The following is a 72,089-nucleotide window of genomic DNA, read 5'->3' on the forward strand; positions in this document are numbered from 1 at the left end:
CTTGGAATGTTTCGGATATACACATCCGAAAGAATTCAATAATTATTAAAAAATTAAAATCAAGGTGAATCAATACAATTAATAGGTATAAAATCAAGGTGAATCAATAAAATGAAGGTGAATCAATAAAATCAAGGTGAATCAAAATTTCCTAAATAATTTTAAAGTTAAAAATTATTTTACTAACTTATATAAATCAAAAACATTTTAATTTCATAAGTAAATTTTGAATTATATAGAGTTAAATATAAAATTTATTCATTAAATAAAATTAAGACAAAATCTTTTTTTAATTTTTTTAAACTAAATAAAAAATTATAATTTATTTTTAATTATGAATCAGAATAGAAATATATAATAATAATTATTAATTTTGTAAGTAAAATATATAAATATATAATAATTATTATAAATTAAAACACTATTTTTTAAATTTTTATAATTATTATATAAATATATAAATATATTTATAATTAATATATAATAACTATTATATAAATTTATAAATATATAAATATATAATAATTTTTATAAATATATAATAATTATTATATAAATATATAAATTAAAACACTCATTTTTTTAATTTTTTTTGTAAATATATAATAATTATTATAAATATATAAATAAAAAATTATAACTCATTTTATAAGGGAAATTATTTTAATTTTTTTAATTAAAATTATTTTAAATTTTAAAATATGAATCAGAATATAAATATATAATAATTATTATTTATAACTCATAAATTATATCAAAATATATAATTATTATTATTCATTACTCATAAATTATATCAAATTTATGATATATGAATTAATTAATATCCTAAAATTAATTTTTGGGATTTTTAGATTTTGTTTTTGTTTTTTCGGAGATGCATCTCCGAATTAATCAAAATCTCAAATTTTGGGATTTTTTCGGAAATGCACTTCCGAAGTCTGGAAAAATTTAGAAAAAAAAATATTTCGGAAATGCATTTCCGAAACAGGGTAAAATGGGGTTTTTGCTGGGGGTGACCCCATAGGGAGGTGGGTAAAGAAAAAATCTCACAATATATATCATTTAAGCCTAGCACAAATAGTTGATGTGAAGTTTGTGAGAATTCTAAAATTTAAAGTATAGAGTTCGATTCTTGTTATAAAAATATACTATTATTTTTAAGGTAAATGGTAGGTGTCATATGTTTCAGAGTTATGTAAATTTGGTCTAACACTATGTTATTAGACATTAACGGTGGTATTTGAAGACAGCTAGAGGAAGACCTATAAATGAAAAACAACAATAACACACACCAAAATTAAACAAAACTATTTCTATATATGCAATGTTACAAAACCTGCTTCTATCGGTTTAAAACAAACATCAAGACAAGAGTTGCAAAATTTGCAACAACAAAGAAAACAATCAATTTAAGCCATCAAAATATATAACATAACATCCAATTCATCATATTATTTGTGTTGTTTGTGTTTAAGGTTTCTCTAGTTCATCATTTTCTTTTATCTTTGAGGTTTTTGGTTGGTAAATTCTATCACCACCATGGGTAAGGGTGACATTGAGGCGGGGATCTACCAAGGCGGCCTCTATCCGTCGATGATAGAGTCGCCCGAGCTCCGGTGGGGTTTCATCCGTAAAGTTTACACCATTGTTTCAATTCAGCTTCTTTTCACAGCTGGTTTTGCTTCCTTGTTCGTGTTCTTTCCACCCGCAAGGGATTTCGTTCGTTACAATCAATTTCGTATCGTTGTCTTGATCGTTGCAGTCATCTTTACCTTCATATGTAAACTATATATATAAACCCTCCTTCTTCTAATTTATATATATTGATTTTAATTAGTTTATTTGATTAATTTAACGTTCCGTTATAAATATTTATGCAGTTTTGTTTGCATTGAGCAAATATTATAATAAACATCCGGTGAATCTAATTCTTCTGGGTCTCTATACTCTATGCATGTCTGTTACGGTTGGATTCGTATGTGCTTTTGCTAAATGTATGTGATTTTATTTGTCTTTTATTTATGTATAATATTTATTATATATAATAAAATTTTATTTAAAAAATTGTTTTTTTAATAAATAAATGTAGTGTGAAAATATGTTTTTTTTTGTTAATGTGCAGCAATGATTGTCTTAGAGGCAGCACTTCTAACTGGTGTGGTGGTTCTTTGTTTAACACTCTACACATTTTGGGGTGTTAAAAGAGGCCAAGATTTTAGTTTTCTTGGTCCATTCCTCTTTGCTTCACTTATGGTATTGTTTACGTTTGGACTTATTCAGGTAAATATTATTAATTAATTTAATGGTTTACTTTAATAACTTTTTTATTTTCTAGTTGAATATTTAATCTAAATGTGATTGTTTTAAATTTTGAACAGATGTTTTTCCCTCTTGGACCAATTGGACGTATGGTATATGCTGGTTTGGGAGCATTATTAATGTGTGGTTTCATTGTTTATGATACTTGTGACCTCATTAAAAGATACTCCTATGATGATTATGTTTGGGCTGCCATTGCTATCTATGGCGACGTTATCAACCTCTTCATCTATATTCTTACATTTTTGAATGATCTTTAGGGTTTGAGTGTATTGATATATGTATGCCCTTTGTTATTTTGAGGATGTTATTTAGACATCAAAAATAGACATGTATATCAAACATCTACTTATTAATTAATATTTGTCTTGATTCAAGAAAAGAGATGAAATAATAATATATCAAAAGTAAAACCGTGTGTATATACGGTGTTGATGTTGCATTTTGTGTCAAAATAATTTTTTTTCTTGTTTTTATAAATTTAGTTAGCACATTTTTTTATGATTTTTAGATGAGGGAGTAGTTGTTTTACTTTTATTTTGAATAAAAGAGAAAGTATGTGTTTAATGGGTGTATGGATAAAATAGGGTGTTTATGAAATATATTCATTTAGGGTTTAAGGCTCGAATGGTATGGATGCCTTTATTCCAATAATAAGAAGACACATTCCTTAGATTCAACGGGTAGCTGTGTAAAAAGAAAAATTATGTGTCTTTTATATCTAATTTTATATTATTTTTTTTTTTAAGTATTCAAGAAACAAACTTTTGTTTGGACAAACGTTTCAATCGAACTTATGTAGAATATCATACTACTACAAAGAAAGGGTTCTATCGAATAAGTAACAGTAATCGGATGATAAAGTATTGGGTTATTTGATCGAGCTCAAAATAAAGGGAAGAGAAGAAGATAGGATTAACATCAACCATAGAGTTTGGATGGTTGGATTGATACTTTTTCTCTTATAAAACTACATTTGCAAAAAATAATTTTGATAATCTCAATTCCTTTAGAATTGGGGGAAGATGTACCCATAGCAAGGCCGATTGGGAAGCTGTCTAAACCAATCTCTCTCTCTCTCTCTCTCTCTCTCTCTCTCTCTCTCTCTCTCTCTCTCTCTCTCTCTCTCTCTCTCTCTCTCTCTCTCTCTCTCTCTCTCTCTCTCTCTCTCTCTCTCTCTCTCTCTCTCTCTCTCTCTCTTAACAAGCAAATTGCTAAACCATTGATTATGTGATTGATACATAGAGAATTTTTCTTTGTCTAACACTTCAAACAATTTTGTTGATTTAATTACAATCTATATTGGTTATCTTTCTACTGTTCAATCGGTTAGCGTATATCCGGTCTTTTCAATAATAGTTTGGAATAAACGATTTTTTATCTGGGATTTTTTACACGCGGTATAAAATAGAATTTTATCAAGAAAATTTCAGTTGCGATCTATTCACCCCATCTCTAGATTGTAGCCTATCGTTTAACATCTTTTTATTTTAGTAGATTGAAACTTTTCCCAAAAAGTTGAAATATACGCAATGATATTGATCTCTGTTAGTTCTATGGTTTTGTGATTGGAATTAATTTTGCTAAAACATAGTTCTTAAATGATGTTGAGCAAGATGTTGAAACTTCTTGACCAACTGTCATGACATGTTCTGCTGTCATGTGTTTTGACAAATGTTCAGCCAGATGTTGTGACATGTTATACCAGAACATCACGACAGTTCAACTGATTTTAATTCCTTGAAAATTTAATCAAAAAACATGAGATTTTGGAAGATTCATGCACTCGTACATGCGTAGCCAATCAAGGATATTTGAGGAACAATGCAAATTTGATTTGGTTTCATAAAAAAGATCTTGGAGAAATTTTAGAAAACTTAGATTTGATTTGATTTCTTCCTATTTTCTATGAAGATCTTGCAGCTGATTGAAGAAGGAGAAGACTGGATTTGATTCAAGTCCAAGCCCATAATGCAAGAGTCTATAAATAAGGACTTTTTAAACTTAGAAAAGCAAGCATTCACAAATAGAAATTGTGAATGCAAATAAGAGTTTAGTGTTTTGGGAGTCCTTTAAGGTTTAAGTGTTTTTGTTTGTATGTCACTCATATATCTTTTGATACATTGAGCTAGACTGGTTGTTCTCGCAATTGAAGCTTTTAAGCAATAGAATTGAGTGTTGTCATTGGTCGAAGCTTTTAAGCAAGTTCAAGTATTGTTCTTAGTTAAAGTTCTTGACTAAATATTGTTTATTGGAAGTGTAATATTCTATTTGTAACCTGAGATTGTTTAGGCTTTGAACTAATACTATTATAGTGTATTTCCTTCCTGGCTTGGTAGCCCCCAAATTAGGTGAGTTGCACTAAACTGGATTAACAATTATCTGTGTTATTTATCATTCTACAATTTATTACAGTTTTGATATATTTATTCTGTCAGTCAGCATATGTCATAACATCTGTCTTAACATTTTGTTGGTGTTGGGAAATTAATCTTGACATCTATATTGTAAGTGTCAAAATTTCAATCTCCGTCTATTGACTCCACGAAACTTTTGGGTCGGACCATGTTCATTCCTATGCTATAAAAGGGGACATTTTGGTCAAGATAAAAAGGGAAATTACAATCATTGAATAAACAAAGCAATCAGTCTCACACTCCATATTCCTATTCAAGGCAATACCCAGATCAAAATTAGCACAAGCAAAAGAGACTATGCGAGCAACATTTCCTTTACGACAAGATCATCGTCATCATCCAAGGAGTCCAAAGTCGACCCAGAACTACCGTTGGACACATTTTGAACATGGATATATCGATTGGTAAGTTCTAAATTAGCATTAAATATATGGACACTTATTAACTTATTTCACAAGCAATCGATACAAAACCCCTCAATTTATCTATGAAAAAGAAAAAACACCTATTTGGACTTTTCTTATATACAATAACTAAAAACATGTGAAAAGGATTGGAAAATCACGATTTAGCACGCAAAAACCAAGCCATGGAAAAACTCATAAGAACGAGGTTTGTTAGGCCTAACCATAGGCGCATTAGGCAAAGGCATGAAGACAAATGGCATGTCCATGTCCAATTACTTCATGGTGAAGCAAAAGCTAGCTCGCCAGTCGAATGAGTGGTGTGCTAGGCAAAAAAGGGTGACTAAGGCCGCATAGCAGACATGCAAGCATTACTTTATAAGTAAGAAAAGTAGATTGATTAGAGCCAGTTAGAGCATTGTAGGCGTTGGGCGAGAAGGCAAGGTGCCATTCGAGTAGGTTCATCTAGGCCTACACCGAGAGAATAAGAGAGGGAGCCTGAAGGCAGAAATGTTGCTCAAGTGAAAGAGCATGTAAACTTCCAAGATCAACTTTGCGAGAATACCAACAGTTACACTAACATGAGTAAGCATAGCTAAAATCGTTGTTAGGGGTTATATGTATTCATTATATTAATGTACTAAATAGGTCTTGGCATTCTATATAATTCTATTCATGATTTAATATTGATGTATGTGTTAACTTTGCTACCTAAAACTCGTTTTCATGGTGGGCATGACATCGAAAGATGCTTATCATTACTAGATCTAAGATAATCATCTATTGGATAATAATGCCTAGAGATAGGGTTAGGTTCAATATCCACATGTATTATAGTATGGGTCTGTGTGGAGTCTTGCTACTTTATAAATGTTGGAACTTATGCTCTATGTTGGTTAATAGACGATATATCATACTACTGGATAATTCACTGATCTCACGATGTTGAGACCGAAAGGAGATACGAAAGAAAGGAACATATGGTGATGTTAATAGTTTAGTATAGCCATATATTATGGATCTATGGATATGCATAATAAATATGTAATGACGAAACCTACCCCTAACAAGTTTTCTTATTGTTAACATTGAAATCTCCATTTACTTTTTGTCATTTATCTTTATGTCCTTTAATTTCACACATCACAACAAATATACAACCCTTCTCTACTTAAGATCTTAAAAATTGTTGAACGGTCTTTGAAACCACCAGTCTTTTGGATACTATAATTATAAATTTTACTTTTGCCACAAACACAACATGGATCCAGCCCAAAGAAAATGTTCATGAAATCCAGATTCTAAACACCAATGAATGATGAAGGTCCACAATTACTAGATTCGGGTGCTACATTTCAAAGTACATTCCCTAAGTTGGCCATTATGGTATTGTCGCGACAGTAAAATTGAGATTAAGCTATTGATTAACTTAACTTGAAAAAGCAAGAGTTGCCACCAAACTTTATTGTTTCCAAAAGAAAGTGAAAATGTTGATAAAACTCAAACGCAAAAAATAAAACAAAAGAGATATGGATACGGGGGTCGGTTATGCAAGGGTGGGGTTTTAGCACCTCTGACGTCTATGGTACTCCATAGGAACCTCTTGAAAATATATGTTAGGCTAAAATATTATTGTTTGTAAAAATATTGGAATCACGAGAAAAAAAAAGTATTTTTATTATTTTTATGCTCGCCAAGACTTCAAGAGTCTTGTGCCTACGTACCCTCCATGTGAAATGAAGATGTCGAAGCCTCGTTGTTAGTGGTAATAGTAACCTTGAAAGCTTATTGATTGATTTTAAATTGGAAAACATTTTGTCATATTCAAGTGGAAAACACAACTTGTCATCCATAAGTATGAGGAAGTGAGCATTTGCATCATCTTAATATGGAAAACTTTTACTTGGACTTTCTCACAAGCACGTATCAATATTCAAGTGGAAAATGTCAATCACTTCCCACCACCTTGTAAAAGCATAGTGGTTTGCATCACTACAAGAATAGTCTAATATCCATCCTTTAAGAAAATGTTTTAAAAGAAAAAGTGCACAAACGCAGAAAAAGAGATTTGATGAATTTTGTCTTTTTTAGAGGTTTTTGAAAAGAGTTTGAATATGCTTAAGTGTCTTAGCATTTATTAAGAAAAATATTTTCGAGATCTCTTGACAAAGTCAGGGTTTATTGAGAAAAGGTTTTAAGTACTGAAAATAGAGAGAAATTTTAAAAATTTGAGAAGGGGTAGGATATGAAGAGACTATACTAAAGCTTAAAGATAAATGACATGAAATAAAAGGTCTCATTATAAGGTAACCAAAGAAAAAGTTTTTGTGTGTGCAAGTGTACTAACCACCAGATGGAGCAAGCATTTGGCATTGATCAAAATGAGCATTCCTTTCCCTTTGGATTAAGCCACAAGATAGGCAAAGCAAATAAGCACGACATAAGTAGATGAACTTCTCAAGCAAGCAATAGAAGTAGATGAATCCTTAAGCAAGCAATGATGACTATCAATATCACAATGCACAAAAGGAAATCTCAAGTCTTTAAACAAAGATAAAAAAGTATCTCATAATAAAGCTAAGTCTTAAACTAAAGTTCAAAGGTCTAGATGAAACACAAAGTCCCAAATACAACATCTCCAAGCAAGGGAAACACTAAGTCCTAAAGTACAAAGTCCAAAATACTCCTCAAGTAAGGGATAGTAACACAAAGTCCACAAGATCATAAGAAAGTTTTTTTAGGGTTTTATCCATTTTATAATGTTTTTTTCTTTTGAATTAAGAAAGCAAATGACTATCTACGTGGTGCATTCCTATTGGCTGGATTTGAATTTCCCATTAGAACGGGCGTGAAACCTTCATTGTCTTTAACCTTGGAATGATTTCTACAAATCCATGAACTCTAAGTATTAAGCTCAAGTAACACACGTTTGTGCTTCTACTCATGTCATCGTTCACGTCTCTCTACATTAGAGTCATTTATTGGCTCTAAGCAGAGAGAAATTTCTCAAGAACACGAAGAACCCTAGTTCTTCAAAGTAAAATTAAATGACAAATATAAACAATAAATCTCAGGTAAGTGAGAGCTTTCAATCAGTGAACCAAGACGAAGACAGTGACAACTTGTTTGCTCAGAAATGTAACTCGTATCTACCTTTTTCAGTTGAAGCTTTGAAGGTCAACAATAGTAAAATTGGGTTGAAGTTTGTAGGAGGTTTCAAGCTTCAGTAGTGGTTCGGTTAGCTTTAGACGATAACGATGACGATGAGTGATTTTGGGCAGAGATTTGAAGTTAAAACAAGCTTAAAATGGCAGAGATTCAATGGCTATCCAAGCTTACAAATCAAGGCAAAATGGTCATTTATTTAAAGGAAATGAAATGAGGTCATGGTACGTGTGAGATTCAGATCTAAAATGTGTGAATCAAGCTGGAAAAAAATGATTTCTAAATTGTGTGAGAGTGAGAGGGTGAAATGTTGAGGAAATCTGGTCATTTTGCACTCCACTCTAAGCGTTTTACAAGAACAAATGAGTTTTCACATGAGTTGGTGGCCCCAAATGAAGATTTGGAAGATTTGAGTTTTAGGTCACGCATAAAATGCAGAGTCCATGGCACCATGTTTGAGCTTAGGCCAAATAAAATTCCCTCGTGCATTTTGTGATATTCTTTGAGCCAAGTGATATTCTCATGACATATAATTAAATGCAAAAAGAACCACATTGAATGGATGCTTGAGTTCAAAATGACATGGATGAAAAATTCAGGTCATGAGCTGAAACTTTAGGTCGCGCAATAGGTCGACCAAGTTTTGGACCAACTTTAGTGCACAAATGGCATCTTGGCCAGTTTAAAATTAAGTTACTTAGGAATAAAATTGATGTTTGACCCTTGAAAAAAATTCTCGTGGAACTCAAATGTGATATTTTGCTCAAGGAAGATTTCAAAAATGTTCAGAAATGAGAAAGTTATAGTGTTTGGACCAAATGACATGCCATACTTGAATTTAGGTCAACTAAACATGTACCAACTTGTGATTTTTGATATTTGCTTGCATCCAGCGGTCCAATGATGATCACTTGAACATCAAAGGAAGAATCTTGACTTATTCCTTGAATAAATTGAGAATTTGATGCAAATGGCATGAAAATAAACACATGAACCATACTTGAATCATCTTTGAAATAAATGCACCAATCTTGAAGTTTTTTTTGACCAAATGAAGGTGAATGAGATTATAGGTCATTCCTTGAAATAAAAGCTCTTTCGACCAACAGTTGACCTAAACTTTGACTTTAGGCACCAAAATCCTAACTTAGCAACCAAACTTGATCTTTTGATATCTTCAACCATAAACCAGGTAACCTTGAATCTCCGATAATCTTTGATCATATAATAAGATCCTCTTGTGCATTATACACTATCTTGCTCCCTTGATTGCAAGCCCCTACCTTGTACAATAAGAAAAAGAAAGCAACATATTTTTTGTATTCTGAATAAAGGTTAGTAAAGTTAATTGGCAAAATATAAGTAATCAAAAATGCAAAAAGAAACACGGGGGGTGCTTGGTGATCTCCCACAAAAACCAAACCAAACGGTTAAGGGGTTAGGGGGATGGCATGCTTGTGATCTTGGGTAAATGCAAATGATGTGATAGCTGAAATCTTAGGGGTAAAAATTAAGGTATGATATGTATGTGAATGGGAGTAGAGAAATACATTAGGGGCAGAAATGCTCAAGAAGGACAATGACACAAGGAAGCACGACCTATTGCAAGGGAGATATTAAGTAGGTAAAAATCACCAAAGCCTATAAATGGGAGATGCGTTTAGAGGAGGAGACAAATTTTGGATGGTGAACTATGCAAAAATAACATTTGAAAATTGGTTCGTCTTTTTTACAATAGAGAAAATAATAACCAACGGTTCATATTAAATGAAGATGAGAAAACAAAGAACGACATATAGATCATACCTTGGGAATATAATCGTACTTAAGTACACTCGGATACCCTATATACGAGCATTATTCCTTAACTTGTGAGCCTAAAGTCACGTGCTTGAAAATTAACGAAACGTATCAATGATGGGAAATGCATTCAACACACTTGTCTCTACCTATTTTTGCAACTACGTCATGGCCTTCTCATTTCTCCTTATGGTGGACTTTAATGATAAAATCCGATCTCGACTTTGAAATACTTTCTGACTGATAAAACCCTCGACAAGCCTTGGATGCGACTATTTTGATTCGTCCAAATGTCCAGTATGAGTAGATCTAAGTGTTAAGTCCATGAAGGCGAAGCTCATTAAAATTGAACATCATATATAACTGGAAAACTTAAAGTATAAGGTACATCAGAGGTATAATTGAAACTAGTTAGTTACGAATGGGAGATCAAAAAGATCCAGGTGAATTGAATGTTAGGTTCCCACTAATGGTCTGATTGCCCCGTACTAGAACAAATATGACTGGTCCAGTGACAGAGATCGTTATGGAATGTTTATGGTGTCGTTGAGACGTTTCTCTAATGAATGAGAAAGATGCATGCAAAAATGTTAGGACATTGACGCTCAAGTGAGTAAGAGATTTAGGTGAAACTTGGCAAATAAATCATACAGTAGTGTGACTCAAAGTCACATTTATATAAATCACATTAGAGTGACTCAAAGTCACATTTATATAGGAGAGATTGTTGTAAGTTGTAATCGTCTTTGAATTGTCCCACATGAAGCGTGAATGGTCGTTAGATGATGATCCAATGACTTTGAGTGAAGGTAATGTGTACTCCTGTACAACTATACTTGAGACATATCCATTTATGTAGTGGTGGGATGAATCCCTCATGATGATGGGCCTTTTGTGGACTGATTTGGTTTTGTGGGTCATGTACCAATCCAGAACAAAAACTTTTACACAGATGTCAATTAACTCAAAAGATTAGACAATTTCTTTATAGATCCCCCAGGGGTGAAAACCCCTGCTGGAATCCCGAAAATACCCTTCAGAGATGCATCTGCGAAAAAATTGTGATTTTGGTTAATTCGGAGATACATCTCCGAAAACATCAAAAAATTGAGATTTTGATTAATTCGGATATGCATATTCGAAAAAAAACCCCAAAAAATGGTCAGAGGTTTTTTCAGATGTGCATATCCAAAAAACCCCCCAAAAAATGGTCACAGGTTTTTTCGAATATGCATATCCGAAAAAATCCCAAATTTTTTTGGGATATTGATTAATTAAGATATCATAAAATTGATATAATTTGTAAATTATGAATAATAATAATGATTATATAATTACCAAAACTATAACTAATACAGAACAATTATGATTATATTAAAAATAAATACATTAATAATTATTCAACAAAAATTTAAAATAAAATAGATTAAGTAAGAATAAAACTATTTACTACTTTATTCATATTTTAATATAAATTTCGTATTACATAGTTTTTCAAAACAATAAATAAAAATTACAAATATAAAATTTATTTTAATAATTAATTATGATAAAAAATCATTTTTCATTTAGTTTAAAAAATTACAAGATTTTGTCTTAATTTTATTTAGTGAATAAATTATATATTTAATTTTATATAATTCAAAATTTACTTTAAGAATATTTTTCATTTATATAAGTTAGTAAAATAATTTTTAATTTTAAAATTATTTAGGAAATTTTGTTTATAAAATAAATTTTTTTAACTATAAAATTATTTGTGAAATTAGTTTATGAAATGATTTTTTTATGTATCATAAAAAATAGTAAATAAATATCTTTATTATTATTATTAATTTTATATAAAAAAGTAAGGTGTTAATTTAAATATTTATTTGAATAATATTATTATTATATCTTGATTATAATGATATATATTTAATACTCCCTCCGTTTTTTATTATAAGTCATTTTGGAAAAAAATTGTATTTAAATAGAAGTCGCTTTACAATTCCAATGAATAATTAATGCTATTTTTCTTATTATATCCTTAAATATTTATTATTCTCTCTCCTTTCAATTATATAAATTTATCTTCCATATGTCATTAATTTCCATATGTCATTAATGAAGGATAATTTTGTAAAAACCTTCATAATTTCTCATTTTCATACAACAATTATTATTTTTCTTAAACTGTATGAAAAGTCTAAAACGACTTATAATAAAAAACGGAGGGAGTAATATATTTTAATTAATACAATTAATTATACTATTAGTTGTATTGATTCACCTTATCCGAAACATTACAAGATCAAAAGTTGGAATATTTCGGATATGCATCTCCGAATACACCTCCTCTCAAAAAAATGTGATTTCGGAAATGCATCTCCGAAAACACTTTTTTTTTAAAATATAAGGTGTTTTCGAAAGTGCACTTCCGAAATCAATTTTTTTCAGGAAAAAAATGATTTTTGAGATACATTTCTAAAATATAGGAAAAATTTTGGAATTTTGCCGCGGGTATCCAAGAAGGTTGGGGTCTATAAAGAAATTGTAAAAAAAATTAAGACAAATTTTGTGATGGACTATTGGCAGACATGTATAAAATTTAAAAAACCATTCAAAAATCAAATGACAATAAACAACACATTCTAAAAGTATAAATTCAAGGTCTATATTGTCCTCAGGTTAAGTAGAGACTTGATTAAAATTAAGAACTTCTATTTTTAAAGACCCTGTCGATTTTAGATAAAATTTTAATGTAACATTTTACTTTAAAGTAGTAACATTTTCGACCTTGGTGAAATTCTAAGGTGAGTTTTTAGTATTTATACATGGCATAGATGATAGAACCCGCCAAAGAATAAAAGCCATCATTCTATGAATGTTGAACACAAAGTGAGGTAAGTAGGGCCACCATCTAGGCCTAAAGCCCCAAACACATCCCATTGATACATTCGCATAACTACTAGATAACGTCTTTTTGTGGCTAACTAGACTTATATGGTCAACATAGTCATTTCCATTGCCCTGCATAGAATCCTATAAGAGGAATTGAAAAACATTGACTTTCATATAATTTTCTCTCAATTAATAAGTAAAATATGTTACAGTAAATTGGAATTAAAATGCAGTTAGCTATTGGTTCAGATGGTTTTAAATTGCGGTTAGAGTTATATCAGTTACACTGCAAACATTTATATCACACAAGAATATCTTGAAGAAAAATATGAGTGATGCAGTTGAAATTGTGGTTTTTATGACACTGGATAGACCTCAAGTTTCTTTATATTGGAGATGCAATCGCGGTTACAGTTGCAGATGACAGTTTAAAATTAGAACATTCATTCTAAGCATTGCAAAAATAGACAAAACTGTGGTCATTGTTTTAGTTCAAAAAGACAGTAATGTCTAGTTGGTGCTGCAGAAGAAAATATATGTCAAGTGCTGACATAACATACTGTAAACCATATCTTCCGTTAATATGTGATCTGACTAGTAAAATTACACAATAACAAAATCAGCGCCAAGTGATCTCGACTGTTAATTTAAAATCGGATGGTTGAGATTGAAAACCGCTCAACGCAGCTACTGCTCCAAATCCCAAGCCTTTGAGCATGGGATATGGCTCTGAATCTGATGCAAATCTCATAAACATAATGATAAGTGAACTGAAATTTTGACCAGAAAAAATTCAACAGGATCAATGACTTTGTAAATGAAAATAAAGTTTGACATTGTCAATATTATTATTATAGCTTCTTTCTTCGAAGTTGCTGAAACTAGAAAGCTTGATGAAAGCCTAATAGAAACAGAAGCCACATTTTCTCATCCAATGGTGAATCTTTTATGAGAATTATTCATATAAACAAAAGAATCAACTATTCCCTATAAAACCTAAACACAACATTGTAAACAACAAAAAACACACATCAACTGTGCTACCAGGAAAATCTCCATCCAATCATAGTCACATGTATCATCCTAAGCTGCTGTCATTCCCAGCTCCCAGCATTCAGCTAATATATGTCTTCCAAATTCCAATGTTCTATCTTCACATTCTCAATCCTTCTATTTCTGCACAGAAAATCACACCAAACATTAATTTCACATCAAAATTGAAATCAAAGTTCAAACTTGAACCTTGTCCGCACACACACACCTTGCCATTATTCTCTGCAACCTTGTACGCATCAGCAGAAACCTCAGACAACCACATACCAGGAAAAAGATTCTGCATAAAAACAATCAAATGAGCATTAAAATCAAAATAGATTAGTACCTTTGTAGCACCACACCTCTAAAGAAAGAGGTGTCTGTGACCGTGTGTCAGTGTCAAACACCAACACCGACTCGATACCGCCGTGCTCTCGATAGATTAGTGCTACTAATTAATTATTAAACTGAATTAATCAACTTACATCCATTTGCCTCTGAACATTTCTGGGCCTTTTCTTGGGCCTTCTCGGAGGCCGATGACCCACCATCTTCATGAAATCTTCTTCAATCTCCTTCTTCGTCAACGTCAATGAAAAGTTCGTCTTTTCATTCGAATTCGAATCACCCTTCAACTTAACACCGCCGTTACCATTCCTCAACGGCGACACCGACACGCTAGGTTTCTTTTCATCAATCTTCAACAACAACCCCTTCCCACTCTCTCCACCACCAACACCAACACCAACACCTTTCCTCGTTCTCAAATTCCACGTCCGCTCCCTCCTCGCCGCCGCCGCAACCTCGACCTCAACCTCATCATCATCGGCACCATTATTCTCTTTCTCCTTCCTCAATATCGCGTCTTTCATCCTATCAGCTTCAGTCTTCAGATCAAGCATCAACTTCTCCCTAACAGCACCGATCCCATCGTCGTCACCGCTGATCTTGCTCCTCTTTCTCTCAGACTCCGACGGCGATCCCTCGTCGGAAGCAATCTTCATACATCTCAGGTGACGTTGAGTCCCCCACTTCAAACAAGGTAGCATGAAATTGTGAAGAGGCTTCACTCTCTCAGAGCCTGTCGCCATGTTACTCTCTTCTTCTTCACCAGAAAACACCATTGATCACAACAAACAACAACGAGAACAACAACGACACAACACAACAAGAACCAAAAACAGAGTAACTAAGAGAAGTGATTTTTAAGAGAGAAAAACCGAACAGAGAGAGTTCGAATTTTCTCGGAGAAACTCCTACGAAAGAGAAAAATTGGTTTGGTTTGTTGAAAACTCGCCGGGAAAACGTAATGTGTTTTTGTTTTTTTTTTTTTCGTATACATGTATATATACGAAAGCGGTTTTAACGTTCGGCTTCATTTCTAGCCTATTTGCTAAAATGCGCTTTGGGTGATTTTTGTTTCATTTCCTTTTTCCTCGTTTTTCTATTTTTTTATTTTTTCAAAATGAAAAGTGCGTTCTATTCTAGTGAACCATATCTAATTCAAATGATGCAATCCTGGCCGTTGGTTTATGGCTATTTTAATTAATAAAATATGATAAGAAGGGGAATGAATATTGAAATATTTTAAACAAAATTCTTTTTAAAAAATCTTATTAAAGTTAAGGAATTATTATTTTTAATTTATTTGGATGATGAGTATACATTATTATTATTATTATTATTATTATTATTATTATTATTATTATTATTATTATTATTATTATTATTATTATTATTATTATTATTATTATTATTATTATTATCAGATTGAGTGTCATGTAATTTAAAATATATTATATAGAATTATAATAAAGTCAAATGGTATAATATTTTTGACTAGTTAACAATATAAAAATTATATAAATTTAAATTTAAAGTTAAAATTTAAAATCAAGAAGGAAAAAAGTCAAAATTGAATATTTTTAAATAAATGATTAATTATGTGAATCAAGACAAAAAAATCAATAAAAAATAGAAATTTAAAATTTTTTTATTTGGAAAATTATATAACACGTTAAACTTTTAATTTTTATTTGGTAATTATGGTCACGTTGAATTAAAAAATGAAAAAAGAGATGATGCGTGAATTATAAATTAATTTTACATTGTCAATAATGATGATTACGTATTCTGTAAAATTAGACTGAAATTTTTTAAAATATTCATATTACATGATAAAATGATATATTTTCATTGGATAACAGTTGATCACCATTAAACTCTTAAAAAATATATAATAAAATATTAAATAAATATATGATACGATATTAACCTCATAAATATATATTTTGTCATATCTTTGATACACATGTCATAAATATTATAATATCTTTATTTTATTATTTTAGATATTCATTATACTATTAATTAAATATATATTCTGTTCAAAATTTAAAATCACTCTTCCAAACAATTAGATTAAAAATTAAACAATATAATTATACAATTTAAATTTAAAATTAAAATTTAAAATCTAGAAGAAAAATGTCAAAATTGGATATTTTTAAAATAAATGAACAATTATGTGAATATAGACAGAAAAATCAATAAAAAATAAGGATTTAAAAAATATATATTTAGAAAATTGTTTAAAACATTCAACTTTTACCTTTTTTTTATTTGGTAAACATTTTGACCGGTTGATTTAAAGACAAAAATATAATAAAAATTTTAATAAATATATAATATGATATAGACTAGATAAACATGTTTTTATCACTTGTTTGATACACGCGTCATAACAAATATGATATTTTTATTTTATTATTTTATATGTAATACATAACAAATATGATATCATTATTTTATTATTTTATATATTTAATACACATTTAATAGTGACATAATAAAATATATTTTTATTCAAAATATAAAGTTACTTTTGAAAAAAATACATATAATTTCTTAAATTAGTATTCGGTAAATTTTATATTTAATAAAAAGACAAAACTTATGTACAATTCTTTAGGTGTGCCTCTTATTATTTTCCCTTGAAAATATGACAAGTGTATAATTTTCTCTTACACGTAAGTAAATTTTTCCTATTTTCATTCAATAAATGATATTTAAGTACATTTGTCATATTTTTATTAGAAAATAATAAGAATCACGCCTAAAGAATTGTACTTACGTTTTATCCTTAGTGAAACAATAAAAAATATTAAAATAAATTAGTTAATTTTAAAAAATTTGGCGTACTAAATAATAAATTTTTAAAAATTATGACAAAACTAAATATATTTATATTTTAAAAATTTAATAATGAAATATTTCATAGTACTTAATTTTGAATAAATTAATTATTATTTATTATCTCCTAATTTAATATCAAATTTCCTTTTTATTTTATATATTAAATTATATTTGATAAAGACAAATTAATATTCTATTTTATAATTTTATATTAATAAACAGTTACTCTCAAAATACTATTTTATGTATTTCCTTCTTTTATGATAACTTTTTTAGATATCAAAATTTAAAATAAAAAAAAAACTTAAATTTGAAGTTATTTTTATAAAAAAAAAAGTAAACTTTTTTTTTTGAAAAAAATTTTAATTTTGACTATGTTTTAATTTTCAATAATATATATTTATGTTATAAGATGTCAAAATTAATCATACACTTTATAAAAATAAATTTTAAATAAAATTTTAATATTTTAGTACATTTTATAAAAAATATTTTTTAAAATACAAAAAATATCAAAATCTTAAAGATAAAATAAACGGACCAATAATAAGTCTTGAAATTAATTTGTATATTTTACTGTGTCATCAAATATCAAATTAAAACAGGATATCATTCATCTATTTTATCCTACATTGACTCTATGAATTTAATTTGATAAGTATTTATCATTTAATCAATTTTTTTGTATTATTTTATCAATAAGTCAATTTAAATTTTAAACAACAGGCATGGAATCGGAACAAACTTAAGAGTCAAAGAATTTAATCTTTTTATTTTCCTTTTCCTTTCACGGTAATATATTATCATATTTTCCAACTATATGTACTTTGAATGATGCAATCGTGGCCGTTGGTTCGGAATTGTGCGAAAGATTAAAAACTTGTTTCCGTGTATTGCTAGGTCAACACCGGAATAATGGTGTGTGTACTTGGTGGTCAAGTTTGGAAAGGATAATGATGTCACGGCATTGATAAAATTATGGTTGTTGGTTTGGTTTAGTTTATTGGATTGCATTTTGGTTTCAATTCTTACTGTGTTTTTGTTTTTACTATGTTACCGAATCTCGTTTCGGTTTCTTTCTAAAATGATGATTTGATTGTTCAGGTTTTTTACTGCTAAATCTAACAGTATATGCTTATAGGATACTCAATCAATATATTCACATATCAATACATTCAACCAAATCATAATTTAAATTATTAGTAGGTACAAATTAAATTATTTTTAATTATATAATTATTATATATATTATTTTAAAGAAAATGCTAACAAGTGACTCTGTGACAATCTATAAGAGTTTAAAAATGTATGTTTTTTTAAAAAAATATTTGTAGTTAATGTATTAGAAATTGAAATAATTGATTTTTTTTAAGAAATAAATTATGGCTCTGTTTGGTAAGACATATTTTCGAACTTATAGCTTATGTCTTATGTCTTATAAGCTCATATGATAATTTAGACCCGTTTGGTAACGGTCTTTTCATCACGAGCTTATAGCTTATTTTACTAGCTTATAGCTCATAGTATATATTATTTAAATACTTATTATAATTATTGTTGTAATTAATGATAATAAATATTTATGAATGTGTTCTAAAATGATAAAAAAAAATACACAAGTGGGTAAATAAACAATAAATGAACGGAAAATAGTCTCACATATCACTCACTTTAAAAGCTTTCATAAAAAGTTACTTTCATTAGCTAAACAAAATAATTAAAGAGGATAAAGTGTCACATTAACAATTGTGGTGATCTCAGGCTTTATGTCATTTGTCTCCTTTATACACCCCCTCGTCGGCGAGATTGGCTCCAGCTTCGGGACTGTGTTTGAGGGCATAGTCGCTGCTTAAGTTTGATTTTTGATTTCGAAAATAGACAACACTTCGGGAAATGTTGTAGATTATATATAGGCAACATTTGAAAAAGTGTTGTTATAGACGAAACAATACAATATTTAGTAAAAGTGTTGCTAAAAGGAAGTGTTTCAACAAGGGTCGCAACTTTGTGAAACAACATTAATTTGGCCTATAAATTGAGCATTCTAGATTCAGAAAAGCACATTATAAAAAAAACTATCCTTTTCATACAAAATTCCAGATTTCATCTTCCTATTCTCGAGTTTTCATCGGTCTTGTGCAAATTCAAGTATAGGATGAATTATCTTGGAAATTCTTGCTTGTAGACTCTAAGACATTCTGAGAGTGCTTGAAATACTATAAGGAAAGTGATGTGCTCACGATTCAAGTTTGGATCCATTTAACTTAGAAGCATTATCTAACATTATTATAGTATCTCAAAGTATGGCTATCGAGGCTTCAGTTTCAAACATGAAAGTGATGAACCAAGACCTTTTCATGTTAGATGGAACAAAATTCACCAAATGGCAAGACAAGATGATATTTCTTCTAACTGCCCTAAAAATTCACTATGTCTTAGATCTTGATTTGACATTAATTCCAGAACCAACAGAAGATGACTGAGATGAAGTCAAGAAGGAACGCAAGAAATGAAAGGAAGATGAATTGCTATGTCGTTGACATATTCTGAACAAATTATCTTATCATCGCTATCTCTATGACCTCTACACTGAATAATTTGTAGCATGTTTGGATTGGCTTTTGGAAGACCCATAATCAATTATAGAGGTGTAGAATTGATTCTGGGTGATTTTGAGACGTTTGTTTTTATCAAAAGTAGAATTGATCATGACTCCAGAATTGATTATACTTGAAGCTAGAATTTGTAACTTCTACCTTCAAAATTGATTTTGGGTGATTTTTATACTGAAATTTATTGTTCAACTCACTTTTACATAAATGTATCCAAACATAAATCAATTATGCTAAACTAAATTATGTTAAAATCAATTCTACCAAATTCAATTATGCTTGAATCAATTATATTCACCGCCAATCCAAACATACCCTTAATTTGTTGTCACGCGCGGATAAAAAACGAGTATTTTTGAAATATAGTTTACGGTAACGACAACTCGAGTGTCGTATCTCAAGGACTCTTGATTAAAATTAACCAACTAAAACGAGGGGGTTTTAGGTTCGATTTAGAATAAGTGATTAAAAATAAGTGATTATGAAATAAGCTAAAATGGCTAATCTACTGATTCTGGTTCCGACTTATCATTGATTATTATAAATTCAATCTCCTAATCTATTCCTATTCCACTAAAAAAACTTACCAACAAGCGCAACGGGTTTTATGTGATGTAAGTTCCTATTATCCGAATTAAACAAACAGATTTAAGCCCTCGTGGATTAAGCAAACATAAATTAATCAAATACGATAACGAATTAAGCAAACGCCAACGTGATTATAGTTAAGAATCATACAAAAATCAAATTAAATCAATATATTCTATGATAATCGAATTTAGCAAACAAGAATTACATAATATAATCGAACGAAATAGAAACTTGGTTAAAATTATTATAACCTCAAAGTATGATGGAACCTGTAATCAACAGATTTTGCCTTGGAATTAGTTATCCATTACAAACTTACAAAGCTTCAGAAAGATTTCGTAAATAGTAAACAGTACCGCAGATGAATGCTCTTAAACAAAACAAGGATTCACCATTCTAGTTCAAAGTGGGTCGGAAAACATACCATTGTGACATTCAAAGCAAATAGGAAAAACAAATTACCAATTAATACATCATAAGCAGCAACATCCTCAAAAGATATTTTGTGAATCTTGTTGTGAATTACGATAAAATTCACCACAAGATTCACAACAAGTGGTGTGGTGAGCTTGGAGCAAAGAGGTATATTGTTTACAAGTGAGCACCATGGTTAGTAGATGGGAGATCGAGAAATTTTCGATAAACAATGACTTCAGGTTGTGGAAAATTAAGATGCAAGCAATTCTAATTCAATAGAAGTGGATTGATGCTTTGAAGAGTGAAGAATTGATGCCTACAGGGCTTACACAGGTACATAAGACCAAGATGTTGGATAAGGCTAAGAGTGCCATTATCTTATGCATCGGAGATAAAATTCTAAGAGAAGTCGTCAGGGAGCAAACATTAGTTGCTATATGGGAAAAACCTGAATCATTGTATATGACAATGTCTTTGGCTCACATGTTGTATCTGAAACATCAACTTTATTCATTCTGAATGGTGGAGAATAAATTCATAGTTGAGCAACTTACAGAATTTCACAAGATTATTGATGATCTTGAGAATATTGAAGTAAAGATTGATGATGAGGACAAGGCTTTGCTTTTGTTGAGTTCATTAACCAAATCCTTTGAGCACTTTAAGGATGCCTTTCTTTATGGTAAGGAAGTAACTATTACATTGGATGAAGTCTAGACGGCGGTGAAATCCAAAGAATTTTCAAAGTCCAAAGATTTGAAGATTGAAGATACTGGTGAAAGCTTAAATGTGTCAAGAGGAGGAGGTGAGCGTAAAGGAATGTTAAAATCAAAGAGGTCTGACAAGTCAAAGGTAAATGTTTTAATTGTCAAAAAATCGTTCACTTTAAAAGAGATTGTCTTGAGAGAAAGGTCAATGGAGATTTTGTTCAAGCTGCAGTTGCCTTGGATGAGGAAAGTTATGAGGATGTCGATATACTAGTAGTATAGAGTTTGAAAACTGAAGATAGTTAGGTCATCGACTCAGGTTGCTCTTATCACATGTTTCCAAGAATATAATACTTTGAAACTTTAAAGATGGTGCAAGTAGAGTAGTCCGCCTTGGTTATAATAAGGTTTGCAAGGTTCGTGGTATTGGTACGATCAGATTTAAAATGTTTGATGACCATGAGTTTCTTCTTCATAATGTGAGGTATGTTCCAGAACTCAAGAGAAATTTTATTCAGGTACACAATTGAAAAATTCTAACATCCACAATTGAAATACATGCACACAAATATGAAAATGACTTTTATTCAGGTTGTAACTTGTCCAAGGTAAGGGTGAGATAAATCTTAAGGGGTACTAGGCTAAAAATCAGAGGGTCAAATGAAATTTGAAGGAAACTAAGGAAGTTGAACTACAATTAATTTCATTTACTTTCAAACAAAAACTTCACAACTGATTCACTTTTCTTTTCTCCTTTATTTTTTTTTCTTTTCAGAAGGAGTATGTATTTACATCCTTCTCTTTTTTCTTTTTCTTTTTTTCCAGAAGGGGTACGTATTGAAATCCTTCTCTTTTTTTTCTTCTTTTTTTTCTTTTTCTACCAACATTTGAAACATCAAAAATATATTGTTCAACCCCACACAAGAATCTTTCAACCCTTTGATTAGGGTGATACTTTTGTTTTTCACTTTTTGGGCTTGTAATGAGTTTTAAACAAACGAATGGGATCAATAGGCTCAAGGGGTTTGCAAACAAGGGATGATATTACTTAGAGTTGAGTTTTTTGGCTAAGTGGCTAAAAATAAAACCAAAAACAAGTTGCCTTTATCATATCAGTGTGCGCAAATAAACAAAAAGTTTCAACAAAAGTCAAATCAAGTTCTATAGACTATCAAACATGAGTGAAATCACACAAGAAAGAAGGAAATTGATTTTTTACGTGCTATCCATTATTAGGCTCAAAATCTCACAAGGGATAATGATCTACCACAAATGTTGTATAATTCAGATTTTAGTCATACCTATCATACTAAGAATGCACAAAATGAATAAATCATATCCACAATTCTCTAATCAATAGAACAGAAAAATCATTCACAATTGAAACGCAAAAACCAAAGAAACAACATGTGTAACAGCCCTTTTTTTTATAGTATTTATTTTATTATAATATTTTATACTCTTTGGGTGTTAATTAATTATTTAATCGTTATGAGATTTAATTATTAATTTAACTAATTAAACTCGAGTGCATTTGTGTTTAATAGAGTTAATTAAGTTATTAGAGAGTTAGATTAATTGGGCCTATTTATTGGGGTTATAAGCAATTAAAGAAGTGTTATTCCTTTTAAAGCCCAATATAATAAATAAGGATAGTAAGAGAGGAAATGTGGAGTAGGAGCATCATTTTCATTTTTCTGGCTTAAAGAATAGAAGTGGAGGAGGGGAACAAGAAGAGGAGCTAGGGTTTTGGAGGAGAAATCAAGAGGTAAGGGGGAGAATCCCTAATCATTGTGGGTTAGTATAATGGGGTAATTGTTAGATTAACATATTATATTTATTCATAGTTAAATCTTATAAAGTATGTGTTTTAATTTCTGTTAGTATATTGAAATCTGTAGAAAATTTGGATTTGAAAACAAGATTTAATACTGGAACAAACACCCTGTGTTCATATATTTGTTTTAGAAACGAAAATGGGGGTGGAGTAGTGATGGATGACACCGAATGATGTCACCATATGAACTTAGTGAATGAATAACATGGCTGCAAGGCGGTACTGAACGTGTACATTGGGAGAAGAGTTCTGTGTATAACCTTTATTTATTTTCGCTACAGTTGTTGATGAGTCAAATAATAAGTGCCCTGTTTCATCCCTGTTTCATTTTCGTTTACTCCCCTTTATTCACCCACTTGGCTAATGATGTTAGTTTAATAAAGTCCACATGTGAAATACCCTATCATGCTTATCGATAGAAGTAACTAGTAGTAACACAATTGGTGATTTGAAAGGACCATTCATTGCTAGTTGTTTATTTAATTAATAAATGTGAGTGATATATATGCTATTGAATGAAACAATACACTGCAGTGATGTACCTTTGGCCACAAAAAGAAACGTGAAACCATACTTAGGAATAGACATGGCCACTGTTCACTGCTATTGGCCAATTAGAAAACTACAAGTTCTTGGTGATTGCACAGGAAACGTGTCCGGTTCATGCCCTTTTATTCACACACCAATGTTGTTGTTCATTGGTCAAAGGAAATTGTGTATCAAACACCATTTTGGTGATAACATACTATATTGTTTTATTAATAGAAGTGACTACTAAATAAATGCTATCATTTGTGCAATTAAACATGAAGCAAACCATGTTGTCCATGCTGCCCATAGCTCTTAACAGCGGCATTAAATGTGAAGGAGAAAGGGGTGCCGCGCGGCAACCCCATTTGTAGGCCATAGGTCATTTTACTAAGTGTGTACGTTATGGTTGTGGCTGTCATGGGTGCTCTATTACATTTATTCACTTGGCCACTATTTGTTCAATTTTTTTAATGAAAATGTGAGATAATAATATACTTAATTACTAGAAATATATAATAGATTTTATAGATTAGTTAGTAAATAATTATAGTTTGGTGAAATTGATTGCTATATTAAAACAGTAAATTCCTAATAGAAATGACACATGAATATGTTTCTATTATTGTTCTAAGGTAGAATCTTTTATGAATAATTAAGTAACATAAATCCTAATGACTTATTGGTTTAATATGAAGATGAGTAAATTCTATATAATTGACAAATGGTGAAATAGCATGTGATAGTGTTAATTACTAGTGTTAATTGGAATGGTGGATTGGAATCGTGTGTTGATTATTATATGTGAATAAGGCTGATGTGATGAGAATGTGGTGTACAATATTGTGGATAATTCATAGAGTGGATTATTGTGATATGCTAAATATTAAGATGGTAGAGATGATCTTAATTGCGTATGTTTGTTAACATTGTACATACATTCATATCATGGTGTGCCTTGAAACAAAGGTGGTTTTGCTTTGAAACAAAAGCGAGGCTTAGATTCTAGAGTGAATCGGAAGCGGTAAACTATATGTTTACATTTTGGTGGGCTTTGGTCTTGTCCGGATCGAAAGTGTGGCTTGGATTCTAGATATTGAATCGGAAAGCGGTGAAACTTTGGGTTCACAATTCGGTACCACATGCATAGCGTCACATATCTTGCATTGAGTCACATTAAAATTATGCGATAATTGAATATGTGAAGTTGATGTAGTTATGATACGTGAATGAGCTTGATGATTACAATGAGTGAGGTTTGAATACATATTGATTCAATGCGTGAATATGTGATAATTATGGTTGTATATGTAATTGGGAATATAATATTAGAATTGAAATATTATACTCTTTCTGCTTGTTGTATACTTGATGATACGTGAAATATAGGTTGATTACTATTATCTACATGGTTATTCAGAGTGTGAGTAATTACCTGAACTGTTGATTTAACCATTGTATTCCGTTATACTTTCTTCATAATGGTTCGTATTCTCACCCTTCTGTTTTAATGTTGCCCTCGTTTGGCGACATGCAGGTCCTGGAGTTTAGTAGCTCGTGCGGAACTTAGCCGGAGGTTCTTCCTTTGTTATTGGAGACTAGGTAGTGAGTCGATGCTTTGGTCATGTAACACTGGGTAGACTAGGTGTATTGAACTCATGTTATATTTGCGCATGTATTATGCTATGACTTGTGAACTTATTTGTTGGTTACATGTCATTTTGAGAGGCTTATAAGCCAAACCTTTTGATTATGTCTTATGTTGAATTGAGACCATTAGTCGATGTATGATCATGGTATGGGGCATGAATCATTATGAATCACATGAGTATCATATTTTCCGCTGTGAATGCATATCCAGGTTAAATTGTGATTTTATATTGAGTGTTATTAAAATGACCAGGTGTATTGTGTTGTGTAGATAAATGCTGTCAGTTTTTTTTAAAAAGGTTTTTAGTTTTTTTTTTTAAACTTCGATGTGACGCCCTTTTGAATTATATGCATGCTATTCTCTGATTATATGTTAAATATTTGGAGTATTAAAAAGGGGTGTTACATTAGTGGTATCAGAGCATGGTCGACCAGTTGGTCAATAGTCGTTAATGTTTTCTTATCTTGTTGTATTTGATTTGTGTATCTGACACGATCGATATTGTTTGTCTATTTGTTTGGTTGCTTAGGACGATGGTTGCAGGCAGGAATGATGATGTTATTGCTGAGGCATTGGCGATGTTGGCTGGTGCTATTAGTCAGATTCCTCAGGCGAATGTTGGTAACCAGAACGGGGATGATGATGAATACCGTGCCTTAGGGAGATTTCAAAGGATCAATCCTCCTGTCTTTGAGGGTGAACATGAACCTGATAAAGCTCAAGCTTGGCTGAAGGCAATTGAGAAGATCTTCTGAGTTATGAACTGTACCGATGCCCAGAGAGTGAAGTTTGGTACCCATATGCTGGAAAAGGAAGCTGAAGATTGGTGGAACAACACTCTTCAGAGGTTTGAAGAAGATGGCATTGAGGTTACTTGGGATCTTTTCCGTGATGTCTTCTTGGAGAACTATTTTCCAGAAGATTGTCGTGGGAAGAAAGAGGTGGAATTCCTTGAGTTGAAGCAAGGAAATGGTACTGTTGCTGTTTATGCTGCTAAATTTCAGGAGCTTATCGAGTATTGTCCCCACTATAATACTGCTAATGCTGAGAGATCTAAATGTTTGAAGTTTGTGAATGGCTTGAGACATGATATCAAGAAGGCTATTGGTTACCAACAGATTACCTGTTTTACTGAATTGGTTAACAAGAGTTGGATTTATGATGAGGATAGTAGAGAGAGTGTTTCTCTCTACAAGAGTTTGAAAGGAAAGCATCAGGATCGTGGGAAACCGTATGATGACAAGAGGAAACAAGCTGGTTTTGGCAAGAAGCCAAGTTGGGGAGGATCTTCTACTCCACTTAAGTGCTTCAAATGTGGTGTTGAGGGTCATAAAGCTGCTGAGTGCAAGAAAGAGGTTACTACTTGTTTCAAGTGTGGCAAGTATGGTCACATAGCTACTAATTGTAGAGGTGGTTCGAATGTGACTTGTTTCAACTGTGGAGAGAAAGGCCACGTTAGTACAAAATGTGACAAACCAAAGAAGGAGCAAGCAAAAGGAAAAGTGTTTGCATTGTCTGGTGCGGAAGCCACTACTGATGAGAGGCTAATTCAAGGTACGTGCTTCATTAATGGTACACCTTTGATTGCTATTATTGATACCGGTGCGACACATTCTTTCATTTCCTTGGATTGTGCTAGGAGATTGAATCTTGTATTATCTGATATGCGTAGAAGTATGGTTATTGATACACCTGCTATGGGTTCTGTTTCTACTTCTTATGTATGTCTGAATTGTCCATTGAGTATATTTGGTAGAGATTTTGGGATCGATTTAGTTTGTCTTCCTTTAGAACAACTCGATGTGATTTTGGGCATGAATTGGTTGGAATTTAATCGTGTGTATATCAACTGTTTTGATAAGACGGTCATCTTTCCTGGGAATTGTATTAAAGAAGATTTATTCTTGTCCGCTAAGCAAGTCGACGAATCAGTTCAAGATGGAGCTGAGTTGTTTATGTTGTTAGCAACCTTAGATGTGCGCGATAAGAGAACCATTGAGGAATTGCCTATAGTTTGTGAATTTGCGGAGGTATTTCCTGATGATATAATTGATTTACCACCGGAACGAGAAGTTGAGTTTTCGATTGATTTAGTTCCTGGAACTAGTCTTGTATCGATGGCCCCATATAGGATGTCTGCTTCTGAGTTGAAAGAGTTGAAGAGTCAACTAGAAGATTTGCTTGAGAAGAGATTTATTCGTCCTAGTGTATCGCCGTGGGGTGCACCTGTTCTATTGGTCAAGAAGAAAGAAGGTTCGATGAGATTATGTGTTGATTATAGACAATTGAACAAAGTGACGATTAAGAACCGATATCCACTTCCGAGAATCGATGACTTGATGGATCAGTTGGTTGGAGCATGTGTGTTTAGCAAGATTGATTTGAGATCTGGGTATCATCAGATTCGTGTTAGAACCGAGGATATTCAGAAAACTGCTTTTCGAACGAGATATGGTCACTACGAATATTCTGTGATGCCGTTTGGTGTGACTAATGCACCTGGTGTGTTTATGGAATATATGAATAGGATCTTTCATGACTACCTGGATAAGTTTGTTGTGGTATTCATTGATGACATCTTGATTTACTCTAAGAGTGAGGAAGAGCATGCTGAGCACTTGAGGGTTGTTTTATTCGTGTTGAAAGAGAAGAAGTTGTTTGCTAAGCTATCTAAATGTGAGTTTTGGTTAAGTGAAGTAAGCTTTCTCGGGCATGTGATTTCAAGTGGTGGTATTTCTATTGATCCTTTGAAGATTGAAGCTGTATCTCAATGGGAAGCTCCTAAGTCTGTTGCTGAGATTAGAAGTTTTCTTGGTTTGGCTGGCTATTACAGGAAGTTCATTGAGGGATTTTCTAAGTTGTCGTTACCGTTGACGCAGTTGACTAGAAAAGGGCAAGCCTTTATTTGGACTTCTCAATGTGAAGAGAATTTTCAAGAACTTAAGAGAAGATTGACTTCTGCTCCCATTTTGGATTTTACCGGACCCGTTAGAAGCTTTCGTGGTATACTGTGATGCTTCTTTGTTGGGATTAGGAGGTGTTCTAATGCAAAAGGGACAAGTTGTAGCTTATGCTTCAAGGCAACTCAAGGTTCATGAGAGGAATTATCCTACACATGATTTGGAGTTGGCAGCTGTGGTATTTGTGTTAAAGCTTTGGAGACATTACTTGTTCGGATCAAGGTTTGATGTGTTTAGTGATCACAAGAGCTTGAAGTACTTGTTCGATCAGAAAGAGTTGAATATGAGACAAAGAAGATGGTTGGAGTTCTTGAAGGACTATGATTTTGGTTTAAACTACCATCCTGGTAAAGCGAATGTTGTAGCCGATGCATTGAGTAGGAAGTCATTGCACATGTCTATGTTGATGATTCGAGAATTTGAATTGTTGGAACAATTTAGAGACTTGAGTTTGTTATGTGAAGAGACTTCTAGTGGTGTGAAACTTGGTATGTTGAAGCTTACTAGTGGTATTTTGGATGAGATTCGAGAGGGACAAAATTCTGATTTGAGTTTGGTTGATCGATTCACACTGATTAATCAAGGAAAAGGTGGTGACTTTCGGATTGATGAGAATGGTATTATGAGGTGTCGTGATCGAATTTGTGTTCCAGATGTTGCGGACTTGAGAAAGAGGATTCTTGAGGAAGGACATAGAAGTGGTTTGAGTATTCATCCTGGCGCTACTAAAATGTATCAAGATTTGAGGAAAATGTTTTGGTGGCAAGGTATGAAGAAGGACATAGCAGAATTTGTGTATTCTTGTCTGACTTGTCAAAAGTCAAAGATTAAACATCAAAAACCGTCTGGTTTGATGCAACTGTTATCTATCCCCGAGTGGAAATGGGATAGTATATCCGTGGATTTTGTCTCTGGTCTGCCGAGGACATCGAGTAATTGTGAGGCGATTTGGGTAATTGTAGATCGGCTGACTAAATGTGCTCATTTTATTCCGATGAGGATGGATCATTCAATGGAGAGACTTGCTAAGTTATACATCGAGAGAATTGTGTGCTTGCATGGTATTCCATCGAGTATTGTTTCAGATAGAGATCCGAGGTTCACTTCGAGATTTTGGGAAGGTTTGCAAAGTGCATTGGGTACGAAGTTGCGTTTGAGTTCAGCGTATCATCCGCAAACTGATGGTCAAACGGAGAGGACTATTCAGTCACTTGAAGATCTCTTAAGGTCTTGTGTTTTGGAACAAGGAGGAAATTGGGATAGTTTCTTACCTTTGATCGAGTTTACTTATAACAACAGTTTCCATTCAAGTATTGGAATGGCACCTTTTAAAGCTCTTTATGGTAGGAGGTGTAGAACTCCTTTGTGTTGGTATGAGTCAGGAGAGAGTGATGTGGTTGGACCCGAATTGATTCAAGAGACCACGGATAAGATTAAGATGATTCAAGAGAAGATGAAGGCTTCTCAAAGTCGTCAAAAAAGTTATCATGATAAGAGAAGGAAGGCTCTTGAATTTGAGAAGGATGATCATGTGTTTCTTCGTGTTACGCCAATAACGGGAGTTGGTAGAGCGTTGAAGTCGCGTAAGTTGACGCCACGTTTTATTGGTCCTTACCAAATTTCGGAAAGGGTGGGTGAAGTAGCTTATCGAATTGCGTTGCCACCGTCTCTTTCTAATCTCCAAGATGTATTCCATGTGTCTCAATTGAGGAGATATATTGCGGATCCATCGCATGTTGTTCAGTTGGATGATGTTCAAGTAAGAGATAATTTGACGGTTGATACAACACCTATGCGAATTGAAGATCGTGAAGTGAAGAAGCTTCGTGGTAAGGAGATCGCTTTGGTGAAAGTGATATGGGGCGGAGTCGCCGATGGCAACATCACTTGGGAACTCGAGGATAAGATGAAGGAATCGTATCCGGAGTTATTCGTTTGAGGTAATTTTCGAGGCCGAAAATCTTTTAAGTTGGGGAGAGTTGTAACAGCCCGTTTTTTTATAGTATTTATTTTATTATAATATTTTATACTCTTTGGGTGTTAATCAATTATTTAATCGTTATGAGATTTAATTATTAATTTAACTAATTAAACTCGAGTGCATTTGTGTTTAATAGAGTTAATTAAGTTATTAGAGAGTTAGATTAATTGGGCCTATTTATTGGGGTTATAAGCAATTAAAGAGGTGTTATTCCTTTTAAAGCCCAATATAATAAATAAGGATAGTAAGAGAGGAAATGAGGAGTAGGAGCATCATTTTCATTTTTCTGGCTTAAAGAATAGAAGTGGAGGAGAGGAACAAGAAGAGGAGCTAGGGTTTTGGAGGAGAAATCAAGAGGTAAGGGGGAGAATCCCTAATCATCGTGGGTTAGTATAATGGGGTAATTGTTAGATTAACATATTATATTTATTCATAGTTAAATCTTATAAAGTATGTGTTTTAATTTCTGTTAGTATATTGAAATCTGTAGAAAATTTGGATTTGAAAACAAGATTTAATACTGGAACAAACACCCTGTGTTCATATATTTGTTTTAGAAACGAAAATGGGGGTGGAGTAGTAATGGATGACACCGAATGATGTCACCATATGAACTTAGTGAATGAATAACATGGCTGCAAGGCGGTACTAAACGTGTACATTAGGAGAAGAGTTCTGTGTATAACCTTTATTTATTTTCGCTACAGTTGTTGATGAGTCAAATAATAAGTGCCCTGTTTCATCCCTGTTTCATTTTCGTTTACTCCCCTTTATTCACCCACTTGGCTAATGATGTTAGTTTAATAAAGTCCACATGTGAAATACCCTATCATGCTTATCGATAGAAGTAACTAGTAGTAACACAATTGGTGATTTGAAAGGACCATTCATTGCTAGTTGTTTATTTAATTAATAAATGTGAGTGATATATATGCTATTGAATGAAACAATACACTGCAGTGATGTACCTTTGGCCACAAAAAGAAGCGTGAAACCATACTTAGGAATAGACATGGCCACTGTTCACTGCTATTGGCCAATTAGAAAACTACAAGTTCTTGGTGATTGCACAGGAAACGTGTCCGGTTCATGCCCTTTTATTCACACACCAATGTTGTTGTTCATTGGTCAAAGGAAATTGTGTATCAAACACCATTTTGGTGATAACATACTATATTGTTTTATTAATAGAAGTGACTACTAAATAAATGCTATCATCTGTGCAATTAAACATGAAGCAAACCATGTTGTCCATGCTGCCCATAGCTCTTAACAGCGGCATTAAATGTGAAGGAGAAAGGGGTGCCGCGCGGCAACCCCATTTGTAGGCCATAGGTCATTTTACTAAGTGTGTACGTTATGGTTATGGCTGTCATGGGTGCTCTATTACATTTATTCACTTGGCCACTATTTGTTCAATTTTTTTAATGAAAATGTGAGATAATAATATACTTAATTACTAGAAATATATAATAGATTTTATAGATTAGTTAGTAAATAATTATAGTTTGGTGAAATTGATTGCTATATTAAAACAGTAAATTCCTAATAGAAATGACACATGAATATGTTTCTATTATTGTTCTAAGGTAGAATCTTTTATGAATAATTAAGTAACATAAATCCTAATGACTTATTGGTTTAATATGAAGATGAGTAAATTCTATATAATTGACAAGTGGTGAAATAGCATGTGATAGTGTTAATTACTAGTGTTAATTGGAATGGTGGATTGGAATCGTGTGTTGATTATTATATGTGAATAAGGCTGATGTGATGAGAATGTGGTGTACAATATTGTGGATAATTCATAGAGTGGATTATTGTGATATGCTAAATATTAAGATGGTAGAGATGATCTTAATTGCGTATGTTTGTTAACATTGTACATACATTCATATCATGGTGTGCCTTGAAACAAAGGTGGTTTTGCTTTGAAACAAAAGCGAGGCTTAGATTCTAGAGTGAATCGGAAGCGGTAAACTATATGTTTACATTTTGGTGGGCTTTGGTCTTGTCCGGATCGAAAGTGTGGCTTGGATTCTAGATATTGAATCGGAAAGCGGTGAAACTTTGGGTTCACAATTCGGTACCACATGCATAGCGTCACATATCTTGCATTGAGTCACATTAAAATTATGCGATAATTGAATATGTGAAGTTGATGTAGTTATGATACGTGAATGAGCTTGATGATTACAATGAGTGAGGTTTGAATACATATTGATTCAATGTGTGAATATGTGATAATTATGGTTGTATATGTAATTGGGAATATAATATTAGAATTAAAATATTATACTCTTTCTGCTTGTTGTATACTTGATGATACGTGAAATATAGGTCGATTACTATTATCTACATGGTTATTCAGAGTGTGAGTAATTACCTGAACTATTGATTTAACCATTGTATTCCGTTATACTTTCTTCATAATGGTTCGTATTCTCACCCTTCTGTTTTAATGTTGCCCTCGTTTGGCGACATGCAGGTCCTGGAGTTTAGTAGCTCGTGCGGAACTTAGCCGGAGGTTCTTCCTTTGTTATTGGAGACTAGGTAGTGAGTCGATGCTTTGGTCATGTAACACTGGGTAGACTAGGTGTATTGAACTCATGTTATATTTGCGCATGTATTATGCTATGACTTGTGAACTTATTTGTTGGTTACATGTCATTTTGAGAGGCTTATAAGCCAAACCTTTTGATTATGTCTTATGTTGAATTGAGACCATTAGTCGATGTATGATCATGGTATGGGGCATGAATCATTATGAATCACATGAGTATCATATTTTCCGTTGTGAATGCATATCCAGGTTAAATTGTGATTTTATATTGAGTGTTATTAAAATGACCAGGTGTATTGTGTTGTGTAGATAAATGCTGTCAGTTTTTTTTAAAAAGGTTTTTATTTTTTTTTTTAAACTTCGATGTGACGCCCTTTTGAATTATATGCATGCTATTCTCTGATTATATGTTAAATATTTGGGGTATTAAAAAAGGGTGTTACATTAGTGGTATCAGAGCATGGTCGACCAGTTGGTCAATAGTCGTTAATGTTTTCTTATCTTGTTGTATTTGATTTGTGTATCTGGCACGATCGATATTGTTTGTCTGTTTGTTTGGTTGCTTAGGACGATGGTTGCAGGCAGGAATGATGATGCTATTGCTGAGGCATTGGCGATGTTGGCTGGTGCTATTAGTCAGATTCCTCAGGCGAATGTTGGTAACCAGAACGGGGATGATGATGAATACCGTGCCTTAGGGAGATTTCAAAGGATCAATCCTCATGTCTTTGAGGGTGAACATGAACCTGATAAAGCTCAAGCTTGGCTGAAGGCAATTGAGAAGATCTTCAGAGTTATGAACTGTACCGATGCCCAGAGAGTGAAGTTTGGTACCCATATGCTGGAAAAGGAAGCTGAAGATTGGTGGAACAACACTCTTCAGAGGTTTGAAGAAGATGGCATTGAGGTTACTTGGGATCTTTTCCGTGATGTCTTCTTGGAGAACTATTTTCCAGAAGATTGTCGTGGGAAGAAAGAGGTGGAATTCCTTGAGTTGAAGCAAGGAAATGGTACTGTTGCTGTTTATGCTGTTAAATTTCAGGAGCTTATCGAGTATTGTCCCCACTATAATATTGCTAATGCTGAGAGATCTAAATGTTTGAAGTTTGTGAATGGCTTCAGACATGATATCAAGAAGGCTATTGGTTACCAACAGATTACCCGTTTTACTGAATTGGTTAACAAGAGTTGGATTTATGATGAGGATAGTAGAGAGAGTGTTTCTCTCTACAAGAGTTTGAAAGGAAAGCATCAGGATCGTGGGAAACCGTATGATGACAAGAGGAAACAAGCTGGTTTTGGCAAGAAGCCAAGTTGGGGATGATCTTCTACTCCACTTAAGTGCTTCAAATGTGGTGTTGAGGGTCATAAAGCTGCTGAGTGCAAGAAAGAGGTTACTACTTGTTTCAAGTGTGGCAAGTATGGTCACATAGCTACTAATTGTAGAGGTGGTTCGAATGTGACTTGTTTCAACTGTGGAGAGAAAGGCCACGTTAGTACAAAATGTGACAAACCAAAGAAGGAGCAAGCAAAAGGAAAAGTGTTTGCATTGTCTGGTGCGGAAGCCACTACTGATGAGAGGCTAATTCAAGGTACGTGCTTCATTAATGGTACACCTTTGATTGCTATTATTGATACCGGTGCGACACATTCTTTCATTTCCTTGGATTGTGCTAGGAGATTGAATCTTGTATTATCTGATATGCGTAGAAGTATGGTTATTGATACACCTGCTATGGGTTCTGTTTCTACTTCTTATGTATGTCTGAATTGTCCATTGAGTATATTTGGTAGAGATTTTGGGATCGATTTAGTTTGTCTTCCTTTAGAACAACTCGATGTGATTTTGGGCATGAATTGGTTGGAATTTAATCGTGTGTATATCAACTGTTTTGATAAGACGGTCATCTTTCCTGGGAATTGTATTAAAGAAGATTTATTCTTGTCCGCTAAGCAAGTCGACGAATCAGTTCAAGATGGAGCTGAGTTGTTTATGTTGTTAGCAACCTTAGATGTGCGCGATAAGAGAACCATTGAGGAATTGCCTATAGTTTGTGAATTTGCGGAGGTATTTCCTGATGATATAATTGATTTACCACCGGAACGAGAAGTTGAGTTTTCGATTGATTTAGTTCCTGGAACTAGTCTTGTATCGATGGCCCCATATAGGATGTCTGCTTCTGAGTTGAAAGAGTTGAAAAGTCAACTAGAAGATTTGCTTGAGAAGAGATTTATTCGTCCTAGTGTATCGCCGTGGGGTGCACCTGTTCTATTGGTCAAGAAGAAAGAAGGTTCGATGAGATTATGTGTTGATTATAGACAATTGAACAAAGTGACGATTAAGAACCGATATCCACTTCCGAGAATCGATGACTTGATGGATCAGTTGGTTGGAGCATGTGTGTTTAGCAAGATTGATTTGAGATCTGGGTATCATCAGATTCGTGTTAGAACCGAGGATATTCAGAAAACTGCTTTTCGAACGAGATATGGTCACTACGAATATTCTGTGATGCCATTTGGTGTGACTAATGCACCTGGTGTGTTTATGGAATATATGAATAGGATCTTTCATGACTACCTGGATAAGTTTGTTGTGGTATTCATTGATGACATCTTGATTTACTCTAAGAGTGAGGAAGAGCATGCTGAGCACTTGAGGGTTGTTTTATTCGTGTTGAAAGAGAAGAAGTTGTTTGCTAAGCTATCTAAATGTGAGTTTTGGTTAAGTGAAGTAAGCTTTCTCGGGCATGTGATTTCAAGTGGTGGTATTTCTATTGATCCTTTGAAGATTGAAGCTGTATCTCAATGGGAAGCTCCTAAGTCTGTTGCTGAGATTAGAAGTTTTCTTGGTTTGGCTGGCTATTACAGGAAGTTCATTGAGGGATTTTCTAAGTTGTCGTTACCGTTGACGCAGTTGACTAGAAAAGGGCAAGCCTTTATTTGGACTTCTCAATGTGAAGAGAATTTTCAAGAACTTAAGAGAAGATTGACTTCTGCTCCCATTTTGGATTTTACCGGACCCGTTAGAAGCTTTCGTGGTATACTGTGATGCTTCTTTGTTGGGATTAGGAGGTGTTCTAATGCAAAAGGGACAAGTTGTAGCTTATGCTTCAAGGCAACTCAAGGTTCATGAGAGGAATTATCCTACACATGATTTGGAGTTGGCAGCTGTGGTATTTGTGTTAAAGCTTTGGAGACATTACTTGTTCGGATCAAGGTTTGATGTGTTTAGTGATCACAAGAGCTTGAAGTACTTGTTCGATCAGAAAGAGTTGAATATGAGACAAAGAAGATGGTTGGAGTTCTTGAAGGACTATGATTTTGGTTTAAACTACCATCCTGGTAAAGCGAATGTTGTAGCCGATGCATTGAGTAGGAAGTCATTGCACATGTCTATGTTGATGATTCGAGAATTTGAATTGTTGGAACAATTTAGAGACTTGAGTTTGTTATGTGAAGAGACTTCTAGTGGTGTGAAACTTGGTATGTTGAAGCTTACTAGTGGTATTTTGGATGAGATTCGAGAGGGACAAAATTCTGATTTGAGTTTGGTTGATCGATTCACACTGATTAATCAAGGAAAAGGTGGTGACTTTCGGATTGATGAGAATGGTATTATGAGGTGTCGTGATCGAATTTGTGTTCCAGATGTTGCGGACTTGAGAAAGAGGATTCTTGAGGAAGGACATAGAAGTGGTTTGAGTATTCATCCTGGCGCTACTAAAATGTATCAAGATTTGAGGAAAATGTTTTGGTGGCAAGGTATGAAGAAGGACATAGCAGAATTTGTGTATTCTTGTCTGACTTGTCAAAAGTCAAAGATTAAACATCAAAAACCGTCTGGTTTGATGCAACTGTTATCTATCCCCGAGTGGAAATGGGATAGTATATCCGTGGATTTTGTCTCTGGTCTGCCGAGGACATCGAGTAATTGTGAGGCGATTTGGGTAATTGTAGATCGGCTGACTAAATGTGCTCATTTTATTCCGATGAGGATGGATCATTCAATGGAGAGACTTGCTAAGTTATACATCGAGAGAATTGTGTGCTTGCATGGTATTCCATCGAGTATTGTTTCAGATAGAGATCCGAGGTTCACTTCGAGATTTTGGGAAGGTTTGCAAAGTGCATTGGGTACGAAGTTGCGTTTGAGTTCAGCGTATCATCCGCAAACTGATGGTCAAACGGAGAGGACTATTCAGTCACTTGAAGATCTCTTAAGGTCTTGTGTTTTGGAACAAGGAGGAAATTGGGATAGTTTCTTACCTTTGATCGAGTTTACTTATAACAACAGTTTCCATTCAAGTATTGGAATGGCACCTTTTAAAGCTCTTTATGGTAGGAGGTGTAGAACTCCTTTGTGTTGGTATGAGTCAGGAGAGAGTGATGTGGTTGGACCCGAATTGATTCAAGAGACCACGGATAAGATTAAGATGATTCAAGAGAAGATGAAGGCTTCTCAAAGTCGTCAAAAAAGTTATCATGATAAGAGAAGGAAGGCTCTTGAATTTGAGAAGGATGATCATGTGTTTCTTCGTGTTACGCCAATAACGGGAGTTGGTAGAGCGTTGAAGTCGCGTAAGTTGACGCCACGTTTTATTGGTCCTTACCAAATTTCGGAAAGGGTGGGTGAAGTAGCTTATCGAATTGCGTTGCCACCGTCTCTTTCTAATCTCCAAGATGTATTCCATGTGTCTCAATTGAGGAGATATATTGCGGATCCATCGCATGTTGTTCAGTTGGATGATGTTCAAGTAAGAGATAATTTGACGGTTGATACAACACCTATGCGAATTGAAGATCGTGAAGTGAAGAAGCTTCGTGGTAAGGAGATCGCTTTGGTGAAAGTGATATGGGGCGGAGTCGCCGATGGCAACATCACTTGGGAACTCGAGGATAAGATGAAGGAATCGTATCCGGAGTTATTCGTTTGAGGTAATTTTCGAGGCCGAAAATCTTTTAAGTTGGGGAGAGTTGTAACAACCCGTTTTTTTATAGTATTTATTTTATTATAATATTTTATACTCTTTGGGTGTTAATCAATTATTTAATCGTTATGAGATTTAATTATTAATTTAACTAATTAAACTCGAGTGCATTTGTGTTTAATAGAGTTAATTAAGTTATTAGAGAGTTAGATTAATTGGGCCTATTTATTGGGGTTATAAGCAATTAAAGAGGTGTTATTCCTTTTAAAGCCCAATATAATAAATAAGGATAGTAAGAGAGGAAATGAGGAGTAGGAGCATCATTTTCATTTTTCTGGCTTAAAGAATAGAAGTGGAGGAGAGGAACAAGAAGATGAGCTAGGGTTTTGGAGGAGAAATCAAGAGGTAAGGGGGAGAATCCCTAATCATCGTGGGTTAGTATAATGGGGTAATTGTTAGATTAACATATTATATTTATTCATAGTTAAATCTTATAAAGTATGTGTTTTAATTTCTGTTAGTATATTGAAATCTGTAGAAAATTTGGATTTGAAAACAAGATTTAATACTGGAACAAACACCCTGTGTTCATATATTTGTTTTAGAAACGAAAATGGGGGTGGAGTAGTAATGGATGACACCGAATGATGTCACCATATGAACTTAGTGAATGAATAACATGGCTGCAAGGCGGTACTAAACGTGTACATTAGGAGAAGAGTTCTGTGTATAACCTTTATTTATTTTCGCTACAGTTGTTGATGAGTCAAATAATAAGTGCCCTGTTTCATCCATGTTTCATTTTCGTTTACTCCCCTTTATTCACCCACTTGGCTAATGATGTTAGTTTAATAAAGTCCACATGTGAAATACCCTATCATGCTTATCGATAGAAGTAACTAGTAGTAACACAATTGGTGATTTGAAAGGACCATTCATTGCTAGTTGTTTATTTAATTAATAAATGTGAGTGATATATATGCTATTGAATGAAACAATACACTGCAGTGATGTACCTTTGGCCACAAAAAGAAGCGTGAAACCATACTTAGGAATAGACATGGCCACTGTTCACTGCTATTGGCCATTTAGAAAACTACAAGTTCTTGGTGATTGCACAGGAAACGTGTTCGGTTCATGCCCTTTTATTCACACACCAATGTTGTTGTTCATTGGTCAAAGGAAATTGTGTATCAAACACCATTTTGGTGATAACATACTATATTGTTTTATTAATAGAAGTGACTACTAAATAAATGCTATCATCTGTGCAATTAAACATGAAGCAAACCATGTTGTCCATGCTGCCCATAGCTCTTAACAGCGGCATTAAATGTGAAGGAGAAAGGGGTGCCGCGCGGCAACCCCATTTGTAGGCCATAGGTCATTTTACTAAGTGTGTACGTTATGGTTGTGGCTGTCATGGGTGCTCTATTACATTTATTCACTTGGCCACTATTTGTTCAATTTTTTTAATGAAAATGTGAGATAATAATATACTTAATTACTAGAAATATATAATAGATTTTATAGATTAGTTAGTAAATAATTATAGTTTGGTGAAATTGATTGCTATATTAAAACAGTAAATTCCTAATAGAAATGACACATGAATATGTTTCTATTATTGTTCTAAGGTAGAATCTTTTATGAATAATTAAGTAACATAAATCCTAATGACTTATTGGTTTAATATGAAGATGAATAAATTCTATATAATTGACAAGTGGTGAAATAGCATGTGATAGTTTTAATTACTAGTGTTAATTGGAATGGTGGATTGGAATCGTGTGTTGATTATTATATGTGAATAAGGCTGATGTGATGAGAATGTGGTGTACAATATTGTGGATAATTCATAGAGTGGATTATTGTGATATGCTAAATATTAAGATGGTAGAGATGATCTTAATTGCGTATGTTTGTTAACATTGTACATACATTCATATCATGGTGTGCCTTGAAACAAAGGTGGTTTTGCTTTGAAACAAAAGCGAGGCTTAGATTCTAGAGTGAATCGGAAGCGGTAAACTATATGTCTACATTTTGGTGGGCTTTGGTCTTGTCCGGATCGAAAGCGTGGCTTGGATTCTAGATATTGAATCGGAAAGCGGTGAAACTTTGGGTTCACAATTCGGTACCACATGCATAGCGTCACATATCTTGCATTGAGTCACATTAAAATTATGCGATAATTGAATATGTGAAGTTGATGTAGTTATGATACGTGAATGAGCTTGATGATTACAATGAGTGAGGTTTGAATACATATTGATTCAATGTGTGAATATGTGATAATTATGGTTGTATATGTAATTGGGAATATAATATTAGAATTAAAATATTATACTCTTTCTGCTTGTTGTATACTTGATGATACGTGAAATATAGGTCGATTACTATTATCTACATGGTTATTCAGAGTGTGAGTAATTACCTGAACTGTTGATTTAACCATTGTATTCCGTTATACTTTCTTCATAATGGTTCGTATTCTCACCCTTCTGTTTTAATGTTGCCCTCGTTTGGCGACATGCAGGTCCTGGAGTTTAGTAGCTCGTGTGGAACTTAGCCGGAGGTTCTTCCTTTGTTATTGGAGACTAGGTAGTGATTCGATGCTTTGGTCATGTAACACTGGGTAGACTAGGTGTATTGAACTCATGTTATATTTGCGCATGTATTATGCTATGACTTGTGAACTTATTTGTTGGTTACATGTCATTTTGAGAGGCTTATAAGCCAAACCTTTTGATTATGTCTTATGTTGAATTGAGACCATTAGTCGATGTATGATCATGGTATGGGGCATGAATCATTATGAATCACATGAGTATCATATTTTCCGCTGTGAATGCATATCCAGGTTAAATTGTGATTTTATATTGAGTGTTATTAAAATGACCAGGTGTATTGTGTTGTGTAGATAAATGCTGTCAGTTTTTTTTAAAAAGGTTTTTAGTTCTTTTTTATTTTAAAAACTTCGATGTGACGCCCTTTTGAATTATATGCATGCTATTCTCTGATTATATGTTAAATATTTGGGGTATTAAAAAGGGGTGTTACAACATGCATTTTGAAACATTTTTTAATCAGAAAACAAGTAAGTAAATAGAAAACAAGTAAATAATCCCCTCCCACACACTTAAGACACACATTATCCTCAATGAATTGAAAGAACATAAGTATAAAATAAGGATGAGAGAGAGAAAAGAACACACCCGAGCAGTAAAGGAAGGTAGGTGATTGCATACGCAACCTTTTCTAGTGAGGGATCTTTTACAGTCTCTCTTTCCAAAGTGAGACTCTCATGGAGCAGCTTCAGATATTGTCCACTGACCTTGAAATTTGTTTTAGTGTCTTCGCCTTTTATTCCAAGATCAAAGAACAATCTTCGATAAATAGAAGTTTCGAATACGCACGTGAAAGTGATGTCATTCCTCACAACATCAAGGATCAATGGTTGAAGAGGATGCCTGACTACTTTTGTTTCATCTGAAAGTAAAATCCCGTGCATACAAGTGGAAGGTTTAATACCTGGAATATCAACCAATGTCTACCCAATCGCATTCTTATGCTTCTTCAAAACCTGCAAAAGCTTATTTTCTTGATCAAAATCAAGGTTAGAAGAAATTATAACCATAATTTTTTCATTCCTCTCTAGATAATCATATTTCAAATTTTCAAGGAGTGGTTTTAGTTCTAGGGAAGGTGGTTGTTCAATGGATGGAGTGCTTAGGGCAGTCGGGATGTCAAGAGCTTCACCTGCATAAACAACTTCACCTGTAGGAAAATTATCACCCTTCAAGGCATCCTCAATCTCAGCACAAACCGAGCAAATGTTAGTGTAAGTACATGAATCACAATAGTAAGTATCATCAAAGTCAGGCAATGATGGAAAATTAACTGAAAACATATCAGAATAAATATCATCAACCAACTCAGAAAGCAATTCAATGTGAAAAATATAATATTCTTCCACAAGATGTTTCATACCAAGAATGTCCCAATTAAGCAGAAACAATTGGAAGACACAAATAATGATTAAAATAAAATAAACAAATACAAAAGCACGAAATTTAATCTAATTAAGTCAAATTAGAATTTCACAATTTTTTTTTTTGGAATTTTCTGAGATTATGAAACATAAATAAAATCATTAAAAAAAAGGAATTTGCGATTTTAAGGATCAAAATCCTTTAGAATTCTATTATAAAAGAGTATTGTTCGTCGATTTTTTTCTAAATTTGTGGAAAAAATTCAGAGCAAATTGAAACAGTAGCTTCTGAACTTACCTGATATACTGGAATACTTACCACTGTACTACAATCCGTACTACAACCCTGAAAACCAACAAACACAACAACAAGAAAACAAGAAAAATATTGATAAGACTCAAAACTAGGATCCTAAACTTGGTTAATATTATCAAAGAGTTCTCGGTAATGGCGCCAATTTGATATGTTGTCGTGCACATATAAAAAATGAGTATTTTTGAAATATAGTTTACGGTAACGACAACTCGAGTATTGTATCTCAAGGACTCTTGATTAAAATTAACCAACTGAAACGAGGGGGTTTTAGGTTCGATTTAGAATAAGTGATTAAAAACAAGTGATTATGAAATAAGCTAAAATGGCTAATCTACTAATTCTGGTTCCGACTTATCATTGATTGTTATAAATTCAATCTCCTAATCTTTTCCTATACCACTACAAAACTCACTAACAATCACAACAGATTTTATATTATACAAGTTCCTATTATCCGAATTAAGCAAACTGATTCAAGCTCCAATGGATTAAGTAAACGCAAATTAATCAAATACAATAACTAATTAAGCAAACGCTAACGTGATTATACTTAAGGATCATACAATAATCGAATTAAATCAATATACTATATGAAAATCAAATTAAGCAAACAAGAATCACAAAATATAATTGAACGAAATAAAAACTTGGTTAAAATGATTATAACCTCAAAGTATAATGGAACCTGTAATCATCAGATTTTGCCTTGGGATTAGTTATCCATCACAAACTTACAAAGCTTCATAAATATTTCGTGAATAGTGAACAGTACCACACCCGAATGCTCTTAAACAGAATAAGGATTCACCATTCTAATTTAAACCGGGTCAGAAAACATAAAATCGGTCCAAAAAATAGCCCGAAACTAAATAATTCGTAAGTATGTAACTTTAATGAATTATTTGAGACTTCTTCACTCTGAATCAACTTTTGGCTTCAACATAAAACTTGTATCTCTTTCTCTTAGCTTTACCATGCATATCAAAACACGTCAATATGATTCTCGTAGTTTAAGTTATGGTCTGCACCAGGGGCGGAACCATTATGAGGCACGGTGTGGCTTTAGCCACACCAGTTTTTTTACTTTTTTTTTTATATAGTATATATAATATTTAGTTAAACTAAAATTAAATTAATTTGTAAATTAAAAAATACTATAATACAACAATTCACTTTTCTCTCTCTCTTAATATCTCTATTTTCTTTCTTTCTCTCTCTCACACCATAACTTCTTTTTCTCTTCTTCTCAAACCCCACTATCTCTCATATTTGTCTCTTATTCTCATATTTTTTAATCCAAAATTTCATTATTTTCTTCTCCAATTTGTTCACTTGACTTGGTTGCATTTATTTGTGTGTGATTGAAAATCAAAGGTAAAGTGGGTATTTCAAATTTCTCTCATTCTTTTCTCCTTTTTGAGTTGAACCCTAAACCCCCAATTTATTAAAAATACCAACTTTCTTAATTTCTCATGAACTATTTTCTTTCTAATCATTTGGTTTCATTGTTCTCTTTATAGGATGAAGAAATTTTTTCCGGTACTCTCTAGAGACAAAGCTACTTCTTCGACTAATGTAGAAGCATCGGAAAGTATCAAAGTTGTTGATTATGAATTGTTGGAAACGGATCCGGGAATTAGGCCTCCAATTTCAAGCTATCATCCCGACATCCAAAATGAGGTAAGGAAAGCTTATTTAAAAATAGGTCGTCATCAACCTCCTCACAATTTCGTTTACCCTTGGTCTATTCAAGGTAAACAAAAGCGTCGATTTTGCAAAAATTGGTTTGATTTGTATGATTGGATTGATTATAGTGAATCTAAGGACCTAGTGTTTTGTTTGCCATGATTTTTGTTTAAAAATGTTTCTAAGTATGGGGGGGATCACTTTGTGGGAGACGGTTTTGGTGATTGGAAGAATGCTCAAAGGTTGGCTAATCATGCTACTTCTTCCAATAGTCATGTTGATTGTGTGCATATGGGTTATGCTCTCATGAATCCAAACCAAAGTAATAAGGCCTCGTTTGTTAATCAAACTAAGCAAATGAATGCCGAATACCGTGTTCGTGTAAACACATCCCTTGTAGCTACTAAGTTTCTTTTGAGGTGTGGCATGCCATTTAGAGGGAGTGATGAGTCTCTTAACTCTTTATTTAAGGGGCCATTTCTTGAGTTGGTGGATACTTTAAAGGAAATCAACCCAGAGATAGCTAGTGTAATTAATTGTGCTCCGGGAAATAACCTTATGACTTCCCCTAAGATTCAAAAGGATCTTGCCGCTGCTTGTGCATGTGAAATAACTCAACAAATTATATGTGATATTGCGGATGATGTGTTTTGTGTTTTGATTGATGAATCTGGTGATGTTGCTGGTAAAGAACAAATGGCTGTTGTTATTCGCTATGTTAATAATGAAGGTTTGGTAAAAGAAAGGTTTCTTGGAATTGTAAGTGTTAAAGAAACAAGTGCTAAGTCACTTAAGGAGGCCCTTGAGAAGTTGTTGTCTATTAATGGCTTGAGTATATCTAGCATTAGGGGGCAAGGGTATGACGGAGCTAGCAATATGAGAGGTAAGTTTGGTGGTTTGAGAACTTTAATCCAAAATGAGAATCCATCTGCTTATTATGTGCATTGTTTCGCCCATCAACTTCAATTGGCACTTGTTGCATGTGCTAAGACTCACAAAGATGTCAGTGGGTTTTTCGGTAAGGTCAATATGCTTGTTAATTTCATTCGATCTTCTAATAAGAGACAAGAATTACTTCGGGACAAACAAGTAGCTCAGTTTGCTAAATTGATTGAAGAGGGCCAAATAGAAACTGGTAGTGGGTTAAACCAAGAATCATCTATTGCTAGAGCCGGTGACACTCGTTGGGGTTCCCACTTTAGGACTTTCACTAGTTTGATGACTTTGTATGGTGCCATTATTGGGGTACTTGAAGAAGTTGGAAATGATACGTCATTTGAAAAATATGGTGAAACTATGCTTTTGTTAGATGTGCTTCAATCATTTGATTTTATCTTCATGTTATATATGATGGTTGAGATTTTAGGATTTACAAATGATTTGAGTGTAGCGTTACAAAAGCGTGATCAAGATCTTTTGAATGCTTTGTCACTTGTCAATGCTACCAAACAAGAATTACAAGAAATGAGGAATGATGGATGGGAAGAGCTTATATCTAAGGTTATGGAAATTTGCAATAAGCTTGACATTGATGTGCCTGACATGGATGCATCATATGTGCAAGGGAAGAAACCTAGGCGACATGCTACAACTTCTAGTGTTTCTAATTTGCATCATTATAAGCATGATTGTTTGTTTAATGTTTTAGATTTGCAGTTGCACGAGCTCAATGCTAGGTTTGATGAAGAGAATACTGAACTTTTAGAATGTGTTTCATGTTTGAGTCCTTCATCGTCATTTGCAGCTTTTGATGTGAAAAAGTTATTAAGGATGGTTGAACTTTATCCAAATGATTTTGTGGATGTGCCGGAAGTGGTGATGCGACATCAACTTCAAAATTATGTTAGAAATGTTCGATGTGATCCAAAATTTGCAAATTTAAAAGGACTTTCAGATCTTTGTGCAAAATTTGTGGAAACAAATAAGTGCAACACATTTGATATGGTTTATAAGCTTTTGAAATTGGCTTTAGTCTTGCCGGTAGCAACTGCAAGTGTGGAACGTGTTTTTTCAGCTATGAAGTTTGTGAAGAGTCAATTATGTAACAAAATGAGTGATCAGTGGTTAAATGATCGTCTTGTAACTTTTATAGAAAAAGATGTTCTTGGAACAATTAACAATGATGTTATTTTAGCTCATTTTCAAGAAATGAATGATAGACGATTTTCATTGTAATGTATTACATTGAATATTATTATTCATTTTTAATGTGATTTAGTTCGTACTTTCGTTTATATTTAGCCACACCAATATATATTGTCTGGATCCGCCCCTGTCTGCACAATAAAAAGATATCAAATAATAGCTAATGCTGAAAATAAAATACAAAAATAAATAAGGGGTAAAGATAAACTTTAATCTAAAAACACAATAAAATAGTAAAATTAATAAAACAAACTAGAGAAATGCCTAAGTACACTAGTAGAAGAATGTGCATGAAAATTCACTGATCATTATGTCATGGACATATTCTGAACAAATTATCTGATTTACTCTATGACCTTTACATTGATACCCATTTTTCAATAGAAACTTAGAAAGCACTCGATTTCAAATTCAAGGCTGAAGAGGAAGGTACGAAAAAAAATTTAATATCTAAATACTTTAATTTTAAAATGTTGAATTCAAAGGCTATTCTTGGACAAGTACACGAGTTACAAGTTCTTGTAAACAAAATAAAAGTTGTAAAAATAGACATTCCCGATTCTTTCCAAGTTGGTGCAATTATTGTAAAACAGCAACCTTCATGGAAAGGCTACAAGAATAAATTGGTGCATAGTTTTGAGGACTTCTCATTGGAGACAATCCAGAAACACCTTTGAATAGAGGAGGGATTGAATGATAAAGAGAAATTTATGTTTCTTGGTTTCTCTAAAGTCAATGTTGTGACTTCCAAGGGAAAGAGGAAATATGATGACACGAATAACCATCTTAGATCTAAGAAGGAATATAGTAAGTTCAAGAATTCTAGAGGACCAAAAAGATGTTGTTATGTGTACGATAAAACATATTACTATGCTCGAGATTACATGCACGATGAGTCCAAAAGCGAGGCTAATGTTGTTCATGTTGACGATGACATAATCGCTACAGTAAGCGAAATTATGTCAATCAAAGGCAAGATACAAGGATGGTTTTATAATACATGTGACATTGTCCATGTTTCTTTTGACTAAGTAGCATTCAAAACCTATTCTGAAGTAAATGATAGATAAGAAGTTCAAATGTGTAATGAGGTATGATCTGGTCATTGGAACAATCAACTTCACTTTTGGAAAGAAAATTACTCTTGTCAATGTGCTTCATGTTCTCGACATGAATAGGAACCTTGTTAGTGGGGATCTTTTGGGAAAATGGTATAAAATCTGAATATATAAATTAGATGATCGCGACTTTAACGTCTATCTAAATCATTGACTGCAAGTGCACAATCTATCGCGTAATTTTAAAAGATATCGAACCCACAGGGACTAACAATCAAACTAATGCTATCATATTATTACTATGTTTAGCTAAGGCAAATGATTTTTATCGAGGAGGAAAATAAAGCTTTTGGAAGAAAATGGTTTTTAGAGAAATAAGAAATTAAGAAGAGACCGGAACATGATTTCGTACGTATTCGAGACTCCGTAAATCGATGACTCGTCCGAACTTAATAGGTATTTTGTAAGAAATAACAGTTTAAAGACTAAACCTCACACTCCCATGGTCTCGAGTAAAGCCACGTTCCCTAACCATTAGATTTTTCTCTCGCTCGCCCATTCTAATTAAGGATCGCGTTTTGAAAACTAATTAAGACTTAATCGATACCTAAAATGCTACGCTCTCTTTAGGATCAATGCCTAGTTTTTACTATCTGGATCGACCACCATGCTCTTGTAGTGCCGGTTCGAACCTTAATAGATTTCTCACTTCGTGACGAAATCGTGGTAAGTAACCTCTCACTCTCGTGACAAGGTTACCTAAATTCAGAATAAAAGGTAAAGCCAAAATAAAATTTAATAACAATTATTGAGCCAACGGAATTACCGAGTCCTGTCGTAACGACGATCCTCACATACAGGACTCTAACCTATTTATCCGGACATGGTTTTAGTTAAATTGATTTTAAAAATGATTGAAGTTAAAGAAGAATTCATGGAATTTAGATGAAGAGCATACAAAATATAATTAAACAAAACGCAATTAAAGAAACCTGAATTAAAACTGAATTGATGTAAAGGTTTGATCTCAGTGTACAAATTTGCCTCTGGAATTCGTCAGAGCTTCGCTATTATGTTCCAAGATAATTCTAACTAAAAACCTAGTCCTATATATAGTGTTACAGTCAATTTGCACATGGGAAATCGTGGGATAACAGTTGAGAAAAATCAGGGAAGTGGAGGAGAACAATTCCATTTCTGAAACATAAGCGTTTCTGTTCAATTTATGGTCTCGGGGCAAATGGCGACCTCCATTCCCCTAACGACGACCGCCATCTCAGTAGAATGTCTGGTTTTCTGCTGATTAATCGTTCTTTCTGCTCCTTTCCGCTTCCGATTCATGTTTCTTCACGATCAAGCAAAGTACCTGAAACACAATAGGAACATAATTAAAACATGATAAATATGCAAAATTAAACAGTGATAGCATGTAAATTGAGTTGTAAAATGTGATACATTTTCAAGTTATCATCAGGCAAACTAATATTGCTTACGCGAGTGGGAGCTCAATGAGACCTTTCCCTTGGCCATGTTGGATTTGGGCCTTAATTTATGTTTGAGCCAAATGTCGGCCCAGTCCAGAACAATTTTCATTTTGCTTCAGAGAGAGTCGACTCCTAACATGGATGTGCTGACTCCAAACATAGTTTTTCATGAAAACACATATTTTTAACTTATGCAAATGCTTTTGACTTGTTCTATAAGTGTCCTAAGATGAAAACACAACCTTAGACATAAAGAGAAAATGCCCAATGTACAAAGACTAATTATTACCTAGTTTTGACATCATTCAAAACATCTAAGAGGATAGTGCACTCATATACTCCCTCTTTTTGATGATGGCAAAATGTACGACGTATTTGTAGTCTTTGATCATATATCCCCTTAAATACGTGCATCTCCCCTTTAATATTTTCAAAAAAACTCTGTTCTTTGTTCTTGCATAGCTTATCCCTCTTTGACAACATGAAAAAGAGAAAAAGGCACAAAACATAAGAAGCATCAAGTAAAATACACAACCACATGTATACCATTCAGAGACATTGGAAAAATAAACTGATCAATGATAACGTACACTCACACAGAATTATGTTAAAGTTAAAAATGCGTAAACATAAATAAACAACAATGCAGACAAAAACATAAGTAGTTCGTTACAAACATGTTGCAACATTGTCAAAACATATTTGCAATAAAATAAACATAAAAATAAAAAATATGCAAATACTTCATTGTTCATGCAACAAACTTATAAGATAACATACTCAAACATCAAATGAGTCAAGATACTTCTAATTTAGAAGCTAGAGGACATAAAAGTACATAGGATAACAATAAAATGACATGAAGTCACTATAAACATATAGATTGAAAACACATGGTTTGACAATGAAATTTTTGGAATTGATCACACATGAGATGTATTATTCATCAAACTTATCACATATGTTGGAACAAGAAATACACAATTTTAAAAGAAAACCTTATGTACAAAGAAAAAAGTGAAACTATACTATCTCACTGGACGAAAGACAGAGGGTGTATTCACATGGAATGGAACTTTCTAACGAAAGTTGAAACAAATGTAAAGAGCGCCTTTATTCTTTTTGATGTCAACGTCCTTTGGTGATGTCTCAAAGAATGCTGTCAAATGGATGATCTTTGGAAATCTTCCAAGCAAAGGGAAGGACATCCACTTCATTTGGACTCTCTTCCTCCTCTTTTACAGACTAGTCATCTTGGTCCTTATCAGGTTTCACCGCCTCAGGATTAATCAATTCCTTCTTCGGTGTCTTTGAGTATGTCTTTTGAAGATACACCTACATAAAAAAATACCTTTATGATATTTCTCGGATAAGATTAGTCAAAAATGACATGCACAAAATCTTCAATAGTAAGTAATCTCTTATTATAAACTCTATAGGTTTTACTCTACTGAGATTATCCAAGTTAAGCATATATATATATATATATATATATATATATATATATATATATATATATATATATATATATATATATATATATATATATATTATTTACCTTCGATCCCTTAACCGAGTAATCTTTCTTTTTAATATCTTCAATCATGCAACAACGATTTGTGAAAGTTATTTTATAATCTTTGTCGCATAGTCAACTAATGTTAAGTAGATTATGTTTAAGGCCTTCGACAAGTATAACAACAGAGATAGTAATAGAAAAGAGATTACCTACACTACCTTTACCAAGTTTTGCACCCGCATTATTGTCTACGTAGGTCACATAGCCTTTCTTCTTTATCGTGAAAATAATGAATAGGGAAATGTCACCTGTCATATGCCTTGACCATCCACTACCGAGAAACCACATTCTCTCCATGGAGTTAATACATTCAACCTACAAAATCAATGAAGAGTGATAGGTATCCAATTTTCATTGGGTCCTTGAGGGTGAGTGAAAACTTTGTTTCACTTAGGCAACCATTGAAATACATCTTTAGAAACCAAAAATCTCCTAAATTTGCATTTCCCAATGATATGGCCTTTGTCGCAACAATAGTGACAAGTCAAGATATGATTCCTTTACAAAAAATTATATTTTATGTAAGGTACATTCAAAGATCTTTTAAATTTTGTAGAATCTATAGAAAAGGTAACTTTTGGTTCTAAGACCTTGTTCAATTTAGCTTTTAGAGTATTAACCACTTTTTTTTCCAAATGTGACAAGTTTCACAACCAAATCAAGAAGACTCCTCATCCTCAACTTTAACTTTTGGAACCTCTAACATGGTTTTCTTAAGAGCTTCTATTTATTAACCACTTTTTTTCCAAATGTGACAAGTTTCACAACCAAATCAAGAAGGCTCCTCATCCTCAACTTTAACTTTTGGAACCTCTAACATGGTTTTCTTAAGAGCTTCTATTTTTTTCCGTTTCTAAAACCTTGGCTTCTAAGTGCGAAATTATTCTTTTATTTGAAGCCAACCTTTTAAAAGCTTATTTAGCTTCACCATATAGATTTCCAAAAGAAATTTGTAAATCAAAATAAGACGTTTTATCAATAGGTTCAGATTTAGAATGACTTACATTATTCTTTTTGTGCTTGGTTATGAGGCAAATAATTGTCATATCATCACTTTCACTTGAGCTACCAGCATTGGAGGATTAATAATCACTATCCCATCCGGTGTATGATCTTGTAGGCTTGCTAGACTTCTTTTGTTGACCTTTACCTTTATCCTTCTTAAGCAATGGACACTCTGACTTGTAATGATTGGCTCTTCCACAATTATGGTATGAACCTTTATATTTTCCTTCTTACTTTCATCTTTCTTTAAGGTATCTGATTATCTCTTATAGGTGATGAGATTCTTGTCGGAATGCTTTAATCCATTTCGCTTAATATACTTATGATACCTTCTAACAAACAACTTCATTTCTTCATCATACGAACACTCCCGATCACTAGTTCCACTATCATCTTGGTCTATAGTAGAGGACTTAGAGCTAGAAGCCACAAGAGAAATAAATTTCTTGTCTACTAATGAGCTCTTGCTCATGTTCTTCAAGCTTTCCAAACAAACTAGTAATATCTAATGTCATGAGATTCTTAACTTCCTTGATTAAGGTGACCTTCGGTTGTAATTCCATATTAAGACATCTTAAAACTTTGTTAGTAGCAATTTCATTAGAAACGAGCTTACCAAGTGCATTCAAACGGTTTACAAGATGCGTGAACCTCTTTTATATATCAGCAATGGTTTTACCATGCTTCATGTGAAAGAGTTCAAACTCTTGATTCAAAATATTGATTCTAGCTTGTTTAACTTCATTAGTACCACTCATGGGCAGCTTGCAATGATTCCCACATAGCTTTAGCGGTTGTGCAATGAGAAACACAATAATTTTCATCAACTACCAAAGAGGATATGAGAACATTCTTTGCTTTCTAATCATACAACCACTTTTTCTCATCTTCCGCATTCCATTGTACTTCCAGTTTACGTACAACAACATTATTTGCATTAGTCATGGTAATTTCAAGTGGACAATTTTGGATGACCCTCCATATTTTCATATCAATTGAATTTAGATGGATACACATACAGTCCTTCAAATAACCATAGTTTTCGCCATTGAAAACGGGCACTCTATTATACGCCCCTTTGGGTTCAGAATCCATTATCTAATAAGCAATTTCGAAGCACAAGATAAACCGGTGCTCGTGATACCACTTGTTAGACGATAGTCTACGATCTAGAGGGGGGGGGTTTGAATTGCTTGCTAATGATTTTTTTAATTTAAAAATCTGTTTTAAAAATTGTTTAACAATGGCAAGAGAAAACAATCCCGGATTGACAGTCGTCTATCCCGAACCGTTATCGAAAAGATCGGATATGGGTTAAACTGTATAACACATATTCGATTGATGAGGAAATTAATCAATTTATTTTCAACAACAACGTTTAAGTAAAACCACACAATGATAATTTATTTCCAATACTACCTCCGGTCCCATTTATAAGAAAAGATTCTTTTTTTAGATACATTAAATAAATAATGTATCTGGACAATATGTTGTCTGGATACATTATTTATTCAATGTATCTAAAAAAAAATCTTCTCTTATAAATAGGACCAGAGGGAATAATATTTAGAGTTTATTGTGTAAAAAGTTTTATATATTCCGTCCATCACAACCATTCATAGTTATTATTTTATATATAATTAAAATAAAAGTCAAACATAATTTAAGATTTAACGGTTACTATTGATTGTGATTGTAAAAATACTCTACACCGTCAATCAATCATAATAATCTATAATTATTACTTTATATATATAGTTAAAACTAAAAATCAAACATAATTTAAAATTTGACACTTCACCTATAAAATACTTTTATATTACAATGAATAAAAAACTTATCCCAGTAAAACAAAACGTATGTGTATTGAATAAAAAACAAAGTAAACGCAGAAACAGTCTATGTACTCTGAAAACTGAAAAACAAGTAAACGCAGAAACCCTAATCGTGCCCCCCTTTCTCCCCGCGCCGCCGTGCTTCCACCGTCGCCCTACGCCTCCGTTCGTAAGTAAATCTTCAATCAATTTCTTCTTAATTTGCTAATTTCGTGTTTAATGCTTATTGCGATTCTCTCTTGCTCATGAAATTTTCCACGAGAATCATGTTTTGTGTTGTAATTGATTGGTGTTCACTGTTCAGACAGTGGCAATGGCGGAGGAACAAGTTGAGTTGAGGATTTACAATACCATGACCAAGGAGAAGGAGATCTTCACCACCAAAGAGCCAGGGAAGGTTTCCATGTATGTCTGTGGAGTTACCGCCTATGACTACAGTCATCTCGGTCATGCACGTGCCGCCGTTTCTTTTGATATCCTCTACAGGTATCATTAGTACTCAATTTCTTTGCAAAGTTTTAATTTTGTATAGTATTTTGGGTTTTGGCCCGATCTGCATTCTGCTTGATCTGGTTTTGAATTTTTAAAGAAGAGTTGGAGTTGAGGGTTTTTGCTCCTGATGTTTTGTGCTTATCATGAACACATGTAGGTACCTCAAACATTTGGGATATGAGGTGAAGTATGTGCGGAATTTCACTGATGTTGATGACAAGGTGAGATCAATGTGTTGTGTAACCTGCTGATGTAGTTTCTAGTTAGTTTCAGTAGTATTCTCTATTGTTCTTTCTTGTCATAATTCTTTCTAGTTCCCTAATCCTTCAAAATTGATGTTCATTTGGTATTGGACTTGAAAATGATTTTGGATAGTCCGTAACAATATGCAATAACTATGACAATGCATATCATTTGAAATAACATTTTAGAAAATAGTAAGACTCGATGTGTTCTAGAAAGCAAACCAGTGCCTAGTGGAAAATTAGGATCGGTGGAAATTTAGATCTTTAATCCCGTTGTCGTCCAATCTTGTGATCTGTGACAACCGGATTGGTTAAGAAATTTTTTCGAAATGCTTGGTGGATGATTGAATTTCATAGGGTTTTCAGCTGCTCTCAAAACTTTTTGTTTGCTATTATTCTTCTACAGAGAAGTTTTCACTCCGAGTGTTTTCATATCATCAATTAAATTCGGAAATGCAGTGAGGTTTAGTCTCTTATATACTAGAACTTTTTCCATCCTTTGTGATATTTGTTCAAATGCTATTTTTCAATTTGGTGGCTTCTCTCTTGAACTGTTCTCATTTTGTTGTTATTGAGATCTTCTTCATCATATTGTTATTATTATGTACTTCAGACTTAAGGGGTTCTTTTGAATTTAATTTAAACAAGGAGCCAATTCATAGCAATGCAGTGTTTCTGCTTGGTACATGATACCTCATCTGTCAATTAATGTTACAAATTGCACTGAGTTCATTTGTCCTTTAAACATTGATGCTCATCTGGTGCTGTTTTACCTGAGTTTCTTATATGATTTTTTTGTGCTTGTTGGAAATTGCTAATATCAGCATTGCTGCAGATAATTAAGCGAGCAAACGAGACTGGTGAGGATCCTTTGGCGTTAAGCAACCGCTTTTGCGATGAATATAATGTTGATATGTCTGATCTTCTGTGTGAGAGACCATCTAAGGAGCCTCGCGTATCTGACCACATTGGTGAGATTAAGGACATGATTACTCAGGTTTAACTCAGCTACTTCGATTGCTGTCTTTTGCTTACATTTTAGAGGAATTTGCTGAAGTGGAAATATTTTTGTTACATCACTTTCTTTTCAAATTTTCAATGGAATGCCAATGTTGACAATTTTGCATGATGTTTTATGTTAGTTACATCACATCACTTTTATATAGTGTTTTATGTTAGTTATATTTTCTGTCTGTCCTTTTTGTTCTAGTATGGTATGTTTTCCTTTTGTTCAAATGAATTAATTAAGTATTTGAACGGAGGTTAATCATTAGATTCTCTGCAGATTATCAACAATGACTATGCATACGTGGTTGAAGGAGATGTTTTCTTTTCTGTTGAAAAATTCCCAAATTATGGCATGCTGTCAGGGCAAAAGTTAGAACATAATAGAGCAGGAGAGCGAGTGGCTGTTGACTCAAGAAAGCGTCACCCAGCTGATTTTGCTTTGTGGAAGGTGCTAGATCCTTACCAGTTCTTTAAACATATTTTCAGTTACATTTGCGACGTCTCTCATTTCTTAATAATAATTGCAGGCTGCTAAGCCAGGCGAGCCTAGCTGGGACAGTCCTTGGGGTCCTGGTAGGCCTGGATGGCACATTGAATGCAGTGCAATGAGTTCTTGCTATTTATCTCATAAATTTGATATTCATGGTGGTGGAATTGATTTGATCTTTCCTCATCATGAAAATGAGATTGCTCAAAGCTGGGCTGCTGACAACGAGAGCCGTATCAGTTATTGGTTGCACAACGGGCATGTGACTAATAACAATGAAAAGATGTCGAAATCCTTGGGCAATTTTTTCACGATTCGGCAGGTTAGGCATTGATCAACTTTTTTTTCTTTTCATGTTTTATAATATTTTCTTCAGTTTCAGATTTGTGTAGGTTTGTTTTACATGGTGGAGATCTTGTTAAGGAAACATTATTCATATCTTTCATTTGATTTTGTCTCTCTTGCAGATTACCGAACGTTACCATCCACTTGCTTTGAGACATTTCTTGATTAGTGCTCATTACAGATCTCCGCTAAATTACTCCATCGATCAACTGGAGACATCGTCTGATGCTGTTTATTATATATTTCAGGTGAGAAGCTTTTTAGTAATCTGTTTAAGAAATTTTGCGTCATTGCCTAGGTGTTTATAGGTGCCTAGGTGTTTATAGGTAACTCAAGGTTGACAGTCACACTGATATTGACGTGTTCTTATTTGGAGCTGTGTTCATTTAATTGTTACTGTTTTTTTGGTATAAATGGCTTTAAAATTTCCCATCATAAACTATGCCTTAGTCATCACGTCTTGAAGAGAGAATTGCAAAAGTTTCTTGCTTGCTACTGGGATTATTTCTAGAGATAAGACATTTACTTATATTCTATGAAGGAAAATGCTTCCGCTCTTTCTGTTTATCTGGGCTTGTTTCATACTATCTTACATGTTTATGTTCTGCTAGATAGATCTTATGAGTCGTATTTCATTGGAAATTATTGGTATCTCACTTGGTATAAACTTGTAATTAAGGCCAAGATAAAATGTAAAACTACATAAATTCAAGTCCTAACTGCAGCAATGAATTCTCTTGACTCTACCAGTTATGCTATGGTTTGAATCTATCTATTACAACAAAAATATTGAAAGCTACAAATTCCTGTAAATATTGAAATGCTTTGTTTATGTGGGCGTTAGACTCTTGAAGATTGTAGAGAAGCTTTATCACCGTTACTACAAGAGGATACTGAGAAGAAAGAAAAAGTGCCTCAACTTATTGATGCTGCGAAGGAGTGTATTAAGAAGTTAAATGTCGAGTTTCAAACAAAAATGTCAGATGATTTACAGACAGTAGTTCTAACCGGTGCTCTCCTAGAGGCCTTGAAATTCGTTAACAATTCTTTGAAGATGCTGAAGGTATTTTACTCGGTGCCAGTTTTTGTATGCCCGGTTCTTACATGCGTGTCAGTAATTTATGGAATGCATTGTATATTTTGTATTGCAGAAAAAGATGCAGCAAAGAGCACAATTGCAATTGGTTCATTCTCTATTGGAAGTTGAGAAAGAAGTTAAAAAAGTTTTGAGTGTACTAGGATTGTTACCTTCTCTGTCCTATGCCGAGGTGACACATTTTGTTTAAACGAACTTGTCTTTTGCGCATGATCTTTAAAATTGATTAATCTTTGATGATTTCTATTTGTGCATCAGGTTCTGCAGCAGTTGAAAGATAAGGCCTTGAAGAGAGGCGATTTGACAGAAGATGAAGTGCTACGTCTGATTGAAGAAAGAAGACAAGCTAGGATAAATAAGGATTTTGCCAAGAGTGATGACGTAAGGACCGGTTTAACAGCAAAGGGTATTGCGCTGATGGATGTCGGCAATGAAACAGTTTGGAGACCATGCATCCCAAGTGAACCGGTTGTTGCACAAGCGGTTTTGACAGGCGAGAAGACACCTAAAGTAGAAGAAAAACTGTCAACACTTGCCGTCGGTCAAAAGGCGGAGGAAAAATCTGCGGATCCTAAAGGGAATGGACCACCTGCATCTTCAACATAAATGTTGAATTGATATTCCTTTATAGCTATATGATTAATACAGAACTATGTTATAATTTATCAATTTTATAACGAGGCTTCAAGATTGTATATCATTTTGAAGTTATCATTTTAGAATAGGAAGTTTATCATTTTACATATTTTTTTGAGGTGAGAATTACAAAGTCGCACAAAGTGAACGATGCTTTTCTTATAAGATTTATTTAAAGGTTTACTTTATAGACATTTCAGCTGAAGAATTTGTTTAGAATCTAGAGTTTGATTATTGAAGCATTCTGCTACTTTGTGTGCCTTGTTTTTTGAATGCTTGTTGCATTTCCCTCTGCCATAGATAGAGATGTTTCAAATTTAGGAAATGGCAATACCAGGGGCTAGATAATTTGTGAAAATATTTTCTATTTTCGTTAGTTGTACATCTAAGTAAGAAGTAGAAATTTTAAATGCACAAATTGTCTTGCATTTTTTAAATGAGGATATTGAAAGAATTATTTTCATCATGCTGACTCACTTTAATCTGAGCACATTTTGGAAAATGAAAACTTGTTAATGGAGATATATTGTGAAGTAGCTTATAGTTTGAGTTTATTTAAGGTGAATTTCGAAGCCTAGCAGTCATGTCATGCTTATTAAAAACCAGGTTCTAATATATCATTGGAATTAGGGAGGCAGCAATCGGGCATGTTTGCCCTTCAAAAATACGCAAAAGCAACGGGATGAAGCGGACTTGCTGGAGAGTATATCTTAAACTTTAACTCAGCTTTGTAGAAAAGGGAGGGCGAGGTGAAGCATTAAACTTTAAGGGTGAGGTGAGAGCAAACTTAACTAGCTTTGTTACAAAAATTCATGTCCGGATGCTCTGTTAATGCCTCAGTATGTAAAAATGACTCAAAAAACGAAAACGAGGTGAATATAGTAGAGGATGCAAGTCGTGGATATAGTAGAGGACGCAAGTCTTAAACTTTGATCTGATCTGTGAAAAATGCAACCAAAACAAATATCTTTGATTGGTCTGATCCATTTTACAAGTACTAATTAAAATTGACATATCAAATTTTGTTTAGAATATATTTAAGTTGGAACTTGGGAAGTTGGAATTAGATTAGTTGATCCATTAAAGGTTTATGGTCTCTTTATAAAATGGAGTTTGAAAAATGTTGTGAATGCTTGAGACTTTAAGAGTCTGTTGCTTTTAATGTCACATGTTTGAATTGGTAAATTTCAGACTGGAGTAATTTGTGTGTTGGAGCATTTGCTTGTGTGTTGGAGCAGTTTGCTTACTATCCATGGTTTCAATTGGTTTCCTTAGCTTGTTGCTATATGGTTTCAGTTGATCTCCTAGAAGTGTATGGTGTAAAATTGGCCGAACTGATTTTTTTTCTTTTTAAAAATAAAATAGAAATTGTTCACTCCAAGACAATAATATTTCTAAAATAAAAGGTGTTTTAGCAAAAAAAAAATAAATGGTATGGAGGTTAAGATAGTTACATTTCACCATTAACAAATTGAATGAATCCCTTGTATTGAAATGTTCTGCTATTGGATATTTAAATAAGATCGGTGTTATTTGAACATCAACATCATATTCCAACAACATATAAAAAAACAATACTATCTATGAAATTGTATAAAAATATGGTGTTGAAGGACCTAAGAATATGTCAAATAACATTTCTTATTAGATAATAAAACCTAATTTTTTTTTTGAGACCAACACGTATGGTTTTTGGATTGAGTTGCGTGATTGAAAAATATGAGCTTTATGAATAAAAATTTAAAATGATAAAATATATTTATTCTTTTTAAATCAATATACTTTTCGATTAAAATTAGTTAGGTTGAAAATACAGGATTGTTTGTGAGAAAATACAAGATGAGTTAGATTAGAACACAATGTCTCAATTTTTTTAAAAATAAAATTGGGGGACTCAGAATTTCTTAATTTTTATTTTATTGTTGCATTTGAATAGTTGAATCATAGTTAACTTCTAAAAACTTACTTGATAAAATAACACAACTTTAATTAATTTTGTTTTTGTTTTATATCATTAAAATCCGACTCACTGAACCGTTTAATGTGTTTTGATATCAAATGGGTTTAATCAGGGGTGTAAATGAATAAAAAAATTCAATTAAATTGACAATTTAAATTAAATCAAACCGAAATAGAATCCATTGCTATTGGTTTGGTTCTAAAATCGAACCAAACCAATAAAACCGATATGGTTTGGTTTGATTCTCGGTTTTAGTTTTTAGGAACCGCCAAACCGATGAACCGAACCAATGAAAATAATGACACTCTAAATATTTTATTCCACCCATAATTAAGCTTAATTTTTTTATCGGTCCAGCGTTTATCTATCTTTGTCTACACTTCATTTCAGCAAACCAAACTCTAAAACATAGAAAGTAGAAACTATAATGCTCTGGCTGCCCGCAACCATTGTTCCTCTCACTAGGGGTGTACATGGGTCGGTTTAGGTTGAATTGAGCTAAAAACCATAATCTAACCCTGTAACCCATACATGATACACTGATTTGGGTGAGATAAAATGACCACCCACAATATCATTGGGTCGGTTTGGGTAAAACTACAAATTTAAGGGTTGGATTGAGTTGGGTAATGGGTTACCCAATTTTCTTTCTTCCTTACATAATTATTAATGATATGTCAAATTTTTTGTTAATAAATAATTTAACATATTACCGCTATTTTTTAAACATCAAATGTCTAAATGCACGATAAAATTCATTATAAACATACTTGCAAAAATCAAAGTTACATTACACCTATACCTAGAATTGCATAAAATACTTGTAACTTACAAGAATTAACATCAAAGTAATTAAAGTGTGACATCCTAAATAAGTTAAAATCATTACTTATAAAATAAAAGATGTTCAAAAGATCGAAATTGAAGCAACCAAGTTTAAAAACATCAAAGAAATCACTTATATAATTATAAAAAAGAGCAAAAAATTAGTCACTCAATAATCCATGGATTTTGTGGGTTGAGTTTGGATTTACCCATAACCTGATTATTTTGAATGAGTTTTAATTTTTGAAAACCGTATTCACCCAATAACCGACCCAATCCACTTTTTTGGCTCAGTTTGGGTAGGTTTTAGTGGATTTATTGGGTTTATCCAACCCATGTACACCCATACCTCTTACTACCATCATTTTGATATGTTATGATCGTCTTCTACGTGGTCAAGTTCTCTTCGTTAATTTTCATATTTATTTTTTTACCTTTTTTGTTTCTTCTTCTTCAACAAAATTCCTTATAGTCTTGGTACATAATAGTTTTTATGCGTGTTTAAGGTGTGAAACATGATAATTGATGTGTGTTTTGTTGTGTTCTATTTTTTAAACTTTGAAATCCCTTTTCAACATTCTGATGTCAAGTGTTAACTTTTATATTTGATAGTGAACTTATTTCATGATGCAATGAAAATCATGTCACTCTTTCGTATGAATTAAGAGCAACTTCTAATTTATTTGAAAAAATAGAGCATGAAATAAATGACATGAAATGCATTATTTAAAAAAATAATAGTATAAAATAGACCCAAAAAATACGATAGCAGAGAATATACTAATAAATATAATGTTTAAAATAATAAACATTGTAAACCGATCATCCAAACCAAACCAAACCGATCTAAACCGGTTAGTTTAATTCGTTTCCGTTTTTTAAAAATGTTAAAAACAGAACCAATCGATCCAAACCGGTTAGTTTAATTCGTTTCCATTTTTTTAAAAAAGTTAAAAACGGAAACCAAACCGATGAAAATATCATCGATTCAAATATTTTTTTTATCAAAAATCAGTCCAAACCGATCCGATTACACCCCAAGGTTTAACCCTTTTCCAATAATTTTGATTAGTTTTTTATTTTCAAATAAATTGAAGACATTTAGAAATTACTCGACTTCTACTCTATCAACAATGATCTTGTACGGTAAAAAAATTAAATAGCGGATGTAACACTTTTATCAAAATTTGATTAAAAACGTGTTATAAAAGCAAAAAGCATAATTATATATCGCTTTAAAACATTGATTATCTCGGTTACTTTATTCAATTTGTTTTTCAATGTTGGGCTTAAAACAAAGATCAACCAAAAATTTCCCAAAATGTTGAAGGTAACCACTTCTGGTGGTGCAGGACCCAAAGAATTGGCGATAAGGATTTGACAATCTTATTTGTTTTACTTCTAAAGGAAACTTTTTCAACTTAATTGGAATAATTTATTTTTAGGGACTCATAAATTTGAGCATTGATCATTGTTGAATAGAAAATATGAAAAACAATTGATAAGTGTGTATATTCACACATTTATTTTTAATTTAAAAAAAATAGTTATTTATAAATACTAGCTTATTTATATCAATACATAAATATATAAATAAATGTTATCGACATAAATTGAATTTTAAATAAAAAATTTAAATTCATTTAATTCAACTAACGCATATCAGTTAAACTACCACATCCACCTAATTCACACATTTATTGGTTTACTTATTCACTTAGTAACATAGAAAAATTTCCACTTTATACTTATTTGAGTATTGAACTAAAAATATCCACTGATACTGTTAAAAATAGTGTTAAAAGGATCAATTGCTGAGCCAAATCAATAAATTGATTCAAAGATTTTTCGTTCATCATTCAAGATTACAACAAATCTGCATTTTTCATTTCTTTCTCTTCTCCGTTTTGTTTTCGTGCCCTCGTTATCAATTGGATCTTTCTTTTCTGCAAATTCTTCATCTTAGTTTCTTTTTTCTTCCATTCTTCACGCTTGTCATTATTACCGTTTTCTTTTGTTCTTCTTTCTCGATTCTTTTTCCATCTTTCTTGCCTTGACTGAAACTTAAAAAACACCATCTTCCTCAGAAGAATCTCCCAAAAACAAAACCACCATGAATACGCACCCCACAAATTGTTCCTTTCAACAAGACATGCTTGATCCGTTCTATATGCACCTGAGTGACAATCCAGGTTTAGCTATCATTACTTCTCCCCATTAGCAACACGAACTTTCATTCATGGTCGTGATCTCTGAAACTAGCCCTCATGTCCAAGAACAAATTAGGGTTCATCGATATACTCCTAATTCTTCAACCCCTAATTACTTTCTTTGAACCCGTTGTAACAACATGGTTATGTCCTGGATCACCAATTCCATTGAGAAAGAAATACATGAAAGTGTTCTTTGGATGGACCCAACTAAAGAGATATGGGATGAACTTCATGAGCGCTATCATCAAGGAGGTATATTCACAATCTCAGATCTCTAAGAAGAAATCTATGCCCATAAACAAGGGGACCAAAGCATCACTCAATATTTCACAATTTTGAAGAAAATTTGGCAATAATTTGACAACTTCAAGCCTCTTCCCAGCTGCCAATGCGACCCCATTTGCCACTGTCAACTGATTCAAACCATCAAAACCTACAGAGATAATTACTATGTCATTAGATTTCTGAAGGGCCTCAATGATCAATGTTAGGGCTCAAATTATGCTCATGACCCCTCTCCCTATCGTCAATAAGGTTTTTTCTCTGCTAACTCAACAAGAACGACAACTCTTGACACTCATCCTAGAAGACAAGGTTATATCTCAAGTTCAAAAATCTTACCAAAAAGAATGCTATGCTGATTCTGGATATAAAGCAATTTATCCTTCCAAATCTAAAGGCATCAAAATATGCACCTACCGCAACAAATCGAGTCATACTATTGAAGTAATGTTCAAAAAACATTGGCTTCCCCCTATCTCAAAAATGGCTCAAACTGCTCCTGATGATCCTGACCGTGAGGACTTGCCTTCTGGCCAAGTTGAAGATGCACCAGACAATATTGGCTTCACAGTTGAGCAGTAACTAGCTTTACTTGCTCTCCTTTAACAAACCAATGTATCCTTTGCACCGAACATACAACATCTTCACTCCAATACCAATTCCAGTCCAGGTAACGCTTCCTTAAATAATCTTAATCCCCTTGCAAATTTTGAATGACTTTTAGATATAGGGGCTACTGATCATGCATGCCACTCTAAATCCCTTTTCACTAACATCACTCCCATTGACCCGATTGTTGTTAAGATTCCTAATGGAGCCTCCATTACCACTACTCATTCTGGCACCATATATTTCAATAATAGTTTCTAACTTCATGATGTCTTATAAACTCCTTCATTTTATACCAATTTGATTCCGGTTTCCAAATTATCTAGCTCCTTAAATTGTGCCTTTATCTTTACTGCATCTAACTGCCTCATACATGGAATACATACCCTGATGAAGATTGGTGCAACTAGTTTACACCAGGGGCTTTACACTCTTGTTTCCCCTAATAATGTACACTCCCCATAATCAATAATTGAACCCTTTGGAACAATAAATTATTAGGCCACTCCTCTTATGACACTCTTGTTCATATTAATAAATTTTTTCCTTTATCCAATTTGCAATCCTTGTGACACTTGTTTTACCACTAAACAAAAATGCTTACCTTTTCAGGATAGTAAAACTAAAGCTTTTAGGTGTTTTGAAATCATACACATGGGGATATGGGGTCCCATTTCATGTCCTTCTATTAATGGACACAAATATTTCCTGGCTGTGGTGGATAATTTTACCCGATATTGCTAGATTTGTTTAATGAAAACTAAATCTGAAACTGCTTCCCTTATTAAAGATTTTGTTAAATTCATACAAACACAATTTCAGATCACCATAAAAACCATAAGACCTGATAATGGGCTAGAGTCCCCTTTAAAAGTTTTTTACAAAACTCGAGGCATTAATCATCAAACATCCTGTGTTTACACACCCCAACAGAATGACCTTGTTGAAAAGAAACATCAACATCTTTTAGGTTTTACTAGGGTCCTCCCATTTCAATCCAATCTCCCCAATATTTTTTGTTCTTATGCTTTGTCTTATGCAACTCATCTTATTAACAGACTGCCCTCTAGGTTACTTGATTATTACCGCCCTTTTACATTGCTTAATCATAATGTACATGACTATTCTACAATTAGAACTTTTGGTTGTCTTGTATATGCATGTGGTAATAATGTCCATAGAACTAAATTAGATTCGATGTCCCGTAAATGTATTTACGTAGGTTTTAAGCATGGTGCTAAAGGTTCTATTCTCTATGATATTAAAACTAGAAACATATTTATTTCTAAAGATACCACCTTTTATGAACAACATTTCCCTTACAAACTTCCCATTCCCACATATTACCAATCACCTCAAACTATTCACCACCCTACCAATGAGTATTTATTAGATTATTTCCTTCAGCCCATTCCTAACACAACTCCACCTTCACCCAACAGAAACAACTCTCCCTCTGTACCCTCTCCTTCTCCCTGCCAAAACTCTCCTCATTTCTCTCATAACCACACTTCACCTCAACCTATTCCTTCTACTCCCCCATCATCAATCCTACATACCTTTCTACAACCACTAGAAAATCTGTTAAGACTCTCCAAACCTCCATCCTATTTGAAAGACTACCACTGTCACATCTTTATCACCTACTTCCACATCTGGTATGAATCCTTATCCCTCGGCGAGTTATATTTCTTATGCTAATTTATCTAATCAATATAGATTATTTAATTTAAATATCACTGCTGCTACTGAGCCTACCTCTTATACTTCTACCATTACCAACCCACATTGGCACCAAGCCATACAAAATCAGCTTAAATCTCTCAATGATACCAACACTTGGGACACTACCCTCCTACCTCCAAAAAAAGCAATTGGTTGCAGATGAATTTTCAAACTCAAAATTGCTCCCAATGGCACCCTTGAACTATATAAGGCTAGGCTCGTTGCTAAGGGCTTCAACCAAATTGAAGGTCTTGACTACCTAGAGACATTCACCCCTATTATAAAAATGACCACCATAAGATTATATTACTTTCCGTTGCTGCTTCCTATAACTGGCATATCCACCAACTGGACATTAATACGACTTTTCTCCATGGAGACCTTGAAGAAGAGCTTTACATGAAGCCTCCTCCTGGTATGAAACTTCCTGTCAATATGGTATGCAAACTCAACACATCTATTTATGGCCTAAAAAAGGCCAACCACCAATTGAATCACAAGTTAACCACCACTTTATTCACCATGGGTTTCTCTCAATTCAAATATGACTACTCACTATTTACTAAACATAATAATAACTGCTTCACTGTTATTTTGATATATGTAGACAATTTTATTGTTGCAGGTACAACTATCTATGAAATTAATGCCATCAAATGTATTCTAGATTAGAAATTTAGCATTAAAGACCTGAACCACTTAAAGTATTTCTTAGGTTTCGAAATTGCTCACTCTTCAAAGGGCATTACACTATGCCAACGTAAATATTGCCTCGATCTTCTTCAAGACTAGGGATGTCAACTTGCCTTCGTTAGTAGAGATCCCTGTTTGGGGCCCCAAAGACGGGGAATCCCCCCCCCCCCCCCCCCCCCCGCGGGGACAGGGATATGGGGAACAAAGTCTTCTTGAAGGCACTTCGGGGACGGGGGTGGCGTAAATATCCCCCGCCCCGTGGAGTCTCCGCCCTGCCTAAAATAGCATAATGTTCTTAATTTATATATAATTTTAAATTATTATGTAAGTTTCTTTGTCATTTCATATAATTAATCTTATACACAAATTTAAAATATATATGTATTGCTAGTAAAAGATTGAGATCTAAATGATTATTTCAATTTTTTTTAGTTTGAAGTTTTGGTGGTCATGACACCCAATATTATAGATTAAATAATGTTAAAACAATATATTAATCATACAAGAATATTTTCTAAATATCTGGTGGTTAGTTTTTGAAGCTTTTACTATTAATTTGGTTTAAAATAATTAAAAAAAAAATCATGTTTATGGATCTCTGCATGAACCTTGGGGATCCGTGGGGACGCGTTGGGATTTGCGGCGACGGAGATGGGGGACAAAATTCCCCCGCAGCGGGGATCCGAAGCGGGGATGGGAAATATTTTCGAGGGCGGAGATTGTGATGGGAATGTATCCCCGCCCCGCCCCATTGACATCCCTATTCAAGCCACATGCCTCCTAGGCGCAAAACCGACATTTGCACCAATGGAGCAAGGACACAAGCTAGACAATCCTGATGAACCACCATTACCATACCTTCCACTTTCAGAAGCATCATCGATAAGCTCCTTTATCTTACTCATTCTAGACCGGATATTGTATTTTCTGTTTGCAAATTAAGTCAACATGTTACAAAGTCAACACAGACGCATCTCATTGCTGCATACAGAATAATTCGGTACCTGAAAAGATCCAACTCTCGAACTCCACTTTAAACGACATTCCAACTTCACCCTTACTAGCTTTGCCGACTCTGAATAGGGCGCATGTCCCACCACAAGAAGATCAACTACTGGATTTTGTTTCTTCCTCGGAGACAACCTAATTAGTTGAAAAACGAAGAAACAATTGGTCGTGTCAAGATCTTCCTCATAAGCGAAATACCAGGTTCTTGCGAGGCGCAATGACTTTTATACTTACTTCAAGACTTTAGAATTTCTCATCCTCAACCTATTACTCTCTACTGCGACAACATGAGTGCTATCTACATTGCATTAATTAAACCCTATCTTTCACGAACGTACGAAGCATATCGAGATGAACTGCCACCTTGTTCGAGATAAATTACAAGACATATTCATTCACCTAATGTCTATCAACTCTCAAAACCAAGTTGCAGACATGTTTAGAAAATTTCTTCACCTTGGTCCCTTTAATTCTTGTGTTTCTAAACTTGCACTGTTAAACATATTCTACTCCAGTTTGAGGGGAGGTGTCAAAATACCTGAGCCCAACTAGTTCCTTAGATGTGCCACCTTTTTCAGCCCATTTAATTATTATCTTTACTCTTCATGTAACAGTCACATAGCCTATTTTATTTGGCTCTGAAATATGTCGGCCTAATATAACCTCTTATTAGTTCAAAATCAATAATAATTTTCTTTTTCCGTGGATCAATTGTGCTTCCGCTGACACACGTCAACAAATCTCTCCTTAATTCAATAGTGTTAAGAGGATAGTGATATAAAAAATTGTAATCAGTGATATTTATTTTTTATTTACAATTAATCTTGTAAGAATAAATTAAACTGATGATATTGGAGGATGATTAATACTACAATTTACAAGTTACTACTGTCTTAAATGACTTATAATTCACCTTAAATTATATTATTATATCATTTCATGAAGACATCCCCACATGACTGCCAAGTAGATAATTGTACTAGAAATGTAACGTGTTCAAATATATTAGCTGGGAATGACTAGACCAGCAAGTTCAATATAGCAAGAAAGAATTTTCCTCATCTTATTATTAATCACTTTTCTGATACACCGAATCTCTTAAATAGATAATCATATTTGATTCAATCACCTTTACTACTGTCATACATCTATTGGTTTTCTATTTTCTAAATATTTTTTAATACATCACATTAATTAATTTCCACCATGCATTTCAATTTCAAACTTTAGGACTATACTCCCCAACTCACACATACCGTTCAATCTGTCTCTAACCCCTTTCTTAAAGTTCAAGTGCCTATAATCCATAAGCTTGGTCTAAAGTTACTAGCTTCTGTTGCCATCAAAGGAAAATGCTTTTGTGGGGTCAATCAACCACATTTTTTCGAAAAGAACCAAACATTTAAATAAGATAAGATAAAAAAGAAGAAAAAAAAAACATCATTCATGTAATGTAAATGTTAAGGTACGATGTTAGTGGTCGTGAGAGTTACATGTTTTTTTTTTTTTGGTTTTTTCTACGTACTATAACTAATGACATGCATGTATCATGTATCAGTATCATGTCAACTTAGTTGTCAATTTCACAAACTCTCTTTTTTCAGAGAAGAACATTTTTGGGTCCCATGCATGCAAGCCTAGAAAACTAGTAGAATATTTCAAGTACATGATATCGAGAACCTTTAGCACAGACCTAAAACAGATATTACTCTGCCATGCACCGTAAACGTTTGTCTCCAACTTGACTACACAAGCTTTAAGAACCACACAAATGAGAAAAACCAAATTGTAGTTCTGCTTCCTCTGAACATGCATGTCAAATCATATGCATTACTCATATAAAATTTGTCGGTTTTTATCTCTGAGTCAGTTCCTTTTGGACTGTGGGAAAGAGTACGTAGAATAATTTAAACTTGAAATATATTCACTTATCACATACTTCACATACATATGATATGATGATGAGCATCATAGCGGAAAATTGATAGCAGATGACCCGAAAGTCAAATATATGACTTTGATATCATTTTAGAAATTGAATTTGATTCTAACTCAACTTATGTAAGGTGAGGATTGTTCCACTATTGTTTCAAACGATATTTCATCTGATGTGAGACTCTTAATAGTATTGTTTCAGATGATTATTTCATGTGAGACTCTTAATAGTATGGCTTCAGACGTTATTTAATCAGATATGAGAATCTTAATAGTATTGTTTAAGACGATATTTTATCTGATGTAAGACTCTTAATAGTATAAGGGTTGTTAATGAAGTTATAGAGGAAAAGAAAACAGTAGGTTATTAATCTGTTGCATATTATGTAAATGTGACGTCAAGAAGGTGGAAGGTCATAGAAAACATGTGCAGTGCTGTTCCAGTAGTAGTAATTATGGAATCTGGAAATTTCTTTTAATGAAAAGAAAGATCTCATTTGACATTAACAATATGCTTTAAGATAAGAATATGCTTTAAAATGAGACATATCTGCATACTCTAATGTAGTACACAAATTAAGGAAGTTCTTTATACTTTGCATCTTCTTGTCTCTTCCTAACCCGCAATCTAAACTCTAAACTATAGCAGAGACAGAGAGATATATCATATATGTAAATTTCACCAAATAAAATACACTACATATTTTTCTTAGTAATGAAAATTAAGACTATTAAAAAACCCCATCGAATCGAACTGAACCAATTTGAAGTTAAGATAATCAAAATTATTTGTTCGACGTTAGTGAACCCGATCTGTGTTGCACAAATAGTTTTAGAACTAAAATAAATGACATAAATCGAATCAAAACTAAATAAGAAAAATGCTAAAAACAATATTTAACTTTTTTAAAAATAAATTTGGAAAAAAATATAACGGTTCGGTTCTTTAATAAATGATTCAGTTTGAAAATTTGTTTTCTAACAATTTGGGACAGCTCGGAATTCCAAATTGATATTCTAAACCAATAATTTTAATTCAGTTCGGTCTAGATAAACTGAAACAATTCAGTTTAGTTACAACGACTTTTTTCTCTAGTTCGGTTCAACTTGGTTCAGTTTATTTAATGTGAACAAACCTAATGGTAACAGTATTAGTTACGTGTGAAAAAGGAGATATGATATGAGGTTTAGATTTCTCTCAAGTAAAAACAACTTTTTGGTGGTGAAATGATAAATTTCATGTCTAATACAGATTACAGATGCATTCTAGGAAACATAGCAATCTAGCTTTATTTAAAGTTGGGGACAGCCACACATGTTTCACCTAAAGTTTAGATACTTCATAAAGATTTCAAGTTATCCAATATAAGGAAGAAGTTCTGTTCATACAATAAATTTTCAAGCAAACATTCAAATGAGAGAGTGCATGTAATTTATTTTATATTGGACAATCATTTAGTCATAACTTGAGACATAAGTCACCGAAAAAAATCATTATGATCATTCCAAATCAAATAAAATATTTACTACTTTTGCTACTTTCTTTTCCCTCCTTTTTGGATTTTTGGTGGGTTGAGACTTGAGATCTAATGTGAAATCTCAATTAATCCTAAGTAAGACCCCACTTACCATTAAACAGACCAAAAAGCCTGATCATGGGGCTTTGAATTAGTGTTCATTACTTTCTCATGTTTTCTTTTTCAAACTTCCAAGGTTTGGTGACAGAAAGTTCAAAGTAAACTTCCAACTATAGCACAGTGAAATACTTTAGGGTCATTTAGTTGAATATGATTCATAGTTTATGAAATAAATGGAGGTCATTTAATTTGAGTATATATTTCAGGACTAATATTGTAAAGCTAACAAAACTATATAAACATAAACTTTAATCCTGAACTTGAATAATTATAATAGAAAGATATTCTATTAGGTAATATGGACCACACTATATATAGCTAGGGTTGGGAAGCCTATGTTGCATTATATGATCTTTTTATAAATATTTTATAGTTTGGTTCATAAGCAATTAAATAATAAAGTTATCTTAGGCTAGCTGATCACACTAGCTAAATAAAAGGCTCTGAAGTGCTTATGATAGGTACATAAATAACTCACTTAGAGTTTTTTTTTTTAGTAATCAAGAATCAATAAAAGGGAGAACAAAGGGTTCTCCATTCCTGTTTAACAAATCCTTCAGAATAAATAATTTTGATATACACAATTTTAGTTAATGTTGAACAACTTTTATTATTTTAATGAGATGCATAAAATGCTGCTATACTTGAAATATAATTAATGAGAATGATCTGATTAGGTGTGTGATCGAAAGAGAATGTGTATGTATTGATTATTTAAAATTAGTCAATCATCCTCCTTCGAATTCTTGGGTTTGAAATATTAAGAGATAGATATCTGAGTCGGATGATAGAAAAGACACACGTTTCTCTTACTTTTTCACCGAGTACATAGGAGTAGGGGGAGGACTAGTTCTTCCTCCTAAATTGGGGGAAGGTTTCTTCCCTTTCTAATGTGACCAACCCGATTTCTCCTGAACACCTTATTTTCCACATGTGGGTAAGCTAGCTTAAAAGGTAGTCATGGGTCCGGGTGGGGCAACCCAAGCCATAGTTGGACCCGAGGTTGCACCTCTTAGGTTGGATATGAGACTAGAATGGTCTAGAAGGACGAGAGGTTGAATAGACATTTCCCTAATAAAAATTCGTTCAAAAATGTTTTTAAAATGCGCGGGAGCGGAAGTTTTAAGAAAATATGTGTTATGGTATTTGTACCACCTGTTGAGTTCGAGTCGCATCGTATATGATTAGGGAGTTGGTGGAATGCCGTGGGTGTGAGTAGCTCACATTAGATTTTCTCCTGACAGACGTTAAGGGGAGTGAAGTTATTAGTGTGTCTCCCACTATACTTAAAAGTTTTCGTATCTTTGACGGACGAGGTGTAATGACTTATGCATTTCTCCTGTGATGAGTCCGATCCCCCGGAGGCACACTCTTTAATGTATTTGGTTTTCTTTTCCCTTAATGTTATAGTCAACCGTGCCATAATTTTAGTCATGGAGATGACAAGCTTTTGGGCGAGAATCTCGTTGAAATGTCCACCTCTAAAATCGTTTTGAAATGCTTCTACAAGCATTTCCTGATTTGGATGTATCATTTTCATGGCCACCTCATTCAAACATGCGAGACACTCCTTTAGCAACTTTAGCAACTTAGCTTGCCCTTGGAAGACATTGAAAGGGATGGTCGTCGAAACCTTTCAGTGCTTAATCGCCGAAATTGATGGACCAGTTTCCTCGAGAGGTATTGATAGACGGTCACCCAAAAGTAGTGGAGATCCTCGAACTTGCTAGACAACAACTTGCACTTCAAGGAGTCAGAGGCGCCTATTAGTTTTATGAATGTTGGTGGT

The 72,089-nt window shown here is 33.3% G+C and overlaps 3 protein-coding genes and 1 pseudogene across 6 annotated transcripts; 3 read left to right on the top strand and 1 right to left on the bottom strand.

The window, feature by feature from the left end:
- The first annotated feature begins 1,373 nt into the window (after positions 1-1,373).
- LOC131610098 (protein LIFEGUARD 4-like) lies at positions 1,374-2,735 on the top strand. Its single transcript, XM_058881967.1, has 4 exons — positions 1,374-1,783; positions 1,884-1,997; positions 2,126-2,283; positions 2,382-2,735. The coding sequence occupies exons 1-4, from the start codon at positions 1,543-1,545 to the stop codon at positions 2,580-2,582; spliced, it is 714 nt and encodes a 237-aa protein (XP_058737950.1). The 5' UTR covers positions 1,374-1,542; the 3' UTR covers positions 2,583-2,735.
- An 11,048-nt stretch (positions 2,736-13,783) lies between these two features.
- Positions 13,784-15,355, bottom strand: LOC131610106 (uncharacterized). Its single transcript, XM_058881979.1, has 3 exons — positions 14,512-15,355; positions 14,253-14,324; positions 13,784-14,167 (listed from the first exon to the last, which is right to left on the bottom strand). Exons 1-3 carry the CDS (start codon positions 15,148-15,150, stop codon positions 14,162-14,164), a joined length of 717 nt encoding a protein of 238 aa, XP_058737962.1. The 5' UTR covers positions 15,151-15,355; the 3' UTR covers positions 13,784-14,161.
- A 10,742-nt stretch (positions 15,356-26,097) lies between these two features.
- On the top strand, positions 26,098-46,173 carry LOC131646554 (uncharacterized; annotated as a pseudogene).
- Positions 46,174-53,124: 6,951 nt separating this feature from the next.
- LOC131642818 (cysteine--tRNA ligase 2, cytoplasmic-like) lies at positions 53,125-57,607 on the top strand. 4 transcript variants are annotated; one of them, XM_058913004.1, is made up of 10 exons: positions 53,125-53,277; positions 53,409-53,590; positions 53,754-53,817; positions 54,677-54,838; positions 55,127-55,297; positions 55,377-55,658; positions 55,804-55,929; positions 56,526-56,744; positions 56,833-56,949; positions 57,036-57,607. In XM_058913004.1, exons 2-10 carry the CDS (start codon positions 53,418-53,420, stop codon positions 57,381-57,383), a joined length of 1,662 nt encoding a protein of 553 aa, XP_058768987.1. In that variant the 5' UTR covers positions 53,125-53,277; positions 53,409-53,417; the 3' UTR covers positions 57,384-57,607. The 4 variants fall into 4 exon arrangements, with proteins under 4 accessions (XP_058768987.1, XP_058768981.1, XP_058768996.1 ...); XM_058912998.1 differs by having other exon boundaries at positions 53,125-53,273; XM_058913013.1 differs by having other exon boundaries at positions 53,130-53,273; positions 53,413-53,590.
- Positions 57,608-72,089: the final 14,482 nt, after the last annotated feature.

Source organism: Vicia villosa, linkage group LG1 (genome assembly GCF_029867415.1).
Source record: "Vicia villosa cultivar HV-30 ecotype Madison, WI linkage group LG1, Vvil1.0, whole genome shotgun sequence".
Taxonomy (NCBI): Eukaryota; Viridiplantae; Streptophyta; class Magnoliopsida; order Fabales; family Fabaceae; genus Vicia; species Vicia villosa.

Excerpts from the sequence above, each read along its gene's own strand:
- LOC131610106 (XM_058881979.1), bottom strand. The coding sequence starts at position 15,150 with ATGGTGTTTTCTGGTGAAGAAGAAGAGAGTAACATGGCGACAGGCTCT. Across the intron at positions 14,325-14,511 it reads ATGTTCAGAGGCAAATGGAT|AATCTTTTTCCTGGTATGTG; the intron begins GTAAGTTGATTA and ends GTTTTTATGCAG.
- LOC131610098 (XM_058881967.1), top strand. The coding sequence starts at position 1,543 with ATGGGTAAGGGTGACATTGAGGCGGGGATCTACCAAGGCGGCCTCTAT. Across the intron at positions 1,784-1,883 it reads AGTCATCTTTACCTTCATAT|TTTTGTTTGCATTGAGCAAA; the intron begins GTAAACTATATA and ends ATATTTATGCAG. Across the intron at positions 1,998-2,125 it reads CGTATGTGCTTTTGCTAAAT|CAATGATTGTCTTAGAGGCA; the intron begins GTATGTGATTTT and ends GTTAATGTGCAG.
- LOC131642818 (XM_058912993.1), top strand. Across the intron at positions 54,839-55,126 it reads TTAAGGACATGATTACTCAG|ATTATCAACAATGACTATGC; the intron begins GTTTAACTCAGC and ends GATTCTCTGCAG. Across the intron at positions 55,930-56,525 it reads CTGTTTATTATATATTTCAG|ACTCTTGAAGATTGTAGAGA; the intron begins GTGAGAAGCTTT and ends TGTGGGCGTTAG.